Raw genomic sequence first — 72,089 nt, forward strand, 5'->3', positions numbered from 1 at the left:
CACAAAAACTACAGTCCTGGTCAATGACATTTCCCAACGTTCACAGTTCTGGTTTGCTGAAAGCCAGCACATGGACAAGTATGACTAGAAATTATCATAACTCCATCCATAACAACCTGAAAAGGCAGGGACTAATTTTTCAACATCTTTGTATTACCATTGTCTACAGCAATGACTTTCACATAGTAGGTACTTTTTAAAAATGCTAATTGGATTGATCGGGCCAAATTATAATGGAGTTTATGAAAGTCTTTCACAGGACTTTTATTTAAAAAAAATCTTCTAAGAAAGTTACTTTGCTAGTAAAAAAAAAAATGAAAGGATTCTGGCACTAGGGAAATATTGGATGGGACCAGAAGGGAACATTTTTCTGTTATTCTATATGTAGAGTCTTATTGACAAAAGGTACTTTACAGATCATATAGTCCAATTGCTACCCCTTCAAGAAAACTTAAAAGATATTTCTGCAGTATTCTTGGAGAGTGTCTATTTAAATATCTCAGTGATGGTGATCTGATTTCACCAAAAAAAAAGCCTTATCCATTGTTGAACAGCTCTAGCTGGTGGAAACTTCTTTTTTCCATTGAGCTAGAATCTCCCTTATAAAAGTAGTGACTATAGTCTGTATGAGTGAAATCCTACCAAAGAATTAACAGAATAAGTGAGTTGAGGCAAAGAATCACTTCTTTCTACCCAAACTGCTTTTTAATTTTCTTCTCTTACTCTTATCTCAATTCCTTCCTATTCCATTCCCTCTATCAAACATACACAATCTCTCATGCTCCCATGTTGCAAGGCTTCGGTCGTAAAGAAACTAAGAGATTCTTTCTAAGATTCTAAACTAAGAGATAGTTCTTTCTCTTCAGTTCTCTGATATAAAATCTATATTTTAGCTGTCCCTTTGAGAAGCACTTATCTATTATTAGTTTGGCTTAAGATATATAATTATGAACTTTACTGATTTCACTTTTAATACCACCTGTTCTGCAATGTTTATGTGGTAAATAAATTGAGGATAATGATGGTTTTTAAAAAAAATTTTTCTTTACATTTCCATTATTCTTTCAACTGTATTTTTAAATATATATGGTAATATTGTGTAATGCATAGAATCCTGGGCTTTGGGTTAGGAAAACCTAGGTTCAAATTGCAAGGCTATCATTTATTACTATGTGACCCTGTGTGCTTCAGACAATCTCCTGGGGCTTACTGACAAATTTATACATGTGGTGTGATATGCATGATGAGATAGAATCCCATATACTGATGGATCATCAGTTCCATCCACTGATAAAACCACAGATTCCTCATGCATATATAGTTAGATTAACTATTTCAGTTTGCACTGACAAAGACAAAATCTATAGCAAAACAAACTGTATCTTCTTTTATAAGCTGATATAGGTCACTTGCACAAGAATGCAACCATTCCCCTGCATTAGGTCATAAAAAAGATCCATCATTTGAAATGATATCTTAAACTCTTGGTCTTTTGAGCTATTTTCAGCTTACACAGTATAAAGAACTCAGAATAATTTTTAAAAATGTTTTGTGTTTCTTAAACTAACATGATGTTGCAGACATACCATCAGTGGGTAATTATTGAAGTTAGGAGCAGCTTCTAAGATGACCACAGTATGATTTCCTATACATGATATTCCTATCTCTTTCACTTCTGTGTCTTTGCACAGGTTGTTCCCCACACACGGAATTCTTTCCCTCACCACCTTCACCTCTTAGAACCCCCATTTCCCTTTAGGTTCAGTATAACCACCACACCCCTCCAGGGAGTCCAACTTGCATAATGTAAATTTATGTAAAGCAAGAACTTTCTTACACATCACATGAAGACTTTCCTTATTCCTCCCACCCAAGTTGTTAGTGCTCTCCTCTAAAAATTTCTTACTCACTTTTGTATATATGATTTAGTTAAATCTCTACAAATTTCAAATCAGAAAATTTCAATTAGTTTTGTGCATATCTCTTCCATTAGAATGTGTGCTCCTTTATGTCAGGGATGATACAATATTTTTTAGTTTCTTTGTGTCCTCGGTGCTCAGCATTTATCAAGAGCTTAATAAACATGTGTTGACTGACTGATTGAAGGACTGAATGAGAGCGGTAGTTGAGCGAGTAAAGAGAAGTGTTATTTGGGGGAAATGTTGTGGAGATGGAAATTCCAAGATTTGGCAACTAATTGGACACGTGGTGTAATAGTGAGGGGTCAAAGCTAACACCAAGGTCATAAACCTGTGTGACTGGAAGGGTTGTAGTGTGCTTAACAGTAATATAGAAATTCACAAAAGGAATATGGGGAAGGAAAGTGGGAAGAATAAGTTCTATTTTAGACTTCATAACTTTTAGATGCCTATAGGATATTCTGTCTCCAATAGATAGATACAGGAGCCCAGGACTGAATATACAGATCTGTAAATAATCAGCAAGAGATGATAATTGACCCTGTGGGACCTGATGAGATCAAGTGAAGACAGATTTTTAAAAAGAGGGCCCAGGAAAAAATCCTTGGGGATACCCAGAATGAGTGGCTGTGATGTGCATGAAGACTCATCAAGGAAGACTGAGGATCCGTCAGAGAGGTAGGAGGAGAACCAAGAGAGAGCAGAATCACAAAAACTGAGAAAGGAGTGAGTATACAGAAGGAGAAGGTGACCAATAGTGCAGTGCTGCAAGGACATGAAAGGGAAACCTTGAACAATCCACTTAGGTTCCTTTAAGGCCTCAGGTGGGTTATCTTACTTTAAATTCTTAAAGGTGAGATCATTCTTTGTCAGAGCTACCTTGCTCAACCCTCCAGACATTTTCACCTTTTGGAAACTAGAACAAACATAATGAACATTTAGATCATAAATTTTTCAAGCATTAAAAATTATTAACAGAATTAATGGTGACATGGGAGGGGGACTTGCTAATTTGACTAATTTTTCCACGAAGTTCAAATTTGATTTTCCAGGAAGGAAGGGAAAGGAGCTGGAAGAGTATCAGCTCTATAAACCTTATTATGAATCAAAAAGTTGAACAGAACCCCAGAAGTCTGTTTTCTGTATCTGGCAAGAGTTTATATCTCTCCTTTGGAGATGCCACAAAAGAAATGAAACCCAGAAAATCTTAGTCTTTGGAAAAGATGAATGATCCTTTAGCAAAGAATAGTTCCTAAGTAGATTAAAATGGAGCTCTGGTTGTGTATGTAATACACCTCCTCTTGGTACACTGCCAGGCCTTGGTTGCCTCACTTGATATCTTGAGCATGACATAGAGGAAAAACAATCCTTCCAGCTGAAATATAACTTAGATCTAAACAGCTAAAAATTCCAGGGCTGAAATGTAGAAATAAATATGGACAGAGTCCAAGGTCTTGCAGTTCTCCTCATTCCCTCTGGAAAGGATATTATCATTTGTTATTCTGCCATTGTGTTCAGCATGCTTTCACCTGCAAACATCCTGAGTTCTTTGCAGCAAGACAAAACACTGATTTGTTGTTGGGCAGTGTTTAATTGCTTGAAAGATGCCCTCCATTTATAATAACGATGATAGTTGACACGTGTATGGGATCACAACAGGCATTCAGGTATGGTGAGGTAGACAACTCTCCTCGAAGCCAAGATCTCACCTCTGACACATACAGGCTGTGTGACTCTAGGCAGTTCACTTAATCTCTCAGTTATCTAGGCAATATGTTGCAGAGAAAGATCACGTGGAAGAAGGACTAAAATTGTTCTATATATGTCCCCTTTTCTCCTCTGATGCCGCTACTACCCTTATGCAGAACCTCATCCCCTCACATTAGGACTATCACAGTAGCCTGCTGGCAGATCTGCCTGCCTCGAATCTCTCCTCACTCCAGTCCATCTTCCTGTCAAACTCATCTTGTGCCACCTTATCTGGCTTTAGTACTAAGGCCAAGTTTGCTGATTACCAAAAATCTGGAGCGAATCTATTCAAAGATTTTTTTGGAATCAAGATTTTAGCACTGGTTAGGAGCTTAGATTTCTAGGTCAATCTCTCACCTAATACAGAAACGACTTCTTGAAGTACTCCTTTGGGCCTGAATGCCCAGTACTACATGGGAAAGCTCATGGTGTAATAATAGCTCATGGCTGGCATCTATGTAGCATTTTAAGATTTGCAAAGCATTTTAGAAAGTTCTCTCATTTGATCCTCACAATGACTCTGTGAAGTAGATGCTATTAATCCTCCCATTTTGCAGATGGAGAAAATGAGGTTGAGAGATGTTGAGAGATGTAACAGGACCACACAGACAGTAAGCATCTGGGGCAGACCATCTATGGTTGGACAGCTCAGATTAATAAAAAGATCTTCAATATGTTGAGTCAAAAATCTGCCTCCCTGGAACTTCCACCCAGAGGATTTACTTCTGTCTTCTGGAATTATATAGAACAATTGTACTCCTTCTTGAACATGGCCTAGAACTCTGAAACTTGTCTCTCCAAACACAACCTCCTAGTCTTTAGTTTTGCTTCTGCCTCACCCTCCTATACCCATTTATTCTCCCCATGACCTTGGGTACATGCACCCTTTTATCACTCCTGCTTGTTCTCCCAGTCCATCACATGTGCTGTCATTTTCCTATCATCCTTTCACATTCTTGACCTTTTGGTTGACTACTTCAACTTTAAACTATCAGCTCTCTTTGATTCTTGATTCATCCTCTCTCACCCCCAAATTCAATCAGTTGCTAAAGTCCTAAGATTTCTATTTTTATAACATCTCTCATATAAATCACCACTCTCTTATGACATAGTGAACTGTTGTCTAGGCTCTTATCACCTCCTGTTGAGACTATTAAAATAGATTTTTATTGGTCTCTCTGATTGAAGTCTCTCCCCACTCTAATCCATTCTCCATTCAACTGTCAGTGTGATCTTCCTACAGTGCCCAACTGTCTCTGTCTTCTGTCTCTGTCTCTGTCTCTCTGTCTCTCTCTCTCTCTCTCTCTCTCTCTTTCACACACACACACACACACACACACACACACACACACACACTCTACTCACTCAGTACTCAATAAACTCCAGTGGCTCCCTATTCCCTCAGGATCAAATATAATCCTCTGTTTGGCTTTTTTTTTGGTGGCTTCACCACCTGGCTCCATCCAACTTTTCCTTAGACCTTAGTCTAAGACTTTAGACTTTACTCACCTCCACATATTCTATGATAAAATGACAAAGCAACACTGGCCTCCTTTGTGGCTCTTCACACTTAGCCATATACTTTCACTGGCTATCTTTATATCTGAAAGTATTTTCCTCCTCTCGAAACCCTAGCTTCTCTGACTTCTTTTAAGTTTAGCTTGGATCCCATCTGGACCTTTCCTGAAGCTCCCTTGAAGCTTGGTCCTTTTGTCTAAGACTACCTCCAATTAAGCTGGTATATGTCTTGTATGTTCATAGTTATTTGCATACTGTCTGCCCCATGACACTGTGAGCTCCCTGAGAGCTGGAACTGGTTTTTGCCTTCATTTGTATACTCATTGCTTAGCACAATGCCTGGCTCATAGGAAGTGCTAAATAACTGCTGGTTGACTTGACTTGACTTGTCTTTTCGTTGTATTGCCATGAACACCTTGTCAAACCTTAGCCCTGTTACCTTCTCCTTTTTCCTTTTCTGTCCTACTCATGAAGGACACACCTGGAGAAAGTAATATAATCATGCTAAATGAGTTCGCTAAAAATGCACGTTATTGTATCTCAAGTGCACCCACTAGTACATGACGATGCTTTTATTCTTCCCTGACTGACTCTGTCACAGTTGCCGTAGTAGCTACTTCAGACCTCCTCTTTCCTCAGACTTCCTAGACCACCTCCTTCCTCCTTTCCTCATGACAGATCACCTAGCATCCTACAACACTTTACTGAGAAAATGGAAGCTATCCATCATGCGTTCCCACATCCATCCTACTCTACATCTCCAATCCCTTTTCGCCAATTCCCACTCTCCCCTCCTTCATTCCCATCTCTGAATAAATATGTGGGAATTTTCTCTACCTATCCCCTTGTGTTCTCGATGTTATACTTCCTTTGTCCTCTCAGCTCTTCCCTATTTCTCCCTCATCTTCAATATCTCCTTATCCAATGGCCTCTTCACTGACACCTATGAACATTCCCAGGGCTTGCTCATGCTTCTCTTTCACAATCAAACCCTTAGAAAGGATTTTCTCCACTCATCGCCTTCATTTCTTCAATGCCCACTCACTTCATAACACCTTGCAATCTGGTTCCTGAGCAAAACACTTTACTGATATTGCTCTTTCTAAGACCACCAATGATGTCTGGACTATTAAGATCAATGTCCTTTTCTCATCACTCTGTCTTCTTGACCAAACTTTCCCATTAGACACTATTGAAACCTTCCTTCTGGACACTCATGCCTTAGCTTCTGTGACACCACTCTTTCTTGATTTTCCTTCTACCTCTGTCATTATACTTTTCTCTGCCACTTTTGCTAAGTCATCAATGAGGCAGTGAGGTGGCAGAGTAGATAGAACCCTGGGTCAAGAATCAGAAAGACCTGAATTCAAATCTGGCCTCAGATATTTACTAGCTGTGGGATCCTGGGCAAGTCATTTAACCTCTGCCTCAGTTTCCTCAACTGTAAAGTGGAGATAACAGTAGCACCTACCTTGCAGGCTTATTGTGAGGATTAAATGACATAATATTTGTAAAGCACTTGGCAGTGTCTGGCATGAGGTAGGTATTATAGAAATGCTTATTTGTTGCCTCCTCCCTGCTCCCGTCTTTCCATCATTGCCCTCCAAATCAATGTGAGCATGCTCTCAGGCTCTATTCAGGACTCCCCTCTTTTCTGTCTTCGCACTCTCACCATCAAGGATCTCTCAATCAAACATCAATATGCTCCTAAGAGCTCCATTGTCATTTCTGACAGCCTAGCCTCTCTCCTGAATTCCAGTCCTTTATTAGTCATAAATAGCTGGCATGTATATAGCACTTTTTCTTAATGGACCTTTGATTTCCTTGGTATAAGGACATTCTGGTGATTTCTCTGCCAATGCAGATCAGTGCCTGCTTTGTGCCATCTAGCTGAGATGGAGTGTTCAAACCTGTGGAAGTCAGCAAAGAGTCAGTGAGAGGCATGATAACCATATTGTCTTCCACTTCTCTCTAATCTGGATAGCCAGGTCTGGATAATGCATTAAATTATAAATGCTTGAGAAATATGGCTTGATGACTTGAATAAAATATATCAAACCTGGAAAAATTCCTCATCCAGTTTAGATGCTGGCATCTTTAAATATCTCAAACAGTTTCACATCCTGAGCTAATCTGGCATCAACCCAGTGCCTATATAGGGCAGGAGAAATAGGTATTCAGCCCCATACCTCTTCCCTCCATGAAGGCTGGGGAAAAAGGTGGGTCCCTAAAGACAAAAACCTGTGGGGGACAGGGAATGGCAAAGGGGTAATTGAGCTACCTGGAAGTAAAGGCAGCCTGGGAGAGGCTTCATTTATAAGTGAAGGGCGTTGCTGTAGGGAGGAAGCATCACCAGCCCAACCCAATGTTATTGTCCTGAATAAAAGCTCAATTTGCCCTGTGTTTCTTTTAGCCTTGGTCACCAAAGCTAGAAGAGCTTTACACTGGATTATCACATGTGAATTGATTACTTAATTCAAATCCTTCCAATTCCTTCACTTTGAATTAATATTTAATAGCATCAATTAAGTCAGTTACGGACCTTAGTAGAATAACTTCAGGAAAATGAAAGAAGAATAAGGATTTGTTACGAGAAAATGTTTCAGAACTTTTAGGATAGCCAGTTAGGTTGGCTTGGGACCTGGATACTTAACCTAAGCTCTTGGGTTCACTCACTCGCATGTTAAAAAGTATAATACATTCCTGTGTGCTTGTTTCTTCAAGTGCTCATTTTTTCCCAGATCTATAACTGCATGATTTTGCAGGTCAGATGTTGAGGGTGACAGGAAACCATTGGAATCTTTATCCCCATGTGCATGGATGCAGAGTTTGTTTTAGAGGTCCAATAAAGGCCATATACTCCTATGGCATGCCCCAAATCCCAAAGGCTTCTTAACTTGGCTTTTTGAACCCAGCCCCATCTCCCTGACCAACTCTTGGGGCATTTTCATCTGGTAAAAGCCTTAACTAGCAAATAGAGTGAGCTTTACAAAATATGCTCTGGGGGAAGCAATTTGAAATGTGCCATTAAGTAAGATTTTAAGACAATTAAGAAAAAACAACCTCCCTCCTCATCTCTGTCTATGGCTTCCCTGGCTTCCTTTAAGTCCCAAATAAAATCATATCGTCTTCAGCACACCTTTCCCAGCCTCTCTTAATTCGCATGCCTTCTCTTTTAAAATAATTTTCTATTTGTCCAGAATGTAGCTTGCTATATATATATATATTTACTTGCTTGTCTACCCAATTAAATTGTGAGCTCTGTGAGGGCAGGGACTGTCTTTTGCCTCTTTTTGTATTCCCAGTGCCTATCATAGGGTCTGGGCATGTAGTACAAGCTTAATAAATATTTATGGACTACGGGTATTGAATTTCAGTTGAGGTATGAGAAAGAAGAGGCCTGGTTACCATAAGCCTACTGCTGAGGAGCCCAATACAGAATGGGGTGAGAGAGAGCCAGGCATGTTTGGGAAAAGTTTCACTTGGAGTAATCAGTGGGAACCATTTAGTAGGTTTCTCTATTAACTAACTGTTCCCCTCAACTAAGTTCTCAATTTGTTTGTTTCTACAATGAATCTTTAATGCTGTTAGCACCTTCTAAATTTTGGTGCCCTAAAGGAAAATGCCCTCTCTGCAGCCTTAATTATAGCTTAGCCACTGGGAGATAGCCTCAGTTTCCCATGCTCTTAAAAACTCCTGTCCATTGTCATTAGCCAAGCCCCAGCTGACCACCTGCAGGATCTTACATTATTCAAAGTAGTCAGCTGGCGCTCATGTGGGTATAATATATACCATTTCTATCATTCACCCTGGTTAAGTAGGAGACAGTCTTACATTTTAATAATACTCAGCAAAATAGTCTCTGGTTGAACCTAATGGAAAAGCTCATTGAGAAATCCTTAAAGAAATCTGCCTAGGAAATATTTTTAAAAGATTTAAATTTGAATTGCAAATCTGATCTTCTTCCATCTCCCTGTTGACTCTTTAATCTTCATGCCTTCCCCTTAGAGTTCAGCTCCTTTCTCCAGGAACTTATTCCCTTTCATGTTAATGCAATAATTTTTTTTATTTGTTCTGAAAACATAGTTATAAATTTGTGAGAAAATAAATAAGGGCCTATCCCATTTTTTTTCCTTCTGTCTGGTCTGAGACATTTTAAACGAATTGGAAAAAGCAATGAGGCAGAAAAAGAATAGCATATACACATAAATATGGGGCATCTATAAAGTTAGAACTGAAGAGGAACTGAGAAAAGCAGTCAATGTTCAACCCAGCACTGGATTTTAATGTTCTAGTTTCGCGACTCTCTGAAGAACAGAATTTCTTTGAAATTTTTTGAAAAGCCTTCCCCTCAGGGCTACCTCAGGCTCTCAGTTACTAGGACTAAGTTAGGCTAGAGCTGCAAAAGGGCAAGATTTGGAGATATGAAAAATTGAATCAGACCAATTATTTGGCACCTTGTGGCCTCACTTCCCTCCCCAACACTACTTCTACCCAAACAAAACAAAGCAACAGCAGCAATTTACTGAAAGCAATCCCATTTTGTTCTTTTGATCTACTACTATAAACTGTGGCCCAGCACCAGAGGGCTTTCACAGACAGGGTATGATTTGGGGGCTTTTAAGGAATTATGTTTTTTCAGTTTATTTTGCATTTAATATTGGAACTTGCTCTTGGAGTGAGAATGAGGAAGAGCAAAGGGGCAAATGCTTTGCCTCCTAACCCTGGTGCCATCTCTGATCTCTCTATTGTCGGACTACTTAATTCCCTTTTATAAACCAAGTACAAAGTGATAGATGGCTCTAGATTCAAAACAGCCTAAGCCAATCAAATCATTTATTCTTAATGAAGCATGAATAATTAGACAAGTACCCAGGGCCAGGGTAAGTCCTCAGCTATTTAGATAAGGCATTTAAGGAGCTTGGTCACAACCTAAAGTAATACAATCAATGTCCCAAATAAAGGCTGACCTCCATTAAAGCCTATTTTATTAACAGGGACATTCAGTAACTTATCAAGTTGATTAGGCCCTCTTGATCAACCTGTTAAACTAAAATCAGTCAGACCTGTTTGGATGTACAGAGAAAAGTCAGACCTGACAAAGAGGATAGCCAGGAGTAAACCAGTCTGAGACACCTAAGGGTGAATGTAGGCCTAAATTTTGACTATGAAAAGTTTAACATTGTCTAGAAAATATTATCTAGTGATCTGCCCATTCCTCTAACTTCCCCTGGCCCCACCTCAAAAAAAAAAAAAAAAACTCAGAACCTGATGAAAGGACATTCAGATCTCCATCTATTTCCTGGCCCAATCTATCTCATGCTTCCTCTATTCAGGCCAACCATCTCCTCCACCTCCTTCCCACCAGTAACTTGGACTCCGCCCTTGGGTTACTCAGCTCTGGTAGGTATGGGTTGGGGATTTTTTGTTTCTTTTGTTTTTGTTTCTGTTTTTTGCCTTACCTTACTGGTTACCAGTTACCAGTCCCCCAGCAACTTCCTGACCTGTTGTTCATCCCACTACCCCCTCCCCTTTCCAGCTCCTCTTTGTATGGTGTCTTCCTCCATTAGAATGTGAGCTCCTTGAGAGGAGGGGTCGTCCTGTTTGCTTTTGTATTTATACCCCCAGATCCCCAGCATTCAGCACAATGCCTGGCAGTTATTTAATGTGCAATAAGCTACTTTCCATGCCCCAAACCACTGACAACCACTGAAATAGTAGAAAGCAAGCAATATAGTGGAGAGGGTACCAGACGTGGAGTCAGGAAGATCTGGGTTTGAAAGTGCCTCAGACACTAGCAGCGTGACCCTGACTGAGTCACTGTACCTCTGCTTCTGTTTCCTCTTCTGCGAAATGCAGGAATTGAATGCAATGGCCTCCAAACCTTCCAATTCTAAATCAGCAATCCTCTGATGTTCCAGAAAATTTTTAAAAAATGGGCAGGGAACTGAAAACAGAGAAGAGGAATGAAGGAAAAAGAGGTTAGATTCTTATTATAATAGCTGACATTTATTTGGGCTTTAGAATTTGCAAAACACTTTTTAACTGCTTATATTTGAGCCTCTGAATAACCCTGGGAACTGACTACTAGAGGTAGTACCATTCCCATCATACAGATGAGAAAACTGATGCATTGAAGAAGCTGATGATCACCCAAATGGTGGGTGCTTGATTCAAAGTCACTGACTGCTTCCTAAAACATATTGCCTTCTCTATCCTAGAAGCTCTTTCAGATCAGATTTCTTCAGTGCTTGATTAAATTAGGTGGCTAGGTAGTGTCATAGTGCATGCAATGCTAGGGCCGGGAGTCAGAAAGACCTGAGTTCAAATTGGCCTCAGTCACTTGCTAGCTGCATGACCCTGACCAAGTCATCTAACCTCTATTTGCCTCAGTTTCCTCATATGTAAAAAGAGGATAATAATAGCCCCTACCACCCAGGGTTGTTGTGAGAATCCAAGAGGATACTAATTGTAAAGTGCTTAGCGCATTCTTAGCCTGGCACATTATTATTATTCAGTTGTTTTCAGTCGAGTCCAACTTTTTGTGACCCCATTTGGGGCTTTCTTGGCAGAGATGTTGCACATGGTAAATGCTATATAAATATTCTTGCTGCTACTATGATTATCTCCCTGTTCTGCACACTACTTTCAAGCCCCTATTAAAATACTCTGTACCCATACTCCATAAATATGTGTTTATTGATGATGACCCACTGACTTGTAAGCAAAAAAATTGATGTTTCTGTTTATTCTCTACAGAATGGGGATAATATTTGGCATAGAAGACACTGAGTTTCCAAATCAGAGTGTTGTACATAATGTATTAATGATGCTAAGGTGCCTTTAAAATTTAGAAAAACAAAAAAAAAAAAAACCAACCTAGAAATCCCTGTTAATGCTGTGGTCCTTTATGTGAGTTCATTAAAGGAGGATTCTGTGTTGGGTATTTTTTTTCACACCAAAAATTATTTAAAAGACTCTTTAAATATTAAATATTTCTTAGAGGCTCTCATTAAGTGCAGAGTTGTGGGACTATAGTAGTAAGTCTTTGCTATTTCTCCATTCCCTACTGGGACAGGAGAGATCTATGAATAAGCCCTCTGGGCAATTTCTTAATTATTTTGGAGGAGTGGGAGGAAGGGAGAGAAATATTAAAGGAAAATTGGCACTGCCCTCCTTTTCATCTCTGGACTAGGACAGTCATGGTTTATAATGCCTCCATAATCACAAACTCTAGTCTAGAGAGATAATCAACATCAATTCATCCGAACAGTCTCAATGCCCAAAGTGTTTAACAGTGTATTAAGAAAAACACTGACGTGAAGAAAACAAGACCCAGGGAGAAAGGGGTCAAAGGCACCCAAAATTGTGCTTACCCAGCAGGAGAAGATTGCCTTAGAAGGAAAAACCACTAAAGGAGGTTTTCAACTGTGTATCTCAATGTTTTCTACTTGGAAACCCCAAATATAATTGTGCATGCTCCTACAGAATGGACTCTCCTCAAAGGGTATCTTCCCCATTCCCAGACTACATATCTATAAAATATATGCAAATAAATACAAGGTAACTCACAACCATGATTCTGTCTCCTTCTGTCACAAACATTTAAAAATGATTCTACCATCCCCTCAAGCTCTCATCACCCTTTTTGTCTTCTCCTAGAAAGGTTTGTTTACATTTATTGCCTCTATATCCTTACCTACCACTCACTTTTCAGTTCCTTGCACACTGGCTTCAGACCTAACTGAAACTTGCCTCTTAAACGTTACCACCAATCTCTTGAGTTCTAACTCTAACGTAATTTTCTCAGTCCCCATCGTTTTTCACCTCTTTGCAGACTATGACAATGCCAATCACCACCTTTTCTTGGTCACTCTATTTTCCTTTGGCTTCTACAATGCTGCTTTCTTTTTCTTGGTTCTCTTTCCACCTATCTGACTACACTTTCTGTCTTCTTTGCTGGTCATCATCCATTTTCCACCAAAAAATATGGGCATTGCTCAAGGCTTGGGGCTAGGTTGTCGTCTCTCTCTCTCTCTCTTGGTTTTTTCATTGACTCCACAGGATTCAATTGTCATCTCTATATAGATATGAGAGAGACAGAAACAGAAAGACAGAGACAGGCAGAGAGGAGAGAGACAGACAGACAGACAAGAGACAGAGACAGACAGAAAGGAGAGAGATGGAGACAGAGAGACAGACAGAAAGATAGAGAGGAGACGGACAGAGACAGACAAACAAAGAGGAGAAAGAGAGACAGACAGAGACAGAGAGAGACAGAGAGGGGAGTGGAGAGAGAGAATAGATATCTATATCTAGCCCTAACCTTTCTCCCTATTTACTGCCCTGTATTACCACTTGCTTACTATAGATCTCCACCTGGATATCCCACAAGGCTTCTCAAACTAACAGAAATGAAAAAGGTCATTTCAATACCCTCATTTTGCAGATGAGGAAAGCAAGGGATAGAGAGGCTAAGTGACTTTCCTAAGGTCACATTAGCGACAAGTGATAAAGCCAGGATTCAAATGTAGGTCCTCTAGTAATTGGAGTCATACTTTTCAAAGAGGAAAGGAGTTCCCCTACTACTTCCTACCATCTATCTTGAATGGTTAATTACCTGGACACACATGTACATGATCAATTTTCAAAGAATTAAAATACATTAAAATATGCTGAGGCAATATGGTATAGATAGGAGATAAAGAGCTGGCTTTGAATCCAGGAAGATCTAGGCTTAACTCTAGGCTCTAGGCTCTGACACATACTGGCTATATGACCCTGGGTAAGTCACTTAATCTTTCAATGCTCTAGGCAACTCTTTAGGACTACACATTTCAGATCAGATGAAAACCCACACTTGGAGAGGGAACGTCCTCAGCCAAGACTTTCCTATTTCAGTGAAAACGCAGATCCAGTCCCTATCCCCAAATACTAAATGCCAAAATGAAAAAACCCTAAACCTCTTTAGTATTAATTTAAACTTCATTTGATCATTCAAAATATACAAATATATTATTTTAGTTTTGTTCTTTGGGGTTGATTTTTTTAATCAACACTGGTTTACATACCATATTTTATGCAGAATAATGTAGAGTAATAATTTTATTGTTATTATTGTTCAAAGAAACTATCCCAGATCACCTACCAGAAGTCGTGATCTGTATTGGAGAAGGAAGGGCTTTCACTGATTAGGTCGCATATCCTTTGAGCATTTGAAGCAAGTTATTATCAGTTACAGAATTCTTTAGTTCAAAATCAGGCCAACCAAATTTCCTCAACTACATAATCTGTCAAAACTTAAAAGAAAGGGTTATATTTTGCTTTTATTTCTCTTTACCATTTCATGAGATGCATTGTTCTCAAGAAACTACTCTTGAAACTTGTGTGGGATGTATGTGCAGACATGCATTTTAAAGTCTCAATTATCCATGCCAAGATTATACATCTTGTGCACTTTGCTATATCCAGGGGTTCTCTGGTACAAACCGTACAGATGACCTCAATTTTTTAAGTGTGTTTTTGAAGTAAATAAGCTATTTTCTCCACTAAATGATCTCTTAAGAATAGATGTTGGTTTCAGGAGTACAATCACCATGAACAGGCTGTCTCAAATACTTGATACTAATGGTTCTTAAAACCTCTAGAGTTTCTAGGTACTTCCTGAGAGCCTGAATCCCACTTTCACTGACCTTGTTCAATCGAATTCAACAAACATTTATTAAATGCCTGTTTTGTCCGGGGGACTGCTGCGTTCCAAGGATACAATGCTTTAAAAACACACAGACCTTGGTTCAAGAAAACAAAATTTATGCAGCACTTGCTATGTGTCACGCTCTGTGCTAAGCACTTCACAATTATTATCTCATTGGACCCTCACAACGACCTTGAGAGGTAAGTGCTTTCTACTGGGATAAAATTGTCCCTATTTTATAGATGAGGAAACTGAGGCAAACAGAGGTTAAATGATCTGCCCCAGGTCACATAGCTAGTAGGTGTCTTTCTAGAAGTTTGCTATATAATGGAATAGAAGTGGGGGAAATGGAAAATAAGAAAATGGCATAAGGACCATAACTCTGATGTGGTGACAAGAGTTAAAGGCAAACCTCCCCCTTTCCACCTCATGCCCTCTAGTATTGCCAAATGCCTCCAAGAGGATTGTGAAAACTTCAGTTAATGTTCATAACCCTGGAACTAACTGCCAAGGCCGCAATGGAATAAGAAAGGGACTTTAAGCTAAATATCAAGTAAGCCTGCAAGAATTCCCACTTGGGCCCAGCAATACCACTTCTAGGACTGTCACGCAAGTGGGAAAGGGACCTGTACGTACAAAAATATTTATAGCAGCTCTTTTCGTGGTGGCAACGAATTGGAAATCAAGGGGATGCCCATTAATTGGGGAATGGCTGAACGGGTTGTGGTACATGAATGTAATGGAATACTTTTGTTCCATAAGAAATGGTGAGCAGATGGACTTCATAATGACCTGGAAAGACTTACATGATCTGATTCTGAGTGAGGGGAGCAGAACCAGAAGAACATTATACACAATTACAGACACATGTTATCTGTGATGACTAATTTTGATAGACTTGGCCCTTCTCAGCAATACAAGGTTCAAAGACAGCTCCAAAGGACTCATGATGGAAAGAGCTATCTACAAGTAGAGAAAGAACTACAGAATCTGAATGCAGATTGAGGCAAACTATTTGCTCTCTTTTTTTCCCTTTTTTTGGTTTTGTTTCTTTTTTCTCATGGCTCATTCCATTGGTTATAATTCTTCTTTACAACTTGACTATTGTGTAAATAAGGTAAATGTGAAGGTATATGCAGAACCTATATCGGATTACATGCTTTCTTGCAGGGGGAAGGCAGAGGAGAGGGAGGGGGAGAAAATTTGGAACCCCAGAACTTGTGGAACTGAGTGTTGTAAACCGAAAATAAAAAGTGAATTAAAAAAAGAATTCTCACTTGGGTCAGGGGTGAGTGTTGGGGAAATTTCTTAAAATGAGGGGTTTTTTTCTGGTCTAAGTATAGCTATAGACCTTTAAAAAAAGCTGAAAATAGCTTGTTTAGCCCTAGATATGTGATCATTTTACAAAAAATTGGTAACATTCTCTCTGAAAAAGAAGAGACCCCAGAAGAAGAGAGTTCCAGCAGGTGCCAGCAGTTCCAAGGAAAGGAAGCCCAGCAGCAGATGTCAGCAGTATATTAATAAAGAGGAATCCCACAAGCAGAAGACATCAGCAGCCTTGTGGCAACTTTGGAAATGGAGAGGAATGGTAGCCACGGAGGTGGAGGAGACCAACAAAAAGGAGCAGGAAGTCACTGGGAGCCAGAACAAAGAGGAGCATCACAGACAAGATGCACCTCCATGACTGTGTCATCTGGGGCATGTTTTCTTTCCCCCAAGGGGGTGCAGGAATTTATGGCTGACTGTACTCCTTGGTATATGAGAACATTTTCCCAAGATATTTAGGTTATTTCATTTGCTGATGAGAAACTTGTCCATAATTTCTAGTCTTAGAGAGTTGCCTGCAGCACTTAGAAGTTGTGATTCATTGATTTATTCGTCATGATGTTTTAGAAGAGAATGCAAAGGATGGGGGCTCAAGCCATTGCTGTACTACTATAATTACCCAAAATACTCCACAATGAGTAATGAATCAATCAATAAACATTTATTAAATGCCTATTATGTGTCAGGCATTGTACTAAACATTGGAGATTCAAATAGAAGCAAAAAACAGCCGCTGCCCTCAAGGAGTTTACAATCTAATGGGGAAGGCAACAAGCAAACAAAGCAAGGTATATATGGGATAAATAGGAAATAATTAGCAGAGGGAAAGCACTGTAATTAAGAAGAATGGGGGAAAGCTTCCTATAGAAAACTTCATTGGAATGTAAAGGAAGCCAGGGATGACAGTAGTCAGAGCAGAGACAGCCAGATAAAATGTCCAGAGCAAACCAGGAGTCCCAGGGTCTTTGCTCCACATCCTCTAACAAATAACTTGCCACTATAGGAGAAGTACAAAGAAAGGGTCCAAACAAACTCCTATGAGGAGTTTGAGGAAAGAGAGATCAATTTCATCTTTGGAGATCAGAGAAAACTTCACAGGGGAGGTAGCAACCAAACCAACCCTTGAAAGAAGGGTGGAGTTGAAATAGGTAGAGATATTGCATCCTTAACCTTATTGGCTGAAATAACTTGAGTATAATCAGAATAGTATTGTACTGTGATCCACTCCACTGAAGAAGAGAATTCGAGCAAAATTAAAAAAAAAACTAACTCTAATACAGGAGCTATTCCCATAATGCCCATATCAGGTTCTGCATCCTTTTTCTTTTATCAATTTGCAGAGATCCTCTAATGTTGGAGGGTATCTGGCCTCAGATACTTACTAGCTGTGTGACCTTGAACAAGTCACTCAACCCTGTTTGCCTCAGTTTCCTCATCTGTAAAGTAAGCTGGAGAAGGAAATGGCAAAACCACTCCAGTGTCTTTGCCAAGAAAACTCCAAAAGGAGGTTACAAAGAGTCAGACACAACTAAAAATGGCTAAACAACAACAAAGGAAAGAAATCTCTAAAATATTCCTTGACATCTCCTAACTTTAACCTTCCCTTGTCTGTGATAAAGATGGACTGCATTGAGTTAGCACTGTTTTAAACACAGTATTTCTGGCTAACCAAGAACACCATTTACTAAGAATTTATTATCCTGTAGCATAATCCTTTTTGGAAAATGCTAAATAAATATAGTGTGATCATTTATGATAAATTTAGCTCTTTGTCTATTAAAGAGTCTAGTTAGGACTAATGAGTATTTATCATGCCTTGACATAGCACACTTACACGTGTAAATTTAACATGCTACCCAAATGTCCTATTTTTTCTGAGGTAAATGCCAAGATGTTGACAAATGCTTTACAGGGAAGTAATCTATGCATAGAATCAAAGAATACTTTATTTTCACTTCAACAAACAAGTGCTATTTAAAGCTGGTTTCTGTAATAAGTTATCCACCTCTCCAGGGTGGCTCACAGTTCTTGGAGCTGCATAAATCATTAGCTTACTAAACAACTGATCCCATATCCCAATGTCTCCCCTAGTTAGAGAATGATGAGGAAGATCATCAAAAAAGCCACCTACAGTCAACAGGATATTGAGCAAATACATTTTACATACAGATAAAAAACCTCACAGATTCACACATAGCAAAGAAGCATGAAAAGTGACCTTCTCTGAGGCAGCATGATGTACGTGATGTAATTCATTTGTCACCCACCTTCTGGACACTGTCTTCATCCCCAGGCCTTCCCAGGGTGCCCTTCTTCAGCCCAGGATCCAGACCACCCAACTCCAAGTCTTTATCTTGGCCCCATGGCCTCCAGTGCTCTAGAGGCTGTTCCTTAATCAAACCCAACCCACACTTGCAGCTCCTGCCTCCTCAACTGAGTGTCACTGGGCCATACCTTTGCCTGTCTGCCTCATGTAAAGTGGGCCTCAGGTTATAACATCAAAACCTGTCATGGGGTTAGAATTTGAGAGAGGGCCTTAATCAACTGCCTCTCCAACCATATCTTTCTCTAGCCATTGGCATTCTGCCTGGACTCATTCCTCAGTGATTAGCATACTCCCACCCCCTTGTATTCTTCCCACCCCAATGATTCTGAACCCATGGCTATCTTTGTACCAACCCCATTCCTCATACCTAGGTACCTTACTGCCTTTGCCTTCCTCTTTACCACCCCCAACCATATCCTTCTCTAGATATACCCACCCTTTCCACTGCGATCTCTAGAATGGCAGTCCCAGATTTAACACATTTGTTTTCATCTAAAAGCTTTTCCTTTTTCATTCTCTCCTGGCTGTCATGGAGACCTGGCTCATACCTGATGGCATGGCACCCCAAACACTCTTCCCAAGTTCTGGTTGTACTTTCATTCTACATTTGATTCATTACTTGTGATAATGAGTCATGTAGTCATGAATAATGAGTCATGAGATATTGTGGTAAAAATCTGACTCAATTACTTTTCGGGTAATTGCAATATCCTTGCTCCCCGTTGTTACTTCTAGACTTCTTCTATCTCCATCACTTGTAACCTCTCATCCTTTTGAGTTCTATTCAAGTTCATGGAAATTGAGCAGAAATAGAAACTGGGAAATTAGGATATTTGAGATAACATTAATATATGTGCTTACATCCTATAGTATGAACTATAACCTCTCCCCCCATTTGTGGCTGAGTTCCTCGAGAAAGCTATCTACAGTTGGTGCTTCTACTTTCTCTTCTCTTCTAACCCCTCTAAATCTGGCTTCCTGCGTTATCATTCAAAAGACTCTTTTCAAAATCACCAACAATCCCAAATGCCGTGTCTAAAAGGATTTCTCAATCTTCACCCTTCTTGACCTGTTGTCCATACTCCCTTCTTGGCTCCTCTCCCCTTTCCCAGTTTCTGTGACAATGCTCTCACTCTATTCTTCTCCTACCCATCTAGTCACTGTTTATCAGTCTTCTTTGCTGAATCTTCATCTGGGTCATGACTACTAATTTGGGATGTCCCCAAGGCTGTGTCCTGGGTCCTTTCTTCCTCTATACCAGGGGTTATAAACATGTAGTATGTGAACTTTTAAAAATAATTTGACAACTATTTCAATATAATATGTTTCCATTGTAAATTTACAAATTTTATTTTATGCATTCAAAAAATCTACTCTGAGAAGTTAATAAACCTCACTAGATTGTTAAAGGAGTTCATCACACACACACACACGCACACACACACACACATAACCCATGGTTAAGAACTTCTGCTCTATTTTTCTTAATCTGTGATTCCATCAACTGCTTTGCAGTCAATTATCATCTCTAAGATCATTCCTAGATCACATATCTATCCCCCATCTTTTTACTGACCTCAAGTCTCATGTAACCATTTACCCTTTAGGTAGCTCAAACTGGACATCTATTGACACCTCAAACTCACCATGAGCAAAACAGAACTTATCTTTACCCCCCCAAACACCACCCTATTGTAAACTTCCCTTTTATTGTTGAGGGCACTTCCATTCTCCCAATCAGTCAATCTCATAATCTCAATGTCTTTGGCTACAAAATGCAGTAGAATCCATTGCATGAGCTTAGTCTCCTCAGTACTATGCTTTGACCAACCTAATTAGGAACCACTAATTGGTAAGTAGTGGATGAATTTTTAACCCTATCCTTGAATATTTTAGATCATAGCATCTTACTGTAGAATTATAAAACTGTAAACATTGGGAACTGAAAGGGAAACAAGATTATTTACTCCAACTCCCTTATTTTATGGATGAGAAACTTAAGAATATTCACTTGCCTGGTGTCTCCTTTGCCAACTACCTTACAAATGCTTTCCATTAGCCACAGAGGACACTAGACAAGAGAGTGTGTATGGTTTAGTGTGAAATCATCACAACTACTAGAAAAGCTCCCAAGTAGCATCACTTTTGTATAGAAAGAACATATCTTATGCTCTTCAATTCCTGCTCTAAATTACAACACATTTCATAATATTCAGTCACCACACTACTGACTTCTTGAGATACTACAAAAATTGACAAGATTGTGTGAGTTTTTATTTCTCTTAGGGCTAAAAAAAATACTACACTTCTAGATATCTATTCGAAAAAGGTAAAAGTTAATGTATTCAAAAAAGTTTTTTTTCAAACTAATTAGTAATGAAAACTATAGGAAATTTCATCTGGCTTCATACTATGGTACTTAGTAAAAATTCAAAAGTCAAGAGAGTAGTATAGAGTATTATATTGGGTCCTAAAAATCTAATGCTTCCGTAGGCTCGTCATTAAAAATTAATCTCCAGATTCTAATCAATTAAAACCTTCTATCTTTATTTTCTCTTGGACTTTATACTCTAGATTTTGTATTTCTCTAATACCTTCTACACAGTGCACACAGTAGTTGAAAATGAATAAGAAATTGGCCATTTTCATTGAAGCATTACTGCCACTAAAATGAATTTGACTTATATCAGGATGTGAGAAGGTCACTGTTGTCAAAGATTCCAATTACTGTTAATATCCAAGTGCTCTGAGCAAAAATTAGTTTAACCATATTTCTTACTGTCAACTGAATCATTCAAGTATTTCTACACATTCAAGAGTTGGTCTTTTTGCTAGAGAAGTCAACTCCCCTCTGTACAATTGAGATCTACATATAACCTTCAAGTTAATGAGATAATGAGAAGTAAGAGGTGGTACAGAGCAAATATATAGAGGGCTGGCTTTAGAGTGAAGAGTAACAGAATTTCAGAGTTCAGGTTAACTCAGTGGCCATCTTACCCAAGCTGTGCCTGAAAATAATCCTCCCTATGACATACTCAACAGGAGTTCATCAATTTTTTGCTTGAAGACCTTCAGTGATAGGAAACTCACTACCCGTCATAGCTGCCCAGCATAGTTTTGTACAGCTCTATTAAGAATGTTTTCCCCTTAAGTCTAAATTTGCTTGCTTCTAGATCTGCCCTTACGGGAACTAAGTTCTAATACTGCCTCTGACAGTAGCTCTGTGACCATGGGGCCAATGACTAAGCCTCTCAGTGCCTCCAGGCAATACTACAGAGAGGGTTATTGAATAGGATAGAGGATTGGTATAGATGACTTCCAAGCTTCCTTCCAACTCACAGTCTATGGTTCAATACTATTAAGAGTCCCTTTCTTTATTAAATAATGGAGTTTTCACTGTTAGACACATTAGTTACATCTAGATGTCATCCATATGACTGGCCCCAGACAAAACTGGAAAGTAGGCCAAGTTTTTTTTAACACACTTACATCTTTTCTATTAATTCCTAGTTTCTTTTGAAATTGCTTTCACTAGATTCCCATTGCATTTATGTTACCCTCATAGATGAGCATTCTGGTAGCTCCACTCAAGTCTTTACTTGCAAGGGTAACGTACCATGTACTTCAATTTTTAATTTTTTTTAAATCCTGGATAGGTTATGTGTGTGTGTGCGCACACACACACACACACACACACATATATATATATATATATATACATACATAAACAAATATATACATATATGTGTATGAAACATATCATACACAACATGAAGTTGTAAATTTATATCACTAACAACATTTCAAGGATTAGTTTGTCAGGTTAGTTTCCAGAAGTCAGCTGAGAATAGAATGATTTCAGTGAAGAACTTCATCAAAATAATAATAATGCATTTTATTTCAATGAAGTTAATTACTAAAAATATCCATCATATTTTTTATAATATTAAGCTTAAAACCACTTGATTATGTAGTAGAGTCTGTTTCTAGCACAGAATCCATAATTTTGCTCAACTGATTATATCCCCATATGGAAGATACTGGGGAACAGAGAGCATCATTCTGCATAGGGGATGTTAGGGAACTGCTTCTTAGAGGTTTGGATGACAGGTAAAGGAAGTGGTTTGGAGAGACTAGAGCATGTGTAGACATTCCGTCACCGGTTCTAATTATTTAGTTCACTTGATGAATGACTGGAGATATTCAAAAAGACCTTTCAGTTTTAGCTATGTCCTCTTATGCTGCAGTCTCATATAGCAACATGTGGTAACTCCATCCACAACTTTGAGTGAGAGACTATGCTGTAAGGGGAAAACCTCAGGGATTTCTTCTCTGAAACCATATAACCCCTGAGAAATGGAATATCTCAGGCCTGTTAATTCACTCTTTTCTGTTCTACATGTAGGGAGTAGTATCCGGTCTGGATTAGGAGTAAGAATCCAGTTCACATTTGGTGGTCAGTATAGCATTAATGCCCCAGAGAGAGAGGAGTGACCTTTGGGAGTGAATTCAGTACCACAAAACTATGGAAAGACTCAACTGACAGCAGTAATACTTTTGTGTCATAAACTTAGTAGGGCAAATATTATGTAGGAACTGAGCTAACTTATAAGTTTAGTCCCCACCCTACCAAGACTAAGGTGTTTTATGCAGGGAGTGATGGGGTAGAATTTTGCCACTGAAATGTTGAGGGAAATGTTTATATATTTGTTCTTGATATGTCAGTAAAATAAATATCCCTTTGTAAAAACTTCCCAGTATTATATGGTCAAATAGAACTGGGCTGTTGGTTATTGGTTTCCTAATAATGGGGAGGCTTGAGGAGGCAACAGAGTAAAGATACATCCAAAAAATGTCTCAGGGTTCCCTAGAACCCCAGGGGCCTGATGTAGCAGCCTGGCCTGAGAGAAAAGGGCCAGAGTGTACAGGTTACACTAAATTTCATAATATACTTTCTATGCTTGGAATGTTTTTCTCTCTTCACTCTTGCTTCTTAGAAACTCCAGTTTCCTTCAAGGCTCATCTCAAGAGCCATCTCCCATATAAGACTTTTCCATATGCACTCAGATGCATTCTCCCCTTCCCCTGAAACTATCTTGTATTTTGCGCATGCGCACACATGTGTATATGTGTGTATGTGTGTGTGTGTGTGTGTGTGTGTGTGTGTGTTGTTTCTCCCTAGTAGAATGTAAACTGTTCAATATCGGGAATGTTTCATTTTTTGTATTTATTGACAGCATCTAATGTAGTCTGGCAAATAGGTGATAATTAAATGCTCACTGGATTTAATTCTAATAATGAACAATTTCTGTCGCCCAAGCAACAAGCTTAACTAAATTTAAAGGGGATCAACATCAGAAGACAGACCACTAGGTGATGGATTCTTCAGCCATGACAGCTAAAGAAGACCATCTACTATTATTGTAGAATGGTTCCTGCTTTTGCTAATGGAGGGAGGACCCACATGGATAAAATCACAAAGTAGTATAGAATGGTTCCAGCTTTCGCTAATGGAGGGAGGACCCACAGGGATGAAATCACAAAGTAACAATGTTCTCTAAACAACACCTTTGAGCGCTTGGGGAGACAGGAGCTAAGTTTAGGTGACTCAGCATCTCCAGCTGTGTCTCTCCACAACCTGAGAATCTAGGTAAAGAGTTCAGGCAAAGAAATGACAAAAACAAACAAATCCACTCTGGATTCAGTCACCTCAGGCTAATAAAAATGACTTGAATTACCGATAATTTACCACTTTATAGAACCATAAAATATAGTTCCCCAAACCTGATACTATCTATCATTGTTCAAAGTTCTTGTATGAACAACAGAAAACAAAGATCTAGAGTTGTAAATGAGAAAAATTATTGAGAAAATACCAAAATGTAAATCTAAAGAAAATCTAAACAGCAATGCAGCATTAAAAAAAAAAAGATTGAGTTTTATGGGCTGTCCATGCCACTGGAATAAAATTATAGACAGTCCCAAGCACCAACTGTATTTCACTATCATATATCTCATGCCTGGAGGTTTTCAAATGCCTTGAGGACTAAAAAAGGTTAGGGTCCCTGCTTCTGAGTTTCTTATACCATTGCAGTCAGAACTCTGGTTTGAGAAACAGCTGGCCAGCTGCCTCACGGAGATTGGCTTCCTTTCCATAGGTTCTTGTCTGGAGCCTAATTATTGTTTCACACAGCCAGAGGCCCCTTCCCTCTGTTTCTTATCTGAGTACCAACCATTAAATTTTATGCCTTGGGATGCCAGCCCAAGTTGTGAGCTGTTCTATTAAAGCAAATCTTCTTTTCTCTACCTGCCTTTGTTACTGTCTCGTCTTCCTCCGAGTCGGGAGTTTACTCAAAAGTGAATGTCATGATGATTAGTGGCAAGATAAAAACTGGTCCCTTCCTTGGGATATTAATAAAACAGACCTCAGTGTTATTTCAACTAGTGCTTCATGTTCTTTCTTTCCTGGCTTTTCTTGCAGATCTAAATGTCTTCAACTTTGATTAAAAATTTTTTTCACATAATAACACCATAGAACTAATATTAAGCAGCAAATTGGAAAAACTCTAAGCAGGGTCCAGGCTTAGCCACTGGGTTTGGTGCTCATTTGTTTTCATTCACGTTCTTCTGATTAGATCTCTGCTGTACAAACTAATAGAAGGAAACTGTCTGCACAAGTCTTTGTAATAGATGATTCCCGCAATGCCTGCAGTCAGGAACTGATGGTTTTGTGGAGGGCATCTTGTTAACCCAGAGCTCCAAAGCTTAAGAGGGCGCCAGCTATTGCTAACATTTTCCCATGGAATTGTAGTTTTATTGCAGCACACTCAAAATTCTTTCAACAGAGGAGACTAAGCAAAGAAATTGCTTCAAGTGCAAAATCCAAAATAAAGAAAAGGAATCTGACACAGTCCAAAGGCATTTTCATGACCTTTATCTGAACCTGTATAACAATTTCTGTAACAGAATACTTCATATGATCAGGCTCTCAAAAACTATAGTAAATTAATTTATGGTATGGAAAGTGTCAGGATTAGGGGACAGTTGGTCATATCATAGAATGATAGACTTGGAAGAGATCTCTGAGGTCATCTAATCCAATTCTTGCCCAAAACATGAGTGCTAAATTAAATAGTAACTGACCCTTTTTTAACATGTTTTTCATTTTACAATGTGCCATACATCTACTGTCTTAGTGGGATCTCAGAACAACATGGGAAGCAAGTTCTATAGTCATTATTATCCCAGTCTTACCATACAAAACTGAGGATCTGAAAGACAAAGTGATTTGTCCATCTTCACACAATTGGTCAGTTTCAAAGGTGGGGTTTATAGCTAGATTTTCCAGACTACACAATCAGCACTCCATCTATTATAATATACAGCTTCTGCAAGACCAGCAAATGGCCATGCAACCTCTGCTTGAGTATTTTCAACCTTTCCTGTAATTTCTCTCTCTCTCTCTCTCTCTCTCTCTGTCTGTCTGTCTGTCTGTCTCTCTCTCTCTCTCTCTCTCTCTCTGTCTGTCTGTCTGTCTGTCTCTCTCTCTGTGTGTATGTGTGTGTGTGTGTCTGTCTATCTCCCTCTCTTGCTCACTCCCTCTCTTGCTCTCTCTTTCTCTTGTTGTTTTCTCTTTCTCTCTGTCTCTCTCTGTCTCTCTCCCCCTCTCTCTCTCTCTCTCTCTCTCTCTCTCTCTCTCTCTCTCTCTCTCCCCCCTTTTATTCTCCCTCTCCCCTTCCCTTTCCTCTTTTTCTGCTTCCATGTTTCTCCCTCTCTCTCTCCCTCTGTCTCCCTCCTTGCCAACCTTCCTCTCTCATCTAATTGCTCACAGCACTCTGAACATATCTTTTTATTTTCTCAAATTTTACCTCATCACAGAATCCCATGATCAAAGAATATTCCATTTGGAAAGACTTCACTGGCAATTTAGCCCAAATTAAAGATGAAAAAAAAATCCCCAATATAACATACCTGACAAGAGAGAGCATGGAATAGTAGATAAAGCCTTGGACTTGCAGTGAAGAATAACTGAGGTTCAAATCCCACCTCAGACATTTACCAGCGGTAACCCTAGGAAAGCTGCTTAACATTTCTGCACCTTAATTTCATTATCTATAAAATAAAAGGATTGGATTTGAAGGATTCTAAGGTACCTTCTATCTCTGTCTATGACACTGAAGTCATCCAACCTCTCCTAAGGACTCCAAGGTTGGGGAGGGGATGAAACCATGATCTTTCAAGTCATCCCTTTTCTCTTTTGGATAGTCCTATTTAAGACTACGAAAGAAGGGCTATTACTAAGTGGTGTTTTGTTGTTGTTGTTTTAATTTCCTGACAGCAAGCCTAATTGTGCCTTTATGGCTTTGGATCATTTCTCCTGGTTTATTTTGTTTGTCTATTTTTTTATTTCACCCTCTGGGACTAAACAAAACAAGTCTAATCCCTCCTATACATGATGGCCCTTTAAATGCTTGAAGACAGTTACCATGGTCCCCTGAGTCTTTTCTTCAAACTAAATATATCCATTTCCTTCAGCAGAACTTCAAATGGCATGGACCCAAAGACTTTCACCATTCCTGTTTATTCCCACTGGCTGTTTTATGGTTATTTGTAAACAAATACAAATACAAACAAAAAAGCCCCTTGAGCACAGGGACTGCCTTTTTGAATTTTATATCTCCTTGACTTACATGTGGCTTTGGACATGGTAGGTGCATAAAAATGTTCTGTGGACTTAACTGAATTTTAATATTTACAAGTACAAGTTTGCAAGTATTATGAAGAACAGATTTAATAAAATATATATTATTTTCAATTTTTCAGTGTTTCCATATAGACTTAAGGTATGTTTTACTATAGGTATAAATTTGCAATTCAGACTTTTTTACAGGAATAATAATAAACAGACATTTATTATAGGAAAGACTTTATCGTGGAGGTGGTACTTGTGTTGGACTTTGAAGGAAGGGTGGGATTTCAAGAGGTAGAGATGGGGAAAGGTAGAATCTATTGCATTGTAGAATAGTACATATAGCACTGACTCTGGAAGGCAGGGGAACTGGGTTCAAATACCACCTCTGGTAGTTGCTACCTGTGGGACCTTCCACAAATCCCATACCCTTCCTGGGACTCAATTCCCTCACCTATAAAATGAGAAGTATTGACCGCTGAGGTTCCTTCCAGTTCTAGATACACAACCTTAAGATTATCCTAAAGATATGGGTGGAGTATGGGGAGAAAAGATGGAAATGAGAATGACAATTATAATATGAAGGAAAACTTTTAAAGACCTTGGAATTGTGATCAGATCATAGTGGACCACCAATCATCTCTCTAACCTGAAATCTGGTTCCCAGTCTCTTTATATAAATTACTCTCTCAAAGATTACTCATGATTACTTAGCTGCATGAACTAATGACCTTTCCTCAATGTTTTCAATGTACTTGACCTTTCTTCTGCTTTGGACACCGATGACCACACGTAACCTCCTCTGGTAGACTCTTTTCTCCCTTGGCTTCCATAATACTATCCTCTTCTCATTCACCTCCTAACTCTCTAACCATTCCTTCCCAGTACCCTTTGCTGGATCATCATCTACCTCCCAACTAAAATATATAGGTGCCTCCCAATATCCTATCATGAACATTCTTTGCTTCTCATTTTACACTTTTTTCTCATAGTGATTTCCTCAGTTCCCATAGGTTAATTCCATATGGACAGATCACTAATTTTTTGTATCTAACACTCATATATCTCTTTGACTTAGTCCCACATCTCCAACTGTCTCTGAACATCTCTATCTCAATATTCCAATGACATCTCAAATTCAGCATGCCCAAAACAGAACTTATTATCTTTCTCTCTAAAACCACTATCCTCAATCTAACTTTCCTGTCTCTGTTGAGTACCATCATCCTTCTTGTGACACAAGTTCATTAATTCTTGAGTTGTCCCTCTGCTTATTGCTTACCTCCCACATCCAAGCAGTTGTCAAGTCCTAGCAACTCTGTTGCATAATATCTCTTGCATCTCTCTCCTTTTTTCACACATATGGCCCATATCTTAGCTCAGACACTTGGAACTTGTTATCTGGATCTTTGTCGAGGCTTCTTAAATGGTTTCCCTGCCTCCAATCTTCCCCAATGCAGCCTCAAATTAGCTACCAAAAAAAAATCTTCCTAAGGCATCAAACTGACCATGGCATTCCTTTACTCAAATGTTTTTAGTCTAAGGTCCATCCTAGTTCTAAGTTTATGATTCAATAAACAAGTAAATTAACAAGCATTTATTACATACTATGTGCCAGGCTCTGTTCTAAGCACTAGGGCTACAAAGAAAGACAAAATATGTTCCTTGCTTTCAGGGAGCTCACATTCTAAAATAGGGGAGACAACATACAAGCAGTTATATACACATTAGATATGTGTGTGTATGTACACATACACACACATGCACACACACGCACACACACACACACACACACACATTTTAAATTGTCCTACCCTGCCAGATTCATTTCATCTTACTCCCCTTCTTGCATTCTTTGTTCCAGTCAAATTAACGTACAGACCACATACCAAATTGAACATTTCCTCTTCCATCTTCATGACTTTGGGTAAACTATACTCCATACCTGAAATACTTTCTCTCTTAACCTCCACCTCTTACCATTACTAGTTTCCTTTAACAGACTGGTACCACCTAACCAAAGGCTTCCCTGATCTTCTCACCTCCCTTTAGCCACATTATTAGTGCTCTCTCTCTGCTCAAATTACATTGTATTTAATTATCTCTGTACATTTTAGATCACAGATTTAAAGAGTTTAAAGTTCATTAAGTCCAATCTCCTTATTTTACAAATGAAGAAACTAAAGACCAGAAAGGTTAAGTGATTTGCCTATGGTAGTATTCGAAGTGTTATTTGAACACAGGCCATCCTTAATCCAAGTTCTTTTCTCTATCCCGTATATTGCACTGCTTCTCTGACACCCCAAGTGGAATGTGATTTACCTGAGGGCAGGAACTGTTTTGTTTTTGTCTCTGCAAATCATATAAGAATGACTTAATAAGTTTTTGTTGCATTCTTGAATCACCAAGAATACAAATAACTTCTCAAATTTTCAGTCTATTCATAAACCTTGAGGTTGCAGGAGAGCTACTTTATCACAACCCTTCACAAATCACTGACCATTGGCCTGAACCAGTCTGATGTGTTCATCATTAAAAATTACAATATTTTAAATTTATTTAGTACTTTGAGATTCACAAAATGCTTTGCAAATCTATCATCTCATCCTCACAACAACTACATAAGGTAGGTGTTACTATTATCCCCATTTTACAGTTGAGGAAACTGAGGGAGAGAGAGGTTAAGTAACTTGTCTAATGTCACATAGCTAGGAAGGTCCTGAGTCTGAATTTGAACTCAGGTCTTCCTAACTCCAGGTCCACCCTCTATCTATTGTGTCACCTAACTCTGTCTATTTCTATGTTAAATAAAAGGCACACTAAATGATCTTATTCTATCACCAATCATTATATACTGTATAGATATTGGCAATATCCTAAAGAGCAAAGTTAAAGACTACTGTGCGAATTAAAATTTTCCTCATGACTTTGAGACTATCCTAGTCTTAAAATTGAAGCAAATGGATTTCAGTTTTCTCTTGAGTCTGTTAATCAAGGTGTAAAAAAAAACTTTAGAAAGCTATTATATTTAGAAAGCCTAAGGAATAAAGAAGGGCGCTATGAAGCACTTCTACTGAATGAAAAGAATCCTATTAAAATGATGGATAAACTTGGAGGACTTCAAAGTAACCTTAGCACACAAGAACCGTAATGGGTATATTTTTCCTAATTATAATTTTCCAACTTTAAAATCACAACTTACTAAGTTTGACCTTATAGTAAAGATGAATTGACAAGGGGGTTTTCTAAATGCTTCTCAGAAACTGGGTTTTTTAATAACTAAAAAGTGTTTAAAACCTACCTAAAGCATTCAAGGGAAACAGAAAGATTGGTTGTCATCAATTAATACATTACCTAGGAAACATTTAGGATGTTTCCCAAGCGGTATACTCAGCTCTGGAGACACAAAATCAAAAACCATGCTTGCCTTCAATAAGCTTCAATTCTATTGGGCAAAACAGCATGTTTTAGTCTTAAAATTGAAGCAAATGGATTTCAGTTTTCTCCTGAGTGTATTAATCAAGGTGTGAAAAAAAGACTTTAGAAAGCTATTATATTTAGAAAGCCTAAGGAATAAAGGAGGGCACTATGAAGCATTCCTCCTGAATGAAAAGAACCCTATTAAAATGATGGATTAACTTGGAGGACTTCAAAGTAACCTTAGCACACAAGAACTGTAATGGGTGTATTTTTTCTAATAACAACTTTCCAACTTTAAAATCACAACTTACTAAGTTTGACCTTATAGTAAGGATGAACTGACAAGGGGGTTTTCTAAATGCTTCTCAGAAACTGGATTTTTTAATAATTAAAAAGTTTTTAAAACCTACCTAAAGCATTCAAGGGAAACAGAAAGATTGGTTGTCATCAATTAATACATTAACTAGGAAAGATTTAGGATGTTTCCCAAGCAGTATACTCAGCTCTGGAAATACAAAATCAAAAACCATGCTTGCCCTCAATGAGCTTCCATTCTATTGGGCAAAACAGCATGTATACATATAAGTAGATGCAGTACATATATGAAATAAACATGAAGACAATAAGGGATAAAGAAAAGAGTCCTAAGAGTGTAGAAAGGAGGTAATTCGTGAGGCAAAATGTGAAGAAAGCTAATTATTCTAAGACGAAGCAGAGGGAACAGTGTGCGCAAAGGCCAGCAGCGGAACATGCAATGTCTCATATCAGGGACAGCAAGTAGACCTATTTTCCTAGGATGAAGAGTAGGCAAAGTAATGGAATGCATGTTCAGTTTGAAAAGGCAGACTACAGACAGATTATAAAGAACCTTAACTGTGAATCAGAGGAGGTTATATTTGATCTTAGATGCAACAAGCTTGTCATCAGGAAACTCATCAACATGGAGATTACTTCAGCTTTGGTATCCACACCTCATGAGTATCCTCAGTTGCTTCTTCCCCTCTGATTGGAGGGCTAGAGGATGAAGCAACAAATTTTTCCTAAAGCTTCTATACAGGGCTCAGAATGCCAACCATCATACACCTCTGACACCTGTCCCTCCATTTTCAACTTCCTTTCATATGCTGTCTTCCCCCATTAGATTGTAAGCTCCTTGAAGACATGGATGACATTTCTTTTTCTTATTTCTATCCCTAGCACTCAGCATAGTGCTTGGCACATAATAGGAACTTAATATTTATTTTATTATATTGTGATAGGGAACTATTAAAGCCTCTTAATCAGAGGAGTAACCCAGTCAAATCTGCATTTCTGGAATATCACCTTGGTAGCTAAATGAATTTTAGAAGGGAGAAACTTGGGGCAGTGAGGCCAAGTAGGAGGCTTTTGCAATAAGCTAAGCAAAAGGTCATAGGGGTCTGAACTAAGGAAGTGATTATAGGAGTGAACAGAGGGGGATGGATGTTAGAGATGTTGTGCAGGTGGAATCAACAAGGCTTGGCAATTGCCAAGGAGGTAGACTAAAGAGACAAGGATGCAAACACACAGGCTGATGCACTTGTCAACGTTAGTGACTGAAAGCACAGTTATGCCTTTGACAGAAAAGGGGAAGTTAGGAAAGGGAGGGGACGATGTAGTGGGAAACATAATGAGTTATTTATTGGTCATGTTGAGTGTGAGATACCTGTAAACATCCACTATGAAATGTCCAATAGCAAGAAGTGATGAGGATCCGAAGTTGGGGAGGGGGATGAGGAGTGGATCTATAGATCCAGGTGGGAGTCACTTGCAGAGGAATGATCATTGAAGCCATGGGAGCTGATGAGGAGAGACAGACAGACAGACACAGAGACAGAGACAGAGAGTGACAGACAGACAGAGACATAGAGAGAGAAAGAGACAGACAAAGACACACAGAGACAGAGACAGAGAGTGACAGAGAGAGAGACAGACAGACACAGACACAGACACAGACACAGACACAGACACAGAGAGACAGACACAGAGAGAGACAGAGACAGAGACAGACAGAAACAGAGACAGAGAGAGAAAGTGAGGTCAGGACGGAGCTCTGAGATACATTCACAGCTAAGAGGACAGTATAGATGATCCAGAAAAAGAAACTGAGAAAGAGTGACCAGACCAGGAGAGCCAAAAGAGAACAGTATCATGAAAACCCAGAGGGATGAGGAGAGAGTAGTCAACAGTACAAAGTCTGTCAGAGAAGTAAGGATCTAAAAAGGGCAATTAAGATCTCACTGGTAACATGAAGAGAGCAAGTTCAGTTGAGTTGATGAAGCCAGAAGCTAGAAGGCAAGGGGCTGAGGAGAAATGGAGGCAAATAGACAGCTTCTACCCGCACCCCACCCCCAACCACAAAGGAATTTTCCAGGGAAAGGGAAAAGAGATATAGGATAATAACTTGGGAATATGGTAAATTTAGGTTTAATTTTTTTGAGGCAATCAGCATTAAGTGACTTGCCCAGGGTCACACAGCTAGTAAGTGTCTGAGACTAGATGTGGATTCAGTTTCTCCTGACTCCAGGGCCTGTCCTCTATCCACTGTGCTATCTAGCTGCTCCTTAATTTTTTTAATGGATAGGAGAGCTCTAGCTGTGTTTGCAAGCAGAGAAGGAGGCAGTAAACAGGGAAAAATAGGAAACTGGAGAATGCAGGGATGATGATATGGGAAATTTGTTGTAACAGTTAAGAGATGAGTCAAGGGACATTTGTTCAAATATCTTAGCCCTAGAAAAGACCAGAACTGAATAGAAAATTTGACTTTCAAATACAAGATGCAAAAGAAGTATAGAAAGGTAAATAGAAAAGAGAAATCATAAGGGATTCGATAAGGTTAAATTGTTTATATTCCTAAACGGGAAAATGATATTTATAACTCCTAAAAACCTTCTCATTATTAGGGCAGTTAGAAGGAGTATACATAGACAGAAAGCAGAGTGTGAGTTGAATGTGATGGGTACGATTATTTAGAAAAATAAGATTAAGGGATGAGAAAGAAGAATGCACTGGGAGAAGGGGAAAGGTAGAGGTATGATGTAATAAATTGTCTGACATAAAAGAGGCCTAAAAGAGATTTTACTTACAGTGGAGGGGGAAATAGGGGAAGCAGGGGTGGGGAACCCATAGGAATTTGTTCAAAGAGAGTAGGGAGGAACCCATAGGAATTGGTTCAAAGACAGTGGGGGGAACCCATAGGAATTGGTTCAAAGAGAGAATAATATATACACTCAGTTGGCTGTAGAAATCTATCTTAACATACAGGAAAGTAGGAAGGGAAGAGGATAAAAGAAGGGGCAGAAAGAGCTGACAGAAGGGAGGGAAGTTTGGGAGAGGCAAAACGTGGAAAGACTTACATGAACTGATGCAAAGTGAAATGAGCAAAACCAGAAGAACATGGAGTGATGTATGATGATCTACTATGAATAACTTAGCTATTCCCAGCAATACAATGGTTCAAGATAATTCTGTAGGACTTATGACCAAAGGTGCTGTCCGTCTTCAGAGAAAGAACTGGTAGAGTCTGAATGCCGATCAAAGACACTTTTTCATTATTTTCTTTATTTTTCTTGGGGTTTTTTGTCTGTGTTTTCTTTCACTGAATGACTTACATAGAAATGTGTTTTGTGTGACTACACATATAACCTATGTCAAACTGCTTGCCTTCTCAAGGGGGTGGGGGAGGGAGAGAATTTGGAACTCAAAAGTTGAAAAACAAAAGAATGTTAAAATTGTCATCTGGAAAAATAAAATATTAAATAAGATTAAATAAAACAATATCTTAGCCTTAAACTTGACAGGGTGAATGGAGTTTTCATTTGCAAATAATCAAGCAACTTGTCATATTAGTCAGGACTCCTATCAAATAAATGAAGATCTCATGGCCTCAGAGATCTACTACATCTTGGGAAGCAGGCAGAATCAGCACTCATGAGGAAAAGAAGATATATATGTAGAGAGAGAGAGAGAGAGAGAGAGAGAGAGAGAGATAGGTATATATACACATATATGTATATATATATACATTCATATACACACATGTATATATGTATGTGTATACATTTGCATACACACATATATTTATATGTGTGTGTGTCTGTGTGCGTATAAGTATATATTTATGTTTTTACATAGCATTGCCTTGATTTATGAATTCCTTCTGAGAAAAAAATGGTATAATTGTGAAAGCCAGCTGCATTGACACAAACTAACCTCCCCTCTAAAAAATGATAGTATTAGATAACATTTATATAGGTCTTTAAGGTTTGCAAAGTGCTTTAGAAACATTATCTCATTTAGTCCTCACAACAATCATGTGAGGGTAGGATCTGACATTATTCCCAATTTACAGATAAGGAAACTGAGTCTGAGAGACGCTAAATAATTTGCCCAGAATCGTACAGGTAGTAAGTGTCTGAGGCAGAATGTGAACCCAGGTGTTCTTGACTCTATCCACTATGCAACCTAGTTGGAAAATCCAAAGAAAGAAAAAGAGAGAGAAAGGTAGAAAAGGAGGGAAGGAAGGAAGGAAGGAAGGAAGGAAGGAAGGAAGGAAGGAAGGAAGGAAGGAAGGAAGGAAGGAAGAGATAAATCGCATGATACAGTGCTAGTATGTATCCTGTGGTTCACAGAAATATAGTTTCATACTCAAGAAAGGGTACATACACAGCTAAGCAAAATAAATGCCATCTAGTACCCCATGTGTTGGGTGCCCCAGGGTTGGAAGGGACCTCGCAGATCATCTAATCCAATCCATACACAAGCAATAATATCCTTTACAACTTCCCCCAAATTATTTATCCAGTCTCTGATAGACACCTATGGTAAGGGGATATCTAATTGCTAATATTAATATCATAATATTCTATGCTAATTACTGCTATTTAGTCCTGTTTATTCATTTATCAACAATTAAGGTTAACAAAGACATCACAGGAAAACTTTACAGGTTTATCCCCACCTTTTGTTCAAATTCCCAGTGGAGCTAGGATAGTATAAGAAAGAACAATTCCAGTGCACGTTGTTCATGCTTTTCAAAATCGTGCAGCACAGGAAACACTACTAGTTCACACCAACATTTACAGCCTTGCCGAGCAGCAGGTACAGGTGAACTCCTGACACTACAGCAGTCCAGCTCTAACCAGGCTGCCCATGAGAATATTCCATTAGCACAGCCCTATGCACCTAATAGTGTTCACCTCACGTTCTGTGGGGCTTCCTTGCTTCCTCTATATTTTGAGGCTCTGTTGTACATGGCTGTCTATTGATTATATCTCACTCTCTACAAGTTACCAGCCCATCTTATTCTCTTATACATTTCCTGGATGACTTCCTCTGTGCTGTTTCTCCCTTCCTAATTTCTTATTTGTAGTATAGTGTTGCCTGATCGTGCCCATCATATTTTTCTCATTTCAGTGACTCTCAATTTCAGTTCTTTGGAAATCTAGCTTTCTGTTACAGCAGTACAACACGATCTATGGGGAATCCCCGAGGGGTTCTATGGTGGTTTTCTAATGCCATAGCTCACAGTAAGCTACATAGGTTTGTTTCTCCCATCATTATAACTTGATGTCAGTTAGGGTACAGTGTGAATTAGCTTTTAGCAAGCTAATTCTAAATTAGATTCAAGAAAGGGATATTCACTAAGATCACCTAGTTGATACAAAATAGAATCTTCTCACAAATGTGACACACTCTTCACCGGTACATAGAGTCTGAGGAAAAGTGACATCAAGGCTAGAGTACATGCATCAAAAGGGTAATTCCCAGATCCTGGTTTCTAGAATTCCCTTTTCTCACCTTCGTGGGTTACTCATGACATTCCCTATAAGCATTATATAAGAACTAGGTTTCATGTAGAATCCTTAAGCTGTTTTTTCTCAATGTTGTCTATTCAGTTCTCAGACTTTTATGCAGACATGGCAACAAGCCACTGCTATCTTCGGGATGATACTAAGATGTAAATCCATCCTTTTCACACTTCTAAACTAATCAAGAACTTTTTGCACCTACTCTAAAGCCTTTGAGTGACATAGTCATTGGTTGAGTCAACAAAATTGTTTAGGCCTTCTTCACACCTGCTTCAGACTTCTGATTAATTGTTAAGTGTTCTCACCTGAAAAAAAAAAGTATTAGGGCCTACCTAGCAAGGTTTGAGAGCTGGGCCACAAGAAGGCGAGAGCAGTTAATGGGGCCACAAAGAAGGAATCCCAACAACAGAACTAGGAATAGAAATAATTGGGAACAAGTCATAAAACAAAGGTCATAAGAGAGGATGAGAGTAAGGAGTCGTTACAGCAATATTGACAGCAGAGGCAAAAGAATGAGAGTTAAAAATGTCCAAGTAAACAGGAACAAAAGCCAAGACTAGAGGGAAGCCCTGGAGTCCAATAAGCTGAAGGACAAGAAAACTAACATGAGTCTGGACAAGAGCTATCGAAATGAATGGTCATTTGCTTTACTTCCTGTATGCTCCAGCTAGTGTCCAGTTACGGTGGGTCATCTTGAGCCAATTCCATTATGTTCCACTTCTTACATGGACAGATTTGCCTGAAATGTAATACAAATGCTTCACTCAACTGTTTTCTTCAAATTTCCATCTTCTCCATTTTTTTTGTTCATCTTCTATCTTCTGAAGAGAGATTCATTTAGAGGAATATGCAAATGATTAATTAAATGATATTCTGATCTGAATTTCAGAATGGTAAAGGAAAAGCCAGAGTGTTAACTTCTCACCCTTATCTATAAAAATGACTATCACTCAGTAATGAAGTTGTCAAGACCTTGTTCGTCATCTCAGTCCTATTTAGGTAAATGCTTGTGGCATCCTGGAAAGACTAATGCACAAAGCTCCAGAAGAGATCTCACAGATCTTCTAATCCAATGCATACCTGACCAATAATATCCTCTACAACTTCAAACAAAATTGTTTATCCAGTCTCTGATAGAATCCTATGGTAAGGGGAAATCTAAGACTTCACAATACAATCCACTCCATTTTGGGATAGCTCTGATAGTCAAGAAGTTTTACCTTATATCAAGGGGAAATCTGATTCTATGTAAGTTCTACCCACTGCACCTCCTTTTATCTTCTGGAGATAAGAATGGAGTTTGTTTCATCTTCTACAGCAGTTGTGTCTATCTTAAACAGAAATGGATCCCTGCAGCAGCATAATGACTTAAAAAAATCACTATTTGATGTTATCTATGTTGTATTTTATTTTTATTTTATTAAACATTTTCCAGTTAATTTTAAACTAGTTCAGCCCAGGTAGCATGCAGACTACAGTTTTGAGTTGCCACCTCTATTATACATGATGGCCTTTCAAATAGTTGATCACAGCTACCAGACCCTCTCAAAATCTGCTCTCCTCCAGGCAAAACATCCCCAGTACTTTCAATTAATCATTACATTCCATGATCTGAAAGCTCTCATCATCCTAGTTATCTCCTTTTACATGTATTGCAATTCATCAAGGTTCTTTCCAAAATATGGTTCCAGAACACACTGGGGCTATCATTGCCATTGTTCTAAATATTGTATTTCTCTCAATGTAAATCAAGGTTACCTCAACTTTTTTTTTTTGAAAACAACATAGTTTTGACTCATATTGAGTTCATAATTCATGAAAAAACCCTGATCTCTTTTTTAAGATGATGTGGCCATGCTCTCTCCACCTTAGGCTATTTAAGCTGATTTATTAACCCTAGTGTAAGATTTTGTATTGAACATTACTTAATTACATTTTAAGAGTCAGTCTGTTGCTATCTTTTTGGATCCTGACTCTGTCATTCAGTGTGATAGTTATCCTCTTAGCATTATGTCACTGAAAATTTTGGTAAGGTTGCCATTTATAACTTCATGCTTTCATTAATAAAAAATATTAGACTGCAAATGGCCAAGTACGTATTCCCTGTGGCATTAGGATAGAGACACCTCTCTCTGGGTTGACATCAAATCATTAATAACTACTCTCTGTGTCTGATATTCAACCAGTTTCAAATCCACCCAACTGTAAGATGATGCAGCCTTTATCTCTATATGTTATCCAAAATAATAGTATATGACTGTTCATGAAATTATTTCCTTAAATCCAGGCAAACTATATTTATAGCACTCACCTGACCTAACAATCTAAAAACCTCACCAGAAAAGTAAACAAAATAAGTCTGTTCTGATTGGTTCTTGATGAATCCATCTTTGGCCTCTCTGATGGCTGTTTCTTTTTCCAGATAATCACTAATGAACCATTTGATAACATATTATATTATTTTGCTAGAAACAGGGGTCAAGCTTGCTAATCTATAGTTCATGCACTCTACTCCATTTCTTTTTGAAAATCAAAAAATTTGCCCTTGACTAGTCTTGGGGCATTTATCCCATCCTCCACAAACATTAAAAAATACACACTGAAACAACAAATTTGCCAATTTGCTCAGTATGCTGGGAAGCAATTTCTCTAGGTCTGGTAATTTGAACTCAGCAAGGTGCTCTCCAACTTTCTTCCCATTTATCTTGGGTTCGACTCATTATTGAGTATTTTGAGGTAAATATTTTCCAGGCCAAAATTATTCCATTGACAAAGAAAACAGAAGAGAAATGAGGGTTGAGGAATTATTTTTGTCTCCATCATCCTTTACTACTTAAGAAGTGCTAGTGTCCTTTCTTTCATCCTCCTGTTTTACCTAGTGGAGCCAAAAGCTCCTTTTCCTGTCTCTAATTTCTGTTGTTAAAACTCAGAATGAAATTCAGCATTCTTGATATTTTTATTCCAGGAAGGTAAAATACTTTTTTAAAAAAAATCTCCCATTAACTATTTTTCCTTCATCTCCTATATGTATTTTCCAAAAAAAAATATACTCTGATGTATTTGTGTATCACACTGGTATTTTTAAGTCACTCCTTCCCCCACTTTTTACTTTGTTTCTTTTTTTACCAGAATTTCATTTTCAAGAGCTTTTCATCCCAACTAGATTGATTTTGCCAGTAGAATTGTAGTGCACGCTCATCCCATATATTGGGTGCAAGTCACGGTTTGCCTAGTTTTCTCCTTCTCTATCATAAATTCTAAGAAGGAGCAGTCACTTTCCACCAAGGTTCCCGTAATTTCTGATTCATCAACCATTTACTCATTGCTGATTAGAATCAGTCCAGAATAGCAGTTCCCTTCATTACTTTCTTCATCTCTTCAAAGGGGAAATTATCATTAAACACTTGTCTGTTTTGATCAGTGGCCCATTTCCTGTATTTTCTACCACTTTGTGTCAAAAAAAGATCTTCAGGACAGCTAGATCTCTCTTGTTTATTATAAGCTCATTTAATCTTATTTGATCTTTCATGAATATAGGGAATAGGTGATCATTCACTTCACAGGAAGAGTCTAGCATATACAATAATAAGATAACTTGATCTACTTTTTTGCAAGTTTAAATAAAATCTTTTCATGCATCCTCAAATGACATTTCTTCTCCTATCTTGTCTTTCCAATAATATTGCAAACTCCTTGAGAGTACGAATGTTATTACTACTTCTACCCACTTTCCCCAGCATCCAGAACAATAGCCTGACATTGACAACAATTTTCCATACCTTTGTTTTTTGCCTTTCATTTTTTTTCATGTTTCTCTGTATTATTTTAGAAGAATCATGGCTAAAATCACACATACTTCTCAGAGGCCTGTCAGAAGGTAACAATAAGCAAAGAGTTACCCTAGTCTAGAGCTACCACTCAGATCTGAACAACAACTAGAACTCATTGAGCATGAAGGTGATATGGTCATACCTATACTCTAATAAAATAACTATGGCAGATGAGTGAAGGGCGGGTTGTAGTGGGGAGAGGCAAAGAGGTCTGTTAGGATCCTATTGCAATAATTCAAGCAAGAAATGGTGAAAACCTAAGCTAGTATGACTGGAGAGAAGGGAAACAGTTTATAAGATGTTACCATTACTAAGCAGTTTGATTGAGAACAAAAGAGAAGGGGGAAAAAGACACGAGATCAAAAATTCAGACAGTAGTACAAGCCAGAGGCAAGTTAAAGACAACCAACTCGAGAGAGCTGGTTGTTAAATTTTCATTTTGATCATTAATACCTCAGATATAAGCAAATGCCATAAATCAGGGTTTGATATATTGATTAATAGGTTTACACTTAAGAAAGTGATTGAGAAAATGTTAGTGATGCTGATTAAACTTTAAAGTGTTCCATATATACATTTTCCCCCCAGAGAGCAATTTTTTTTGCAGGGAGGAAGGCAGGGCAACTGGGGTTAAATGACTTGCCCAAGGTCACACAGCTAGTTAGTGTGTCAAGTGTCTGAGGTCACATCTGAACTCAGGTCCTCCTGATTCCAGGGCCAGTGCTCTACTCACTGCTCCACCTAGCTGCCCCAGAGAGCTATTTCTTAGAAAATTATCAGCACAGCTCTGACTACAGGTAAATATGAGAGTCCAAATTGAGTCAAACCTTCATGTGATACCTTAGCCAAGTCAGGCAGTCCTAAGAACTAAAGCAGACCTGAAAGTAGCCCAAGACAACATCAAGGTAGAAGTAAACACCAGCTGTGAAGACATGCCAGTGCTAAAATGACATATTGAGAGGTAAGGCTGCATTCTTTCTGGGTTCCTTTGGATAAGATACATCAGAAAAATGGCTCAACGTCTCAGTGAAACTATGGATAGCTCCACACTCATGGATCTTAATTATACTGTAATAAGGCTCTGAACCTAATGTAGGATGTGTGAGAAGGTTTATTTCCCAGGTGCTTAGTTCGTGTACTATAAACTAATTTCCACTATTATGTTGCATATTTTTTTTCTGTAGTAGCACAGTAAGAAAGGGCAGCTAGGTGGCACAATGGATAGAGTGCCTGTCCTAGAATAAGGAAGATTCATCTTCCTGAGTTCAAATTTGGCCTCAGACACTTAACAGCTGTGCAACCCTAAGCAAATCACTTAACCCTGTTTGACTTAATTTCCTCATCTGTAAAATGAGCTGGAAAAAGAAATGGTAAACTACTCTAATATATTTGCCAAGAAAACCCCAAATGGGGTCACAGAGAGTCAGACATGACTGAAACAACTGAACAACAAAAAAATAGTAGGAAAAAGCAGGAATTAGGGTGGCAATAGTGTTATAGCCAGTTAAGGAGAAACACACACAGGAAAGATAAAGAATAACAAAGAATATCCTCAACTCCTCATAAAAGAAAAAAAATTATCATTTTTAAACTAAGCCATTTTCTAATTAATTCAGTATGTACAGGACTTTGCTCTTCTTTTTACAGATTAATTTTTCAACAACCAGCAGTACGTCTTTAAATTATTTTGGGTAGGAAACAATTACACATACAAATATTGAACATTATTCAATTAGAACAAGTGCCTTAGGTTTCTTTCTATTATTTTGTGTGGCTTTCAAGATTCTGAGCTCTCTCAAAACAAATAAACTATTTATCATCTGTAAAGTTTTACACTGAGTAATTTATAATGTTGGAATGAGACTTTAACATAATTACTCTCCTTGACCTTACAGAAATTAATGGTCAGAGTCTTATCTCCCCTCCCCCCAAGACCATTGGACAGGACAACATTACATAGAACAGTCCCAAATTTTGATTTCTAGTCCTTGATCTTTGCACAAGAAGTGGCATAGAGGAAATCATTGAGGAAACATGTGATGTTAACAACTAACATCTAAGCTTTTATGTGCAATATCTCACTTGAGCCTCACAACAAACCTGGGTGGTGGATACTGTAGAGAGTATCCTCATTTTACACATGATGAAACTGAGGCAGACATATTCATTGACTCACCCAGAGTCACATAGCTGTTGTATCAGAAGCAGGATTTGAACCCAGGCTTCCTAATTCCAAATATATATTTTACTCTCCACTGTGATGGGTTAAAGTTTGCGTAGTATACGCACACACACACACACACACACACACGTGTGTGTATATATATATATATACACACACACACACACACACATATACGTATATATATACACATATATACGTATATATATGTATATACATATGTATATATACACATATACACACACATATATACATATATGTGTATATGTTACCTCATTTAAGCTTTACAACAAATCTAGGAGGTAACTACTATAGTAATTCTTGCTGAGTTGATTCAGTCATGATAGAAATCTTACTCAGGGTTCCTGTTTTCAATGAGCTTTTGTTGTTCAATTGTTTCAGTTGTGTCTGACTCTTTGTGACCCCATTTGGGGTTTTCTTAGCAAAGATACTGGAGTGCTTTGTCATTTCCTTCTCCAGCTCATTTTACAGATGAGTAAACTGAGGCAAACAGAGGGTAAGTGACTTCCCCAGGGTAATATAGCTAGTAAGTATCTCAGTCTGTATTTGAACCCAGGTCCTGCTGGCACCAGTGCCAGTGCTCTATCCACTGTGCCACCTAGCTGACCTTCAGTTATTATTATCCCCATTTTGCAAATGAGGAAATTGAAGAGCTAAGGAAATCTAAGTGACTTGCCCATGGTTACATAGCTCTGTTAGAAGTGGATATGACTCATGTCAAAGGATCATAGGGTTATGCGATGATAAATTTAGAGAAAGAGGGACCTTAGAGGCCGTCTAACCTTGGGAAAGGCCCTCATTTGACATACGAGGAAACTGAGGCAAACAGGGTTAAGTAACTTATCCAAGGCCAAAAATGGAATAAGAAATATCATCTTCCTGACCCCAATACTTCACTGTATCCACCATGTAATGAAGCCAGTGTTGACAAACGGCCCAAATACTGTCTTGGTATGCTTCTGGTCTAGAGGAAAACCAGTTTGTGTTAGGTAGACCTTTTATAGAATATCTGTGGGATGGGATATGGATTAGAATTAAACAGAATGACAATAAATATTAGGAAAAGTATGACCTATAACTAGGTGACAGTGGATAGTGTTCTAGACCTGAAGTGAGGAAGAGGTCATCAAATCTGATCTCAGACATTTACTAGCTATGTGACTCTGGGAAAGTCACTTAACTTCTATCAACCTCAGTTTCCTCAACTGTAAAGTGGGGATAATAATAACCTCAGGATTATGGTGAAGGTCAAATGAGATATTTGGAAAATGCTTTGCACATTAGGTACCTAATAAATACTTGTTTCCTCCCCCCCCCCCTTTCTCCACACTTCCTGTTGAGATTTACACTGGATATAGCTTGCTATGTGTAATCATGATTTCAAGATTGTAAGGGTTTGCATAAAATTGTCTTAATTGGTGGATGGAATGATGACTCAACACTATATGCCTTCATGAAGGTTAAAGTTGGTGGGAGAATTCTGGAGAGGAGATAAACTCTTCATTCCTGCTTCAAGAAAGATACTGTTCTTCCAGAACTAGGAGAGTGCTAGAGCCAGCTCAACTCAGAAGAGCTGATTGTTAAATTTTCAGGTTGAGCATTGATACCTCAGAAATTGCTACAAATCAATTCTTAGTTTATTGTTTTGTTGATTTCTAGACTTAAAAAAATGATGGAGAAAATGTTAATAACATGGATTAAACTTAAAAGCATGTCCTGAGTACATTTTTTCCCCACAGATCTGATTGTTAAATATTGACCAGCACATCCCAGACTGTGTTTGGGACTAGCTCCAGGGAAAAGAAACAGAAAAACTCACTTGTAGATACAAAGGGGAAGCTAATTTATCAACATGTCCCTGATTTCCAGGTTGCCACCCTAGAGAATGGGGGGATTTCCCTTGAGTGAGATTAGGGCCTCTCTCTTGGTTGAACAAAGTCTCAACTTGCTCCCATATAAAAAGCTCATTCATTCATTTGTATTTTCTGGTATATTCTATTCTGCTGAACTCTTATTTCTGGTTTTTATCTACTGGGATAATAATATGATAAGAGCTAGCACTTATATAGTACTTCAAGATTTTTACAACCCTTTACAAATATCACCTTATATTATCTTCACAACCCTGGAGGGCAGGTACTATTACCATCCCCATTTTACAGATAACAAAAGGCAGAAAAAAGGTGAAATGGCTTCCCCAAGATAAGCTAGTAAAAGCCTGTGGTTGCATTTGAACTCAGGTCTTCCTGACTACAGATCACATGCTCTATCTACTTCCCCAACTAGCAGCCCTACTGATAAGTGGGTTACTATTTGTGATGTGCTTCTGTTTAACTTGTGGGAAAGCATCATACCTCCACCTGCAAACTTAGGTTACCCTCTCCTTTTAAGGGGTAGTAACCACTGAAAATAGTGGTTGTTTGCTTTTGAAAATGTATGCCCTTCACTAGCAATATTTAGAAGGGCAAATAGATATAATTCTAGTCGGAGACCCCCTTTCGCAGAAAAACATTGCAGCCAGACTCATGGCTTCTTCTCTAGCTCCCCTCTAGGGAGATAGCAAAGACTTCCTTGAAGAAAGATTGGTAAGATTCCTGACAGATCTAGCCACATTTACCTGTGAGCCATATATATTTTAAAACTATGCACATACACATCTTACCTGGGCAACACTCAGTTGACATATGTACATAGTTATTTTCATATTATGCTTCTCATTTGAATGTGGGCTCCTTCTTTTTTTTGTATCCCCGGTATTTAGAACAGTGACTGATCCCTCCTCTCAAACTCTCACACACGAGGTATGTACAGTTACCCCTTCCGCATCGAGACTTTCCCCACTATCCCCATCTTGGTATCAATATCTTGGGTAGGCATAAGAAATTAAATGGAAATTTTGGTGGGAGTTTTGTGGAAGCCACAGATGACATACGAAAAAGCCAGGCAGACAACACAGAGCCTAGGACCAAACACTTAACCCAAATTTTACAATAAAGTACTATAAATGCCCCATAAAAGAAAAAGAAAAAAAAATCAGACTTCTTCCCTGGTAGGGAGGGAGTGACAAAAACATTTTATGCAGATTTTCCAGACGGGGAAGGCAGTGTCATGCCCCTAACCCCCTGCCATGTAGAAGGGATAACTGTATAGAGCATGGTACTATTATTAAATAAAATCAACCAGTGAGAAATAATTTACCTTTCATTGCATTTCACAGGACTTGGAAATAAACGGGGGAAGGGAGGGGCAAGATGGGAGTCAAGGAGGAGTAGGGGTAGTTAAGTCTGCCCTTATCTTATAATTAGTATTCTGAAACCTTGATAGTAAAGTGTATGGCCACCCCAGGAAAATGTCCATTTTTGATACCTTTTTGTTCGCATGTCAAACGCTGCTGTGCGGGCTGCCCTGAGGGAATTCTATTTCAACTGCAGAAAGTTGTTAACATAAGGCTGAGCTTGTAGTATGCCCTTATTATGACAGCTTGTTCAAAACTGCACAAGACAAAGGACAGGAAAAATTTGGAAATCGTGGCTGTCATCCTTGCACAGTCTCAACATTATGCTAATCCTAGAAATGGTGGGACAGAGAGCTTTGATAGCCTGACAATCGCAGCCGGGTAACCACTCATCTCACCCCACCGCCACCCCCCACCATTTTTATAATCTCCAGCTCTCAGCAACTGGAAATAAATCTGACCAATAAAAATATAGTGGTGACATTTGTTCAGGCAGTTTCCTTTTTATGAATATTTCACCTTTGAGTGTAAATTATTTAAAACATTGACATTAATTCCAAGTTTGAGGTTTTAAAGTATTTCCGACATCAAATACAAGGGAACTACTCTGTAAAATCTGAGTTTGCAAATCATGGCATTAGATTAAAAATGAGTTTTTAAAGTGTTCAGCAAAAAATAAAGGCTAGGGCAAAACCGCTTGAAAAGTAGTACGGCTCTAGCAGCTGGCATTTATATAATAACTCTTTGCTAATGCATCTTGTTTATATTAACTCTTTGGAGACTCACAACAGCCCTATGAAGCAGATACTATTGTATGCCCATTTTACAAATAGGGAAACTGAGGCTGATAAGACATTGCTTACTCGATCCTTCTAAGAGTACTGTGAGGTTGGTGTTATTATCACCATCAAGTTGAGGGTCAGAAAGATTACATGCTTTGCCCATAACCCAAATTTATGTTTAACTATATTAGTCAGCCAGAGTACACAATTAGTTCAAAGCAACAGTATTTAATGAACTAGCAGAGAAATAGCAATAAAGCATTCTCCTCTTAAACCTAGGGAACATGCTCATTTATATAGATATAGAGATAGAGATACATACACAAACACACATATATATACACATATACAAATATACATACACTATGTATTATATATATATATGTAATATATATATGACTAACGCACACACACACATACATGTACCTACTAAAAGAAAAGTGGACATACATTGAAAACATTGGAGAGGAAACATATATGCAATTCAACTCAGTAAACATTTGTTAAGCACCAACTGTGTGCCAGGCACTGTTCTTCTAAATGCTATGGATATAAATAAGAAAAAGAAAGACAGCCCCTCTCCTCAAGGAGCTTACAATGAAATGGGGAAGACAAAATACAGAAGGAAGCTGAAAATCAAGGTAGGTGAGGGTGCCTCCAGGGGTTAATGGGCAAGGGTCTAGTCATGATGTTCAGCGGAGACCATACCAAACAGGGCTGCTGATGGGAAGTAGAGAGTTGGAGGGTGATCTGGGCATCAGTAGTAAGAAGGAATTTCAGAAGGGAGGAAGGTTTGGAGGGAAAGACAATTAATTCAGTTTTGGACATGTTGATATCTGTGGACATTCATTTGGAGAGATTTAAAAGGCAGTCAGAGATGTGAGACTTGAAGTGCCAGGAAGGGTTAGAGCTGGATAAATAAATCTAAGAATCATCAGCATTGAGATGATCATTGAAACTATGGGAGCTGGTAAGATTAAGTGAAATAGTGTAGAAGGAGAAGAGAGAAGGGACAAGAACAGATCTGTGGAGTACATCTACCCTTTAGAAGGCATGACCTGGATGAAAATACAGTGACGGAGACTGAAGAGCAGTAAGAGAGGCAGGTGAAGAATGAGGATAGACTAATGTCACATCAACTAGAAAGAAGCTATCAAGGAGAAGAGGGTGACCAACAGACATAAATCTTCCTGACTCCAAGTCCCGTGTCTTATCCACTATTCCTGACTACCTCTCTTTAAAGGTTAACAAAACACTTTTCCTGAGTCCATAGGGGAAAAAAATAAGAGACATTAATTGCATTATGTTTGTAACAAAACTAAAATAAAAAAGTTTCACTCAGCGGCTACCATCATAGGACGAGTTCCCTGAGATGGCATCAAAATATTATTAGATAAGCTCTTTGGCACAGTGGATAGCGTGCCAGATCTGGAGTCAGAAAGACTCCTCTTCCGAGTTCACATCTGGCCTCAGACACTTACTAGCTGTGTGACCCTGGTCAAGTCACTTAACCGTGTTTGCCTCTGGTTCCTCATCTGTAAAATGGGCAGGAGAAGGAAGTAACAAACCACTCTAGTATTTTTGCCAAGAAAACCAGAACTAGAAAGAGTCAGACACAACTGAACAACAAATGCTCAGAATTTAGCATGGTTCTGGATGCTCAGTAAGTGCTTAACAGATTGAGTTCAACTCCCCCTAATTCCACTTTGTATTTTTCTCCCCCCAGCCTAGGTAAGATAAACTGTGTTTTTTCCTGGAACAAAAATAAGCCACACTAAAGCCTGACCCCAATGCCAGCGGCCCTTTACACAGCTTTCTTAATCCTCTACTATATTTTTGCCAACGACATCCTTCTTCATTCAGGCCTGGGGTAAGCCTGGAGTCTGCTCCATTTTGAGAACTCTAGGTAAGAGAATCAATAGGCTTCTTCTGATGTTCTGGAGTAATAAAAGGCTGGAAAAGTTATTTCTTCCCAAGCAGGGAAAGAAGTTCCAAAAGGAGCAGTATCTTCCCTGAGCAAGGAGTATGTGGGAGGGAGCAGAGAAAAACAATGGATTTAGGGAGGATTAAAGCTCAAAGCCTGAGGCAGTTTGTTGTAAGGTTACTCAGTCTGCGACAGTAGTCAGTAAAGGTAGATGATAAAAACTGGTAGGATGCAACTGGTAGGGATGCAAATTGGCTGAGTTTTGCCCTATAATTCACCAAATCCTTCTTTTACATTTTTTTTTGTCAAGGATTACTTTCCTCTGTATATGAAACTAGGGAAGACACTGGTTAATAGCAAAATTATTACATATTAATTTGACCTTTACCTTTCTAAGAAAGCAACTTGACCTAATGCAGAGAATGTGTTGGAGTCAGGAGACCGGGGTTTGAAACCCACCTCAGATACCTTCTAGCTGTGTCAGCTTGGACAAGTCATCTAACTTCTTGGTGTTCTATGCAACTCTCTAGAGAGGGGTTCTTAACCTGGAGTCTGTGAACGTTTGTGTTTTTTTTTACTATATTTTAATCATTATCTTTCAATATAATTGGTGTCCTTTGTGATTCTATGCATTTTATTTTATTCATTTAAAACATTGTTCTGAAAAGGGGCCAGAGGCTTCACCAGACTGCCCCCAAAAGGCTAAGAACCCCTGCTCTAGGATGTAGTTGTGGAGAAAGGTGCTTACTTGCTTTTGTTAGTCTCTTCACCTAGGAGTTGCCTCTACCAATGAAATCACAGGTCTCATCCCTGTCACCAAAATAATAACACCTTCTAAGTAAGTGCTGCAGATATTGTGTGATATATATACATATACATATACACACATATATGTAGATATAGATACATATATAAATATATACACACACACATACACATATACTGGCTGGCTATACATCGGGTTTATAATCTTGACTCTACCATGGCTGGGGCCACTAGATCGAGTGCTGATTCCACTGCCAGAGTCTAGAAACAGTTAAGGACAAACAAAATGGAACAAAACAAATCAAAACCCTAAGCCTAAACCCATTTCTTGGGGCCACAAAATAAAGGGAATAGTAAGGACATCTTTGCCCCCTCCCTGGTAATTGTGACCTTCAACCTCTGTGGAAGCCAAAGGAAAGAGAATAACTGTCCCAATCTGTTAGTTTTTAAAGAAACAGTCTCTTAGGTTTATGCAGGCAATTGAAAGAGGAGAACAAAGAGAGGATGTCTTCTCCTAGAAGCAGGGTCCTCCCCCATTAGGTGTTCAGAGCATGTGCAGGAAAGTCTTCATTACATTTTAACAGTTGAGAAAACTGAGACCCAAACATGTTAAGTTATTTGCCTCCAGGCTACATTAGGCTTACTTCAGGTATTGGTATTCTAATCAATTGCCTGAGCTCAAATTTGAACTCTGTTCCCATGACTCCATACTGTTACTGCCTTTGAAGCATAAATCAGATGTTTATGTTATTATTATGTATCATATGTGATTATTATATTATGATGAGTACCTTCTACTTCTGGAAAATACTTTATATTACTTTGCCAATGGTTTGCATTCACTTATATGTATATCTCCCTTCACTCCAATACAGTACTATAAACATTAAGTGTCCACAATGTACCAGGCATTTGTGCTAAGGTCTAGGGATGCAAATGAGAAAAAGAAACGCAGTCCTTGACCTCAAGGAGCCTGCAATCTGATAGAGGAAGATAATACACAAAAAGCAGAGTGGGAAGATGGCACCCATTGCAAGGGAATGATGATGTTGGTATGTAAACCAATGAAGCAGCTAGGAAATGAATAGAAGGCTGGGAATTCTGAGCCCTCTTTAAAGGGAGGCTTTGGGGGGAGATTTCACTGTGTCCCCTAGTCCTCTAGTACTAAGGATAGAGGCAACTGAAGGTGCTGATGAAGTGTGAGTACCAAAGCTGAAGCAATCTCCAGGATGATGAGTTGATAAGCTTATCCTGGGGGGAAGTGGTGTTGTCAGCCTCAAAACGGAACACAGCAATGGTGGGAGAGTGGCCCCAGTAGAATGGAAAATCATTAATGGTAGGGATTATTTCATTTTTATTTTTGGATTGCTAGTACCTGCCACAACGCCTTGTAAATTGTAAGCCCTTAAGAAATGTGTGTTGAATTGACTTGGAACATGGAACTGGGGGTCCAGAATCTTGGATTTTAGTTTCAGTTCATCATTGCATGCTAGGTAATTCTGTATATTATTTAGCCCAAGTATAATGATGGCTAGCTTTACTAGGAGGTATGAATGATATAGACAAGAGTACAGATAAATTCCTTAGGATCACAAACTGGAAGGCACCTTAGAAGTCATCTAGGCCAACATCCTCATTGTAGCCATGAGAAAACAGAAGCCTAGAAAGGCAAGATTAGTTCCCCAAGGTCACACAGGTATTAATTATCAGGACCAAGATATAAACATAGGATCTTTGATTCTAAATCCATCGATCTTTCCCTTGAAATACACTGAAAGGATCAAATGTAATGAAAACAGTACTAGTGGTTAAGGTCATTTTAGATCTCACAGACAAATCTTAAGGTCTATATTGGAAGAACCCGTTAGCTGCGCAAAGGCAGCACTTTCCTTGGAGTAGGAGTTCAGTATTAACAGAAAAAAACAGAGTAGTTGTAGCTTGTCCCAGCAAGCTGTAAAAACTGTCTTTTCCCTCCCATTAAACAGCCCCTAAAGTGTCATATTCTTGTTAGTTTCCCAGGCAAAAGCAAGAAATACTCTATTAAAAAATTTATAGCTGAGTAAACCAAGTCCCAAAGCACTATGAAAAATATAGCAAAAGGAACAACAAGTTTCTGCACTGTCACTTTTTAAAAGTAACTTTATTTCAGGTTATTCTTATATAAAAGTTAGTTTGTGGCCATATTTGACCCAGTAACATTCTCATTTCATCTCTGAGAAGAACATATGGCTGCTTCTTGTAATGCTTTCAATAGAAAGGTCATTGGCGTGAGGCACAGAGAAGGGGAGACCAGATTAGTGATATTTTTGGTGTAACTGGAAAATGTCTTGTACCAATGAAGATAAGAACTGGCTCTATAATTAATGGTCTTAGAGTTCTCTGAGGGCACAGAGAAGTTAAAAAGGATTTGCCCAAGGACACAGCCAGAATAGCAGATGTAGGATTTGAATCCAGATCTTCCTGATTCTGAGGCCATCTCCCTATACAACATAAAACTCAAAATTTATTTTGTTTTTTTACTGTTCTTCTTGACAAAAGTATCAGCATTCTTTCCTCACTCCTTCCAAAGGTAAATATATATACATATATATATATATATGTATATATATATAATTATTTGGTGTTTCCTTTGATGGAAGTTAGAGAAGAATCTGTCACACAGTCAATAAAAATTTATTGTGTACCTACTGTCAGGCACTGTGCTAAGTACTAGGGGTACAAAGAAAGATAAAAGATGGTTCCTTTTCTTGAGAAGTTCAGTCTAGTGGGAGAAACAATATATAAATAACTACGTACAATCAAGCTACATGCAGGAAAAAATGAAAAATCACCTTATTAGAGCCTAAAAGAACAATAAAAAGACAAAGCATTGGTCTATACCATATTCCAGTCAGTGGATCAGTTTTTACTATGCACCTGCTATGTGCTAGGCACTGTGCTAAATGTTGAGGATACAAAGAAAAGCAAAAAAAAAACATCTCTGGTCTCAAGGAGCTCACCATCTTCTAGTGGAGACTATGTGCAAACAACTATGTACAAACAAGGTATAAAGGCTTTAAAAGAGGAAGGGGATGTTATAACCTTTGTTATCGACCAAACTACACCAAAGACTATACTCTGATGTCAAGATGTAGCATGAGGTCTCTAAGGCTATGCCAGCAGAGTACAAGCAGGTGATACCAAGCAGAAGGAGATGCAATCATGGGCCCAGTGACCAACTGCATGTCTGCCATTTCTCACAGACTCATCCCTAGAAGGCTGATCATGACATGCTCATTGGTTTTTTGGCCAAAGCAAGTCAAAAAAGCATGCTGGGAGGTGGGAGGGAAGGCAAAGGACGGAGTTTCAATTTACATTGTTAAAGGGGGTACACAAACAAACAAGCACAAGACCAATATGACAAATCCTTGAAATATAGAAGACACAATCAATTGCATTGTACACCTAGACTCATCGGGACTGTTTTAAGACACAATCAATTGCATTGTACACCTAGACTCATCGGGACTGTTTTAAGAGTTCTTGCTTCTCCAAAACGAAATGTAGCTCTGGATAGCTATGAGAATCACTGGGTTCTCTAGTCCCAGAAATGGTTTTCAATTATAAATTATAGACCACCATATTTTTAGAGCTCGAAGGAACTCAGAGGTAATCTAGTCTAGCTCTCATTTTGCAGTTAAACAAGGTTAAGTGAAGAAAGTTAAGTGAACTCTCAAAGGTCATAGCATAACAGGTGGCAGAGCCAAGATTTTAATTCAGTCCTCTGACTCCAAATCCAATGCTATCTTAACAACACTATAATGCTTTATTCCTTGAGGCAAGTAACCATAGTAGTTGAGATTCTGTACTTCCTTCCCAACTCCTCAGCATGCACAGCCCTACAATTATCTGGGATTTCCAAAGATAATTAGTATCAAAATTTTGCTCCTTTATGTGCTCATGTACATGATGATAAATAGATGTCTCATCTCATTTAGATTTTTAAGCCCCCCTCTTCACCTGTACCTCCTAGATTTCCTGGCTTCCTTCAGAGAACAGCTTGGATACCAGCTCTTACATGAGGGCTTTCTTGATTCACCTCCCTCATTAGCACAGTCTCTCTCTTGAAATTGCTTTTAATCAATTTGTATGTGCTTCGTATTTGCATACTTGAAGTCTTCTCTCTCTCTCTCTCTCTGTCTCTCTCTCTGTCTCTCTCTCTCTCTCTCTCTCTCTCTCTCCTCTCTCTCTCTCTCTCTCTCTCTTTCCCTCTCTCCTTCTCTCCTTCCCTCCTTCCATCTTTTAGGAGAAGACTTGCACTTTCCATATGTTGTCCTAAGCATCTGGACACTCTATTCTCTCTGCAAATGAGGTAAGTCCAGAGTCACAAGGTCTAGGCTACTACCATGCTCCATCCCAAGTCTACCTTCCACGTATTACTCCCAATAAAAGCTTCCGCCAACCACTCCAAACTCTTTCTTGATTCTATGCTCTCTAGAGGATGCTCCATTAAGTTCCTCAGTCAAGGATAACTCTTTTCCATCACCAAAAAACCCAACCCTCACTTGATCTGTTTACCCTGTCAGCTTTCCTTCTAGATCTCTCATCCATTTTATGGCTAAGCTGAAGGTCATCTATAATCAATGCCTCTATTTCCTTTCATTTCCTTTCCTTCTAAACTCCTTGCAGTTTGGCTTCCTATCCCATCATTCAACTTTACCATTCAACTGAAACTGCTTTCTCCAAAGTTATTGATGATCTCTTAATTGCCAAATCTAATGACCCTTTATCAATTTTCATTCTTCCTAACCATTGTGTAGCCTTTGAGAATACCATGCCCCTCTTCTACTTGATACTCTTTTCTCTAAGCTTCTGTGACACTATCCTCTTCTGGTTCTCCTGCCTGACTCATTCTCTGCCTCCTTTGCCAGATCTATCCACATCCCACCTATTAACCATGGGTGTCACCCAAGGCTCTGTCCTGGGCCCTCTTCTCTTCTGCTTCTATATTATTTGCCCTTGTGATCTCATCAGGTCCCATGATTTCAATTATCATCTCTATACTGATGATTCTCAAAACTACTTTTGTGGCCCCAAACTCATTCCTGATCTCCAGTCTTACATCTCCAACTGACTTTTGGAGTATCTCAAACTGGATGTCTTGTAGATACCTTAAAGTCAACATGTCCAAAATTGAACTCATTATCATTTTCTATTACTGTGGAAGGTATCACCATAATCCCAGTCATCCCAGTTCACAATATACGTGTCATCCCAACCACTTACTCTCTCTCTCACTCTGTATCAAAATCATGTGCTAAGCCCCATCTTTTCAACCTTCATAACATCCCTTCTCTCTCCTAACATTGCCATCACCATGGTACAGGCCCTCATCACCTCCCAACTGGACTGTTGCAATAGCGTGCTAGTTGGACTCCAGGTTCAAGTCTCTTCCCATTTTAATCCGTCCTCCACTCAAATGTCAAATTGATCTTCTTAAAATGCAGGTCCAGCCATATTTACAATCTCTATTCAGTAAACTCCATTGGTTCCTTATTGCCCCCAGAATCAAATATAAAATCCTTTGTTCAGCAGAATTAAGATAAGGACTGCTTGGCCACTTTGAACCTTAGTTTCCTCATCTGTAAAAATGGGCAAATGAACACAGAATATCTCTCCTTAGCCCAGAAGCTTGCTACAAACACCTCCCTGAAATGAAAGTTTTGATTTAAAAAAAAATACCTTGAACACACAGTAAATAGTAATAGGAGATTCTCTTCACCTAAAAGGACAGGGTGGTACTCTGTGAAGTAGAGAGAGAAAGGAATAAAATTGCCTGGCAAGGAGAGCTAGCTTGTCTGACTTTCAAAGCCAGTCTTCCTTGTGGTTTCTTTACAAGACTTGACTACGAACTCTTAGAATCTCTGTCTTCCTTCAAAGCTGAGCTAAAGTGCCACCTCCGGTATGAGGCCTTTCCTTATCTGCTCCATCACCCCCTCATTTTCTAGAGTGACCCCCCTCACCAAAAAATCCTTATATTCATTTTTATCAGTTTTGCATACTCTTATATATTTATGTGCTCCTGCCAATAGAATTTAAGCCTCAATGACAAGGGTTGTTTTGTTTTTGCCTTTTTAATTCCTAGTATCCAGCCCATGTTAGGTGTTTTATAAACACATTATTATTTGATTGAGTGGTGATCCCAGCTATGAAGTCCTATTTGAGCTATCCAACTCCTGGCCAAAAACTCACCCATTTCTCGAGCCCTCTTTTTAGGATCCCACATGGGGCCTTGGCCAGAACCCATTTGTGGATGGAGTCCAAGATAACAATCTATCCAAGTCTTATTGCACAGAATCTATGAGAATGAGAGAGATGAAAAAAGCACACATTAAGAAAATGGGCACCAAATCCAAATTCCACACATAGTGGCGGCTGCAGTCTTGTCAGTATGTCAACAGACAGTCCCTCAGGAAGACATTAACTAGATATATAATTAGAATTCAAATTGTCATTTAGAGAAGAAAATATGTACACTTCCTTCCCATAAGAAAAAAATAGCATGTCAGACATGAGGAAATATAAGTCAGTTTTTTTTTTCCTGAGAACAGAGAATGCCTGCTTCATCTCCCTCTGGTCCCAGAAAGGTCCCTGACAAATCCACAGTAGACATAAACACAAATCATGCACCTCTCACAGACATCTACCTTCTGACCTGCAGCTACACAGGCCATGTTTACAAGCTGCTATACCCACAAATAGAGACACTTGAGAATCAGTAGAATGATCAAAGACCATGAAACAGGTCGGGCTCAAAGGTCCAGGTTTTCCTTTGAGAGGTAATCACTGGCTGCTGGACTAGACTGGTTATAAGCAACTACCTCTCAATAGAATAAGACTTGCAGGGGTGCTAGCTGGCATTCGAATTCCTCTATCCATCGCCACCTTTCTTGGCACAGTCTGACCACTGTCGCTGGTGAAATAATTGTTTCCTAATCTCTTGATTCACAGGCTCAGTTGGCCAACTCTAGGCAAAATGTACATTGCAAATAGGATGTAGGGAAGAGACAGAAGGGGTAACACTCTTTAGTCATGTCCTTACCCAACCTCCTCTCCATTTCATCATAAAAACTTTGACATTTGATGTGATTTTTTTTAATGGAGAGGCAGAAATGAGGAAATACATAGAGTGCTGGGCGATATTCAGTTCTTGCTTCTGGTCCTTATCTCAGTGTCACAGATTTAGATAGCATAGAAGACCTGACCTAGAATTAGAAATACCTGAGTTCAGCTCCTCCTTCAGATGCTTTTAAAGGATCATAGATTTAGAGCTGGAAAAGACCTGAGAGGTGATCTAGTCCAGCCCCCTCCTTTCACAGATAAGGAGACTAAGGCCTATGCATGTTAAATAACTTAGACAAGGTCACGTAGGTAGTAAGTGGTAAAGCTGGAGTTTGAATCCCAGTCCTCTGAGGCCAAACTACAATTCTTTCCACCAACTACGCTTTATCCAGTTACTAGATAGGAAACTGTGAACAAGGCAACTGACATCTCTGAGCCTCAGTTTCCCTCTCTGTAAAACTAGAGATATGAATCCCAGTAGTAACTGCCTCACAGGCCTGGCCAAAAGTTCAAATAAGGTCATGTAAATTAAGTACTATACGAAGTCAGCTATTATTATTTTCACTAAGAAACTTTTGAAACACTGTTTAAAATGCTCTTTGTTTTGTTTTGTATTTTGCTTCCCACCAAATGCAAACTTGTTGAATCCAGATTCTGTGAATGAGTAGAGGAGCTTAAACACAATGAATAATTTTAGGCACCTATGGACCAGGCACTATGCTAGGTCTTTGTCATATAAAGACACAAATGGAACTGTTTCTGCCCTCAAGAAGCTTACATTCTTCTTAGGAGACCAAAAAGATTTAGAGGACCAAGCTCTGAGTAAAGCAAGTTTCAGGGAGTGGAAGAAGAGAAGAACAAGACAGAATCATGGCCTAAGCCCAGTTATACAGGGTACAGAAAATGACAAAGAATCCGCAAGTGACTTCACCATATGCCATTGTTTAATAATGTTGTCTAGTAGAAGGTAGGGACCAGCTTTCAGAAAGTTGGTACCAGAAGTCAGCCCTTGCCCTTTTGAAAGATAGTTATCTTGCCATAGCCACTACACAACTGCTACCTGATGGAGGGATTCCTCACAATTAACATCTTGGGGTAGTCTTAAGCAATGGGGCAACCAGGTGGTACAGTGGATAGAGTGCTGGGCCTTGAGTCAGGAAGACCTGAATTAAAATCTGACCTGAGACACTTACTATGTGGCCTTGGGCAAGTCACTTAACCCTGTTTGCCTCAGTTTCCTCATCTATAAAATAAGCCAGAGAAGGAAATGGTAAACCGCTCTCATATTTTTGCCAAGAAAACCCTAAATGGCGTCATGAAGATCAGTCATGACTGAAACGACTGAACAACAAAAGTCTGAAGCAATCATCGATCTGCCCCTCCATCTTTAGGGATGCTACGTCTATTTCATGATGATCTATTGAATTGGTATGCTTTTCAAGAACTCAAAATCAAAGGCAAAAATTTGTCAATAGTGGTCATTAAGTTATGGTTTCTTTCATACAAATGCTTTATCCTTCCTTTGCCCTAACATTCATGCTTGTCCTTTACTCTGTGAAGAAACAGAAAGCCCTTCCCCAGTTGTTGCTGGGCTTCCAAGTTCTTATTCCTTTCCAAACCTATTCATAGCTACAAATGATAGGGATGACAGTAAAGCATGAAGGATGAAATGTTGAGTCTGAAGTCAAGAAGGCCTGATTTCAAATGCCTCTCCCAATAATGTCTACATATGTGACCATAAACCAGCCACTTAATCTCTTCAAGCCTAAGTTTCCTCACCTCTTAAAATGAGAATAGTAATGTCTATCACAGAACCTATTTCACATGGTTATTGCAAGGTTTAAATCTGATAACATATAAAGTATTTTGCAAACTTTAAAACGGTATACATATGCGAGTTATTAATTCTCTGTGGAAACAACAAAATCTATTCTTCAAAAATGGGGGCCTCAGTATAGAAGTTGAGGAAGTAACCATTTAATATTTGAAAAAGCCTGGTCATACATACTACGATGTTTTTTCATCAAACACCATAGATAGAGGAAGGACTATTGGACCATTATAGCATATGGATTCTCTTCTAATGGCTCAAAGAAAAGAAATAAGATGAGGCAATAAATTCTAGAAATCACTGTCTCTCTGCTCTCTAAAACCAAGACCAACAAGACGGATAATTGTTCTACACTGCCCAAAACTATAGTGTTTTATAACTTTCTTGTACTTTTTTTCTTTTTTCCATTTTTTGTCAATTATGAGTTAGACAAACATCAAGAAACACGACCAAGTCCATATCCAAGGAAAAGAAAAAAAGGACTTTAAATGAAACTGTGAATCTCTATTACATACAGCTTAGGTTTAAGTATATATTAAATTTAACATATTAGTATCTATACTGGCTTGATTGTTCACGTCCTCTTTTTGAACTTCCTTCTGTTCTCCTCTTTGAATTTTTAAAACTATCTCATTAAAGTACTTTGAAATAAGATTGCATAGGATGTGTTGAGAAAACATCAACTACAAAGCATGGGATTATCAAGAGTCAAGGACAGAACTACAGAGTCATAGAGTTTCAGACTTTGGAGCCTGCTAGTCCAATAATCACTTGAAAAAACACAAACACACAGGAAGAAAACAGTGTCAATGAAACCTTCCCTGACATCTGAGATCCCTTCCAGTTCTGAAATTCTGTGGTTCTTGGTTCTGTCCTTGATTCTTGGTCATCTTATGTTGTGTAGATAATGATTTATCAACCCATTCTATGTAACCTTGAATTAAAATGCCAAGGTTAAAATCTTGAGTTAAGAAAATGGGTTACTATGCCTTTAAGAAGTCTAAGAAATAAGGTTATATGATACTTTTTAACAGTTTTTAGAAGGACAATTTTAAAAACACATATGTGTATAGGTATAGATGTATATATCATAGATATATATATATATATGTATGTATGTGTGCATACATACATAGGTATATGTATATATGTGTGTACATACGTATATAGTTATATGTATATTTGGAAATTTAAAAATTTGAACAAACATTTGTTTATTCTGTCCTTGGAGATTATAACCACTGGGAGGCAACTTATTTTGCAGCATATTTGCTGTCGAGAAGCAATGAAGTGCAAATAGAAGGTAATTGAACTTAGCGATTTGTTTACCCAGAAAGGAAACATCTGGAGAAAAAACTGGACTATTTTAATAATTAGCTAGTCACGTTCTATAAGGAACATACTGGTATATGATCTAGCATTATAATAAGGAGTCTGGAGTCATGGGATTCTGAAGGATTAGTAATTAACCTCCTTCCAGCTCAAGGAAGCATTCTCATAAAAGAGAAGAAAATGAGAAGTCAGGGAATAGCGAGTGCCCTCTCTCAGTCTCTCCGCATTTTATTCACTGTCTGTTTGCCCAAACTCACAAATAATTCTTTTTTACCAGAAAAGCTATTTTTACTTATCTCAACCGTCATGTCTGGGGGAAAAAAAATCTGTCACTGTTACTGTCTCAATTTTTTTTTAAAAAAAGGGAAGAGTTTGTGAGTTGAAAAAAAGAACATTAAGGATGTCATCTTAAAGAAATTAGAACCTGGCATGTCTGTACCCAAAGCCCTGTGAACGGTTCTCAGTTATCTGAAGGGTACTGAGATTCAGGAATCCCTTTGTCTGATTTACCGGCCCGCCTCCTGTAAAATATAAAGAGAGGTGAGCTAACAGCTTTGGTACAGCCCAATTATGTGCTACCTTCTGGTACAGGGCATATTGTTAACTGGCAACGGCACTCTCTATTATTGTTGCACTCTAATCAGGCACAATCTTGTCCCTTCTCAACCTGCCAGAATTCTTACTGAAGTAATTAGAACCTACTTTTGAAAGGTAAAAGGACACTCACAATTTTAAACTAAAAAGTGTAGGACTACAGTCCAGATAGACCAGGGCTCTTAAGAGTAGAGAATACTGATTAATAATACATACTACAGATCTCTTCTCTGCATTTTCATCTTCTATCTTCCACCTATGATGCTGTGATCCTATAAAGATCATAATGCTTACCTGCCTCAATGGAACACTGCAAGTCAGTTCAAACTAGTAATATCCAGGCACCATAATTTAAAGAGATTATTGCACTAATTCTAAAGACTACACAGAGGCAGGCTTTGGCTTGATGTGAGAAACAATTAACAGCTGTTCAAAAGTGGAATAGGATGCCTATTTGTGTATATAAGAGATTTCTTGCCCCTTGGAGGCTTTCAAACAAGTGGATGACCACATGTTGGCTATGTTGCAGAGGGGATTCAAATCAATTCAAAATGAATTTATTAAGTTCCTCTTATATGTAAGGTGAAAGGCAGTATGGCATAGTGGATAGTGATCCAGCCTTGGAGTCAGTGAAATCTGGCCTTAAGTCCTGCTTTGGATAATTACTAGCTATGTGACAAACTGCTTAACCTCCCTGATTCTCTAAGATTGTAAATTTTAGAAGAATTGCTGACCTACTCCATCGGTTGAAATTTCCACTCCAGTAATTCAACATTGATAAAATCACAGTCATATAATAAAATAATAATCTAATATGCAAGCATTATGTTAGGCGCTGGCAATAAAATGGCAAAAAAATGAAGCACTCGCCATCTTCAAGATTGTTTCTTTTCTGTCATGGGCAAGGTGGCCCATGCTCGGTTTTATTATTCTGTAATAATGGGTAGATTATGTTTATTTAGTGAACATCTCAGTGCGTCTTGCATATAAATAAAGTTCCATAAACCATGACGAATGTCACTGAAATGATGGACACATTATTTAGGTCCTAGGAAACCCCTTCCCCCCTAAAACCAATAATCATTGATTTAGCTGCTCTTGGGACTTTAGAATCAAGAATGCCTCTGCATTTTCCATTCCAGGTCTATGTAATATCTACAGATATAACCCCAAGGTTTTCTATATAGTTTAGTAAAGATGTTGAGGAGAAGACTAACGAAAAGAAAAAAGAACAAGAGAGAGAACTGAAAAAGAGAGGATCATATGATAGTCTATAGTATAAACAACACAGTGTGTGACAAGTTTCTGAGTTGTCTGTGTCCTCTAAACTCCTGAGGGCCATAAGGCAGCGTAACATAAACATTTCCTCCCCATAAAATGTTCTCTTTTCCTCCTCCTTTGATCCAATAGATGAAAACATAATGAGATTTTATCAAACCCACTTTATCCTATTGTTACTTCTGCCAGACGGATGGTGCATTACACCCTTCTGGCTTTGATGCTGACAGTGAAACCTTCTAACAGATTGCCAATAACCCTGACACAAAAGCTCCCGAAAATGTAACTTATCCCAGAACCATGTTCCTGGGTTTGTTGCCAGCACTGCAGCTGTCAAATTTGGCCCCCAAAGCGCCCTTGATTAAAGAAGAGAGCCAAAGGAAGAGAGTTTGCCAGTGTGGGACAACTCTAATCCTCAGCGCTGGTAATTACACCTCAAATATGCTGATTTTGCTGTGGAGGCTCTGAAAAGGCAAAGACATTTGTGCAAAAGATGATTTATATCTTGCAAGACCCCAAAATTCAAGGATATCTCCCCTACATTGTCTGCAACTATATTATCTGATTTTGATAGAGCCTCCAAGATAACCATTATCTGGTCTGATCACTAGAGGAAACCTTAAGCAATTATGGGCAATGCTGCTTGTGCCCGGTTCTTGGAAGACAGCTTTGAGTCCCTAGGGCTTCATCACAGAGGGAGAGGGCACTCAGTTATGGCAGCCACATTCTGGTGAGTGAGATATAAATTGCAAAGACTCAACACTTGTGGCCACTAACATTGAGTTTCTTTACCAAGAAGAAACCATCCACCTCTATTTCCCTCACCCAACTTCAAATCACAGAATTAGCCCCCCTGCTAAATCTTCAGTCTATTAGCACCTCTCCTCATTTATACTATTATACAAGTCTTGTACTTGGTCTTCCTGCCTTTCTCTGTGACATCCTAACTGGAATTGTGCTAGAGTCAACTAAAGCCTACTTCTGAGTGTGAATTGTTCAACATTTATACCTAAAAAATAGGCAAATATTACAAATGAGGGCTTGATTTATTGTTTTGTTGATTATCTGTACTTAAGAAAGGGATGGAGAAAATGTTAATAATGCAGATTCAACTTAAAGGTATATCATGGAGAAAGATCATACATACATGTATACATATATAGATATAGATATATACAGGTGTTAATCATCTACAAGCAAACCCTTAATCACATGTAATCAGACTATTGTGCCACTTCAATCACACAAGTTTTCTACTGAGAAAGTGTCTCAGCTCCCAATTACTTGTTCCCAATTACTTCATGAATTACTTGCTTTTACCAGTTCTCATGCAATGTTGTCTGGGCTAAGTGCCACCATTCATATTCTTCTCCATTCCTGGAATGGATTGCTTCCACCCTATCCATTTTCGTTTAGTGTTGTGCCTTCCTTATTTTGTGTTTGTTTTCTCTCTCAAGAAGAATTACCTCAGGACTAGAAAGGACCAAGATAAGTAAAAGAGTACCTAGTTGTCTTTGCTAATTTTAAGTCATTTGGCCCAAAATCAAATTCTTGGCTACAAAACAAACAAACAAAAACCTAATAGACATGATCTCTGAGCAATTGTCAAAGTTATTTAAAAGATTGTGTAGAACAGGGGAGGTACTATGGAATTAGAGAAGGGCAAATGCACTAGTTTTGTGGCCTGTAAACTATAGGCCAGAGAGGTTGACTTCAAATTCTAGAAAAAATATAGAATTGTTCATTAAACAGATGCCTAGTGAACTAGTAGAAAAGGAAGTAGGGATGACATAACGCCATTACAGCTTCAGTAAGAACACAGTAAATATCAGGTTAACATTATTTCTTTTTTGTACTAAATGTGTAAATGAGAGGAATGCTATAGATATAATTTGCTTATATTTTAGCAAAACGTTTGATAAATCATCTCATTCCATCCTGAAGAAAAAGTGAAGAGATGTGGGCTAGACTATAGAATACATTACATTGTACCTAATAGGTGTTTAATAAACATTTGTTTTATCATTATTCAATTTAATTTAATTTTAGTTTAGGATTCTTGGAGGAACGCAATAACATTTACAAAACACTCCAATATTTGGAAAGTGATTTATATGTATTATCTCATTTACTTCTTATAACAATCCTGTGGGGTAAGTGGTACAGGTATTATCATCCCCATTTTAAAGATTTGTAAACTGAGACTAAAAGCAGTAGTGTCATCCCCAAAGTTATACAGCTAAGAAATATCCAAGGTATTTCTAATATTTTACATGGTTCTTGGCATATTATAGATAGTTAATAAAAGTTTGTTGAATTTAATTGAGGTAGGATTAGGACTCATCTCTCCCTAACTCCAGTCTAACACTCTACTATGCCATGTTCTAATCACAAGTACATGAGTTCAATTTGCTATATCTGCACCTATTATTGGCAGAACCATTCATTTCTGATGCATCTTGCTTATGGGTTACATCATGATTTTTTTCATGTTTCCATCTTGTATAATGGCTCTTATTGGTGAAGTTGATGATATTAGAGATTTGCCTACAATCGATGTACAATTCAGAAAGTAAGTTTGATGCAGTCCCTCTGTTGACACAACCTAAGGCCAGCTTCTTTTTCTTCGAACTAAATTAAACCATCACATCCCAACTCCATAGACAGGCCTTCCTTCCACTAACTGTTCTCCCCACTGGGCACTGGTAGATTGACCTTTCTGGAATCAGAAGTTAGAATCACACATAGATCCAGAACTGGAAGGAACCTGAGAGACCACTGAATCTAGCCCACTCATTTCACAGATGAGAAAAGTGAGGCCCAGAGAGATCATTTGACTTGCCCATGGTGAGAAAACCAGAGTCTGAGATAGGATTTGCACATTAGTCTTTCTGACCTTAAATCGAGCACCTGATCCTCCACATTATGCCACTTCAACAGAAACACTAGAACAATGAAGAACCAGACTTGGAAGCCACTCTTGCTTTTTATCCTTCAAATTAATGATAAGCAGCCCAATCAACACTCAGCTGTTCTGTCCAAAACTTTTTTTTTGCCCCAAGTCTATAATTGCTTTCCAACTCCCTCCTCTGTGGTCTTTTTAAAATTCATCTTTAAGTTCAATCTCATTTTTTAAAAAGCCACAACGATAAAACCTCCACTACATACTAGATTCTCCCGGCACTTCCAAAATAATTGAGGGATATGTATGTTGAGATCCCTGGCTTAGGATGTCATTTCACAAATTAATCCCACCAGAAGGTAATTCCTCTTGGACTGTCACAATGATAGCCAAGTTGTATTCTAGACACTGATGATGTATTATTCCTGACACATTTTCACTTGTAGCTAACGTGTTACGGGGAAGCCCTTCAATGACCTTGTCCACACAGCCAAACCCACGCAGTGGAAACTGCTCCAAGGAGGCACCATATGGCTTCTTTTTCAATGCTCATATATGCCTCCTTCTACATGAAGAAAAAAAAAAGGTAGAAGCAGAAAAGAGATTTTTACTTATTAGCAGAGAGGAATGAAGGAAATGCATTTGGAGACTACACTGTATCTCTCTCCCACCCCTTTTGTTTAAAGGCATATTAATAAATCAAAAAATCAATAAGCATTTATTAAGCACCTGCTATTTGCCAGGCACCGTGCTAGGCACTGGGAATACAAATTCGACAAACAAAATTCTTAAGGAGGCTAATAGATTATCCTAGGAATTGTTCTCATCAAAAACACCTGTATTTACCAAAGTGATAGTCTCCATTATTGAAGTCAAAGGATCTTCAAATCCCAGCCCAACTATTTCCTACCTGTATGACCTCAGTTTCCTCATCTGTGAAATGGAGAGGAGGGGTGGAGGACAGGAGGAAATGCAAAGTCTCTTCCAGCTTTAAAAATAGGACCCTTAGATTCTGAGGCAGCCAGGCAGCACAGTGTCATAGAGTAGCGCTAGGAAGACCTGAGTTTGAATCTTCAGTGGCCTACTAGCTGTAAAACACCGGCCAAGTATCTGTCAGCCTCAGTCTCTTCATACGTGAAGTAGAGATCATAAGAGCATCTATTTCACAGGAGGATCAAATGAGATACATAAAATGCCTTGCCAACCTTAAAGCACTATATAAATGCTAGTTCTTGTTACGTTGCTTCGGAAATCAAGTAACTTCAAATCATCTGGCCTAGCACTGTGCCTACCTACATAGTAGCTGTTTAATGTTTGCTTAATTTAGTGAGTTGATTAAATGAATATTAAATAACTCTTGAGACACACTCTAGCTGTCAGAAAATCCTTCAGTATACCATTAGGTTATCATTCTATTGAAAGGCTACGGCAAAAGACTCTAAGATAGATTGATGCCATTATGTCAACACATTGGATACTGACTTGACATGGGTGGCATTTGTGGGTGTTCACATCCATACTCAGGGTGTCACCAATCCGCTAACTAATTAGTAATGGTGTACAACACATATGAGAGCATCTGTGAGTCCTGAGCCCTGTTCGGGTTGATATGCGCTTCTACTTGTCGGTCTTCTTTGCTTATCAGCAGGGTAGCAATACCAGTCCAACTATGTGGCAGTAGAAGCAGGAACCTGCAAGGTGGACCTCTATCCAAGTGATCATTGCCTCCTTACCTCTAACCACCCAGTTTGTTTGTTTGTTATCCCTCCGCCGCCACATAGGGACCATAAGTGGTATGCTAGAATTACTGGGTTAAAATTCTGGCTCTGTCATTTGTAATCTATGTGAGTGTAGCCAGAATGGCCTTTGTTTTCTTTGAATGACTCAGCTTACCTCATTGAGCTTCCCTGGATGCTGGGGCTTGCTCTTCCGGGGCAGGACCAGAACTTCCTGTGTGATGAGTCATGGGGCTGGCTGAGGGGAGGTGTTAATGTCTATGCTAGGGGGAGGGGCCAACTCAAGAACCAATCAGCCCTGGTCATTCAGGCGGTGCTTGATGATGTCAAAAACCCTATAAGAGGGGAGAGGACAGCTTGAAGAGCTCTCTTTCCTTTTCCGGTTGGAGCCAGAGACAGTTACAGCGACAGTTACAGCGACAGTTACAGCGACAGTTACAGTTTCAGTTACAGCCACAGACACAGCTGAAGCAGGAGCTGCCAGTAGCAGAGCTGACCTACGGGAGGAAGCTGAACAAAGACTTCAGGCCAGTGGGTAATCTTATTACCATCGAGGGGGAAGCATGATCTTGCTTTACGCAATCATGCTTCTCTGTAGCCTCCTGGTTACTCTTGCAAGGCGTACTTATTGGGCCTGGAAGCTTTTGATCAACATATCAAAATGGGGTTGCTGGTTCATGGGTTGGTTACTGTGGAGCCTAAATAAATGTTTTGATTCTTCTGCCTTCTACTTTGAGAGTTTCTTATATCCGGCGATTCCGAACGTTTCAGACATGTTTATGATCCTCTTTGAGATTATAAACTCTGCCCTCCTGTTACAGTGACCTTTAACTTCCCCAAACTGGGTTTCAATTTCTTCATCTAAAAAATGCAAGAAGTTGAAATTAGATGAACTAAAGGGCATTTCTTGCTCTAAATCTAAGTTTACCCTGTGAATGGCTTCAATAGAGTCAGTCATGTCATGGCAAAAGCCCTACAATTAATTAATCTACTTCTTATAAGCCATTGGCCCCTTTCCCTTTATGTGAGCTGCAGAGGGCTTGCCCAGAGTCAGGTCTTCAATTACCAATCCAATCGATCAACAAGCATTTATTAGGCACCAACTATGCACAAAGTATCTCTAAATAAAAAGACAATACATGAAATAGTCCCCGCTTTCTAGGAGGCCACATGTACATACACCAGTTGATGGGATTCCAGGCTTTGACACAAGCTATACAAACTTGGACAATTCACTTCAGCTCTGAGACTCAGTTTATTCATCTGTAAAAACAGGATGATATTTATACTACCCAGAACATAGGGAATATGTTATAGACCCTAAAGAGCTATAGTAATAGATGAGTATTCACAGGTTTCTATTGTTTGGGACTTCTTGCTCACAGTTATAATGCTCTCCCACATGCCCAGTGGTCTAAAGCTTCTAGCAAAGAATAAGAGGGAAACTGATCATTCAAATGTTGAATCTGATCAAACTTTCTGATGATTTTCTTGTTCTCCTTTCCCCAAGTGTGCCATTGCTGTACAGTGCTGGCAGGAGACAAGCAGTGGGGATGTATAGCGCTAGGACATGAAAGACAGGAAAAAACCAACCCTGCTACACTCACGTACAATCACATTGAGCTGCTAACCCCACCTCTAGAATCACTTATGCTTTTGTTCCAGTGTTTCAGGCCTCCAAGATCCCAGAAGCTCCCTCTATCACTCCCTCCCTTTCATACTAAATATACCTGTTCTACAAACATGCAACAAACTACCAGGACTCCAAGGCTTCCAGAGCTTGTTCTCATATTCTGAATTGACTACTCTTCTGGCCCCTAGGCCCTTTCTCTTCTCACTTTCCTTTTCTCTCCACTTCTCTCTTTGATTTCCTTTACACACAATTTTCTGAATTAGCTCAGTCATTCTGATCTTAACACTGGTCCCTTGTCTTCAATTATATCCTCCTTCCTTTCCTTCTTTTCCTTTCTTTCTTTCCTTCCTCTCCTCCATCCCTTCTTCCTTCCCTCTCTCCTTCCTTTTCTTCTTCCCTCCTTTCTTTCTTTTCCTTCCTTCCTTTCTCTCCTCCTTACTCCTTTCCTCCCTTCTCTCCCTCCTTCCCTCTGTCCTGCACTCTTTTCTTCCTCCTTCTCCTCCTTTCTTCCCTCCTTCACACTTTCTTTCCTTACTCTTTTCCTTTCTTCCTTTATTCTCTTCTTCCCTCCCTTCTTTCCTCCCTCTCTCCTAAAGACATCACAAATGAATGAGCCCAAATGTGGCCAGTTGGACTCATATGCTTTCTACGGATAGGAGTACTCAAGACCACATTAACTTTATTTTGGCTTTCACATCACATTATTGACTTATACTAAACTAGCAGTTCAGTTAAACCCCCAGATTCTTTTAAAAAAACAACTTCAATCCACACCTCCCCTTATTGTTGATTTTTTGTACCAAAGTACAAGAATATCCATAAGAATTTTAAATTAGTTACTACCTAATGCTCAGTCTAGCCTGTCAACATGCTGTCAGAACCTGATTCTGCCATCCACTATGTTAGCTATCCCTCCAAGTGTAAATTTTATAAGCACAACATTTATCCAAATCATTGATAAAGCTGTTGAACAACACAAAGCCAAGCCCAAATCCTTGAACTTTTCCACTAGAGACCTCTTGTCGTGTTGAAATCAAATGATTAACAACTGCTCTTGGAGTCCAGCCATTCAACTAGCTCTGAAACTGTCTGATTTTATCAACTAATCCATAGTGTTCCACCTTTTCCACAAAAATCATATGAGGTATTTTATTGAAAGCTTTGTTAGAATACTGGCAAACTGTATCCACAACATTACCCTCATATGCTAGCTTAATAATGCTGTCCAAAGAAAGGAATGAGATTAGTCTGACATGACTTATTCTTGATGAATCCAGTCTGGCTCTTTAATGAATAATTCTAGACTTTTCCCTAGCATAGAAGTCAAAGACTGTCCCATAGTTTTTCTCTTCCCTTTCTAGAGGAAAAAAAAGTCCCCCTATTGGTTCCTGTACTTTTTGAAAGAAAAATTGATTACTAGGCATTTCAAGAAGTTATCAGCTGTTCTGCTTTCGGCAGGGAGAGAGCTGATGTTTGGGTAACCGAAGTCCCTATCACTATGGTATCATATCCGTGTTCCATCCATTTGATCCTTTTGATTTTGTTCTTCTTTGTGACCTAAGCTCTGGAAAATTGTGCATGAACACTTGATGCCATGGACTTTAACTACTACTTCCATTCTTGGAGTCTATCTCCTTATAAATTTTTTGGGTGTCTCTGTTGGCAATTATTCCTTTTCTGTGACTACTCTTTGGGAGTATGTAGTATCTAATATATAACTTTGAGGTTATACACAGATAGTCTTCTTCCTCCCCTATCCCTTTTAAAATCCTTTGATTATATTGGCAAAACAGCAGATATTTTCTTATTCGTCTTTAATAGGTGCATTCCCTCTTTAGGCAAGGGTTTGTTATCTCTACTTTTTAAGTCAGAAGTTCTTAACCTGGAGTCTAAGAATTTTTTTTTATATTTTAATTTTTGTATTTCAATACAATTGGTTTTCTTTGTAACCTTATGCATTTTATTTTACACATTTAAAAACATTATTCTGAGAAAGGTTCCATAGGTTTCATTAGATTGTCAAAGAGATCTATGAAACAAAAAACTGAGAACTCTTATTTTAAGTCATGATCCATCAGTTCAAATCCTATGCTAAGGTACCACCTTCTGATCTAGGTGTTCACTTTATTTTATAAAAATATTTTATTTTTTCCAATTACATGTAAAAACAATTTTTAACATTTAAAAAAAATTGAGTTCCAAATTAGCTCTCTCCTTACCCTTCTCCCTCATTGAGAAGGCAAGCAATTTGAGTCATCTTATAAAAGAAAACACAAATTAAAAAAAAAAACAAAAAATAAAGTTTAAAAGAAGTATGCTTTGATCTGCATTCAGACTTTAATCAGTTCTTTCTCTGGAGATGGGTAGCCTTTTTTAACATAATTCCTTCAGAACTGTCTTAGATCATTGTATTGCTGAGAACAGCTAAGGCATTTATAGTTGATCATTGTACAATATTGCTGTTACTGTATACAGTGTTCTCCTGCTTCTGATCACTTCACTCAGCATCAGTTCACGTAAGTCTTCTCAGGTTTTTTTTTTCTGAATCCATTCATGCTCATCATTTCTTATAGCACAACAGTATTCCATCACAATCATATACCATAACCTTATTCAGCCATTTCCCAATTGATAGGCATTCCTGTGAATTTCCAATTCTTTCCCACCACAAAAAGAGCTGTTACTTTTACCTGATAGGTTCTGTGGTTCTGATATATCATTCTTAGGAGAACAAGTTGCTTCTTTCTCCTTAGAGAATATAACTCTATTCTCTTTAGGAAGAACCTCAGATTTGTTTTTAAATGTAACACTCTTCTATCATCCAAAGAAGTGTTAAATCTCCCTTCCCCCACCTTTGATCTCTTTCTCTATTGAAACCCTACTGCTGTTTCATTCTCTCCAACAATTCAGAGTGTTGAGAACTGTTCTCCAAATACCTTCACCTTCCCCTCCAGGAGGGAGTTCATTCTATACTTGGAACACAGGTAACAGTAACTCAGCTACAGCAGAAATACAAACAATGGACACTCAAGACAAGTCCCCGTACAATTTCTCTTACCCTCCAGAAGGGCTGGAATTTTAAGCATTGTTTTATGATATTGTTTGTGAGCATTTATACATCAAACCTAAGCACCCAGCTAAAACTTTTTGAAACCAATCCTCACTTCTTAGTCACCTTACAACCCAAAGCAAATTCCTTTTCTTTGCCTCAACAACTCCATGGCCATAGCCACTTCCCCATCAATCCTATACCAATTTTCTGTTTCATCTTTGGTCCTCCTTCGTTGTTGTCATTTGTTCAGTTGAGTCTGACTCTTCACGATCCCATGGAACAGACACTAATACCATCTATGGTATTTTCTTGGCAAAGATGCTGGAGTGGTTTGCCATTTCTTCCTCCAGTGGATTAAGGCAAATATACCCAGGGTCACACAGCTACTAAGTGTCTGAGTTCAAATTTGAACTCAGATCTTCCTGACTCTAGGCCCAGTGCTCTCTCTGCTGAGCCACCTACTTATCTCCTTGACCTTCCTCAATCCTTTTTTCAATCACCTCAATTATAAAGAGTGATAATCGTAACATTAATAATAATGGCTAGCATTCACATAGTGCATTAAACTTTGCAAAGCACTTTATAAATATTAACTCATTTTATCCTCACACCAAGCCACGGATTAGATGCTATCATTATCCCCATTTTACAGGTTAGGAAACTGAAGAAGACAGAGCCTAAGTGACTTGCCATGAGTTATGTAACTAGCATGCAAAATTTTGCCAAATCCTGCTGTTCCTACTTTTCCAACATCTCTCCCATCTGCCCCTCCTCTCTACTCACAGCTGCAAACTTAGTTCAGACTCCCATCACCTCTTGCCTAGACAATTGCAATGGCTTCCTAATTGGTTTCCCTGTCTCAAGTCACACCCCACTCCAATCCAATCTCCACACAACTACCAGAGTGATTTTCTTTAATTGTGGGTCAGATCAGGTCACCAGGTCACTCTCCATTGCCTCTAGAATTAATTTTAAATTCCTGTCTTTGACTTTTAAAGCCCTTCATAACCTGGACCCAAACTATTTTTCCAGGCTCATTACAGATTACTTCTCTTTCCAGTCAGACTGAGCTTTTTTTCCTGTTCCTCAGACACTGTACTCCATCTCCTCTCTATATACCTTTCACAGGCTCTCTTTCATGCCTGTAACACACTTCCTCCTCACTTCTACCTTTTAGAATTTCTCACTTCTTTCAAGATGCAACTCAGGTAGCCAGCTTCTCTAAGAAGTCATTCTTGAATTCCTCAATTGCTAGAACCACACTCCCCCAACTATTGTATATTTAACTACCTGGTGCATATGTCATATTTATGCTCTATATGTTGTGCATTTACTGCTATATGTATATGCTGTTCCCCTTAATATAAGCTCATTAAGAGTTGGAATTGTTTCTTCCTTCCCTTTTCTTTCTTCTTTTCTTTC

This window comes from Trichosurus vulpecula, chromosome 7, assembly GCF_011100635.1.
Source record: "Trichosurus vulpecula isolate mTriVul1 chromosome 7, mTriVul1.pri, whole genome shotgun sequence".
Classification (NCBI taxonomy): Eukaryota; Metazoa; Chordata; class Mammalia; order Diprotodontia; family Phalangeridae; genus Trichosurus; species Trichosurus vulpecula.